This window comes from Arachis hypogaea, chromosome 12 (assembly GCF_003086295.3).
Source record: "Arachis hypogaea cultivar Tifrunner chromosome 12, arahy.Tifrunner.gnm2.J5K5, whole genome shotgun sequence".
Lineage (NCBI taxonomy): Eukaryota > Viridiplantae > Streptophyta > Magnoliopsida > Fabales > Fabaceae > Arachis > Arachis hypogaea.
In genome coordinates this window covers 63,097,721-63,169,809 of record NC_092047.1, presented here as the reverse complement: position 1 = coordinate 63,169,809, position 72,089 = coordinate 63,097,721, and the positions used below count along the sequence as shown (strand labels likewise).

General features: G+C 39.5%; 1 protein-coding gene and 3 non-coding genes across 4 annotated transcripts; 1 reads left to right on the top strand and 3 right to left on the bottom strand.

Moving 5' to 3' along the window:
* Nucleotides 1-1,864: 1,864 nt before the first annotated feature.
* LOC112732146 (small nucleolar RNA R71) lies at nt 1,865-1,972 on the bottom strand. Its single transcript, XR_003167883.1, has one exon. It is a non-coding gene; the product is annotated as a small nucleolar RNA R71 (small nucleolar RNA).
* Nucleotides 1,973-7,938: 5,966 nt separating this feature from the next.
* On the bottom strand, nt 7,939-8,046 carry LOC112731618 (small nucleolar RNA R71). Its single transcript, XR_003167390.1, has one exon. It is a non-coding gene; the product is annotated as a small nucleolar RNA R71 (small nucleolar RNA).
* A 33,769-nt stretch (nt 8,047-41,815) lies between these two features.
* On the bottom strand, nt 41,816-41,922 carry LOC112731293 (small nucleolar RNA R71). Its single transcript, XR_003167078.1, has one exon. It is a non-coding gene; the product is annotated as a small nucleolar RNA R71 (small nucleolar RNA).
* A 2,492-nt stretch (nt 41,923-44,414) lies between these two features.
* Nucleotides 44,415-46,659, top strand: LOC140173105 (uncharacterized). The gene is made up of 2 exons (XM_072208285.1): nt 44,415-46,574; nt 46,654-46,659. Exons 1-2 carry the CDS (start codon nt 44,415-44,417, stop codon nt 46,657-46,659), a joined length of 2,166 nt encoding a protein of 721 aa, XP_072064386.1.
* Nucleotides 46,660-72,089: the final 25,430 nt, after the last annotated feature.

The window sequence follows — 72,089 nt, the reverse complement described above, 5'->3', positions numbered from 1 at the left end:
TGAGTTTTGTGTCAATTTTTAAGTTTGGTGTCAATTGCATCTTGTTAATTTCATTAAAATTTTTGAAAACTCATGCATGATGTTCTTCATAATCTTCAAGTTGTTCTTGATGATTTGCTTTGTTTGATCTTTGCATTTTTATGTTTTGTGTCTTTCCTTGTTTTTCATATGCATTTTCAATTTGTTAATGTATAAAGTTTGAAAATCTCTAAGTTTGGTGTCTTGCATGTTTTTCTTTTCTTAAAAATTTTCAAAAATAAGTTCTTGGTGTTCATCTTGACATTCAAAGTGTTCTTGGTGTTCATCTTGACATTCATAGTGTTCTTGCATGTATCATTTGTTTTGATCCAAAATTTTCATGCGTTAAGTCTTTTTGATGTTTTTCTCTTGCATCATTAAAAATTCAAAAAAAAATCTTTCCCTTATTCTCTCATAAATTTTTGAAAATTTGAGTTGACTTTTTCAAAACTTTTTAAAATTTAGTTATTTCTTATGAGTCAAGTCAAATTTTCAATTTAAAAATTCTATCTTTTTCAAATCTTTTTCAAATATCAAATCTTTTTCATTTTTTCTTTCATAATTTCAAAATTTTCAAAATTTATTTTCAAAATCTTTTTCTTATTTCTATTTCATATTTTCGAAATTAATGCTATCAATTAATGTGATTGATTCAAAAAATTTTAAGTTTGTTACTTGCCTAGTAAGAAAGGTTCAATCTTTAAATTTTTGTTTCTTGTTAGTCAAGTAATCAACTTTAATTTTCAAAATCAAATCTTTTTAAAATTTTTTTTCAAATCTTTTCTCAAAATAAATTTCAATCACATCTTTTTCAAAATCAATTTCAAAATCTTTTCTAACCTCTTATCTTTTCAAAATTGATTTTCAAATCTTTTTCAATTAACCACTTAACTTTTTGTTTGATTTTAAAAATTTACTATTTCAATCATATCTCTTTCAAAACCACCTAACTACTTTTCTCTCTCTTATTTTCGAAAATTACTAACCCCTTTTTCAAAATTTGTTTTAATTAACTAATTGTCTTAAATTTTAATTTAATTTTCCATCTTAAATTTCGAATTTAAAAACAAAAAAATATTTTTCATTTTATTTTTAATTTTCGAATTTTCCTCTCTCTCATCTCCTTCTATTTATTTATCTACTAACACTTCTCTTCTACTCAAAAATTCGAACCAACTCTTCTCCTCTGTGTTCGAATTCTTATCTTTTCTTTCTTCCATCCTTCTCTTCTTATACTCATATAAGGAATATCTATACTGTGACATAGAGGATTCCATATTTTCTTTTCTGTTCTCTTCTTTTTCATATGAGCAGGAACAAGGATAAGAACATTCTTGTTGAAGCTGATCCTGAACCTGAAAGGACTCTGAAGAAGAAGCTAAGGAAAGCTAAAGCACAACTCTCTGGAGAAAATTTGACAGAAATTTTTGAAAAAGAAGTAGACATGGCTGAAAATAATAATAATGGTGGAGATGCAAGGAAGATGCTTGGTGACTTTGCTGCACCAAATTTCAACTTACATGGAAGAAGCATCTCAATCCCTGCCATTGGAGCAAACAATTTTGAGCTAAAGCCTCAATTAGTTTATCTGATGCAACAGAATTGCAAGTTTCATGGACTTCCATCAGAAGATCCTTTTCAGTTCTTAACTGAATTCTTGCAAATCTGTGATACCGTTAAGACCAATGGGGTTGATCCTGAGGTCTACAGGCTTATGCTTTTCCCATTTGCTGTAAGAGACAGAGCTAGAATATGGTTGGACTCTCAACCTAAAGATAGCCTGAACTCTTGGGATAAGCTGGTCACGACTTTCTTAGCCAAGTTCTTTCCTCCTCAAAAGCTTAGCAAGCTTAGAGTGGATGTTCAAACCTTCAAACAGAAAGAAGGTGAATCCCTCTATGAAGCTTGGGAGAGATACAAGCAACTGACCAAAAAGTGTCCTTCTGACATGCTTTCAGAATGGACCATCCTGGATATATTTTATGATGGTCTGTCTAAATTATCAAAGATGTCATTGGACCATTCTGCAGGTGGATCCATTCACCTAAAGAAAACGCATGCAGAAGCTTAGGAACTCATTGACATGGTTGCAAATAACCAGTTCATGTACACTTCTGAAAGGAATCCTGTGAGTAATGGGACGCCTCAGAGGAAGAGAGTTCTTGAAAATGATACTCTGAATGCCATATTGGCTCAGAATAAAATATTGACTCAGCAAGTCAATATGATTTCTCAGAGTCTGAATGAATTGCAAGCTGCATCCAACAGTACTAAAGAAGCATCTTATGAAGAAGAAGCTTATGATCCTGAGAACCCTATGGAAACACCTATAATCCCTCATGGAGAAATCATCCAAATTTCTCATAGAAGGATCAACAAAAGCCTCAACAAGGCTTTAATAATGGTGGAAGAAACAGGTTTAGCAATAGTAAGCCTTTTCCATCATCCTCTCTGCAACAGACAGAAAATTCTGAGCAGAATCCATCTAGCTTAGCAAATATAGTCTCTGATCTATCTAAGGCCACTTTAAGTTTTATGAATGAAACAAGGTCCTCCATTAGAAATTTGGAGGCACAAGTGGGCCAGCTGAGTAAAAGAGTCACTGAAACTCCTCCTAGTACTCTCCCAAGCAATACAGAAGAGAATCGAAAAAGAGAGTGCAAGGTCATAACCTTACTTGGTGTGGCCGAACCCAGAGAGGAGGAGAAGGACGTGAATCCTAGTGAGGAAGACCTCTTGGGACGTCCATTGACCTATAAGGAGTTTCCCTTTGAGGAACCAAAGGAATCTGAGACTCATCTAGAGACCATAGAGATTCCATTGAACCTTCTTTTACCATTCATGAGCTCTGATGACTATTCTTCCTCTGAAGAGGATGAAGACATCAGTGAAGAGCAGGTTGCTAAGTATCTAGGAACCATCATGAAGTATAATGCTAGTTTATTTGGTAATGATACTTGGGAGGATGAACCCCCTTGTTCACCAATGAACTGAGTGCATTGATAAGGCAGACATTGCCTCAGAAGAAACCGGATCCCGGAAAGTTCTTCATACCTTGTACCATAGGCACCATGACCTTTGAGGAGGCTCTGTGTGACCTTGGGTCAGGGATAAACCTCATGCCACTCTCTGTAATGGAGAAACTGGGAATCTTTGAGGTACAAGCTGCAAGAATCTCACTAGAGATGGCAGACAAATCAATGAAACAGGCTTATGGATTAGTAGAGCACTTGTTAGTAAAGATTGAAAGCCTTTACATCCCTGATGATTTCATAATCCTAGACACTGGGAAGGATGAAGATGAATCCATCATCCTTGGAAGACCCTTCCTAGCCACAGCAAAAGCTGTGATTGATGTGGACAGAGGAGAGTTGGTCCTTCAACTAAATGAGGACAACCTTGTGTTTAAAACTCAAGGATCTCCTTCTGTAACCATGGAGAGGAAGCATGAAAAGCTTCTCTCACTGCAGAGTCAACCAAAGTCCCCACAGTCAAACTCTAAGTTTGGTTTTGAACCCCCACATTCAAACTCTAAGTTTGGTGTTGGGAGGTCCCAACAATGCTCTGAATATCTGTGAGGCTCCATGAGAGCTCACTGTCAAGCTATTGACATTAAAGAAGCGCTTGTTGGGAGGCAACCCAATGTTATTTAACTATATTTAATTATTTTCCATTTCTATTTTATGTTTTTTTAGGTTGATGATCATGTGAAGTCACAAAAACTACTAAAAAATCAAAAACAGAATGAAAAATAGCATTAAAAATAGCTCACCCTGGAGGAAGAGCTTACTGGCGTTTAAACGCCAGTAAGAAGCATCAAACTGGCGTTTAACGCCAGAAAGAAGCATCAAGCTGGCGTTAAACACCAGAAACAAGCACCAGACTGGCGTTTAACGCCAGAACAGAGCATGGAAGTGGCGTTAAACGCCAGAAACAAGCAGCAAGCTGGCGTTTAACGCCAGACTTGCATTCTAAGGGCGTTTTGTACACCTACGTGGAGCAGGGATGTTAAATCCTTGACCCCTCTGGATCTGTGAACCCCACAGAATCCCCACCTATCCCACCTCTTCTTCTCTCCTCTTCACACCTTTTCATAACTCTCTTCCCCAAATACCCTTAACCACTCACATCCATCCACTCTTCCCCATAAACCCCACCTACCTCCAAAATTCAAATTCTTTTCCCTCCCAAATCCAACCCTAATGGCCGAAACCTACCCTCCCCCCACCCCTATATAAACCCCTTAACACTACTCCATTTTCACACAATACAACCACCACTTCTCCCCCTTGGCTAAATGCACCTTCTACCTCAATCTCCTCCATTTTCTTCTTCTTCTACTACTTCCTTTCTTCTTTTGCTCGGAGACGAGCAAACCTTTTAAGTTTGGTGTGGTAAAAGCATTGTTTTTTATTTTTCCATAACCATTAACGGCACCTAAGGCCGGAGAAACCTCTAGAAAGAGGAAAGGAAAGACAAAAGCTTCCACCTCCGAGTCATGGGAGATGTAGAAATTCATCTCAAGGATCCATAGCTCAGTAGTAGAGCATTTGACTGCACAACAAGAGAGCCCACTCATGGACCTCAACAAGAGCATGAGGAATTCCCTCACCAAGAAATCCCTGAGATACCTCGAGGGATACATTTTTCTCCAAACAACTATTGGGAGCAACTAAGGATAGGAGCACCAAAATCACTAGGGATGAAGCAACAAAGGCAAGGAAGAGACATAGAGGAGCTCAAGAGCACCATTGGTTCTTCAAGAAGAGGAAGACGCCACCCTCACTAAGGTGGACCCGTTCCTTAATCTCCTTGTTCTTATTTTCCTGTTTTTTGGTTTTTGAGCCTTATGTTTTATTTATGTTCGTGTCTTTACTATATGATCATTAGTGTTTAAGTATCTATGTCCTAAAGCTATGAATGTCCTATGAATCCATCACCTCTCTTAAATGAAAAATGTTTTAATCACAAAAGAACAAGAAGTACATGATTTCGAATTCATCCTTGAAACTAGTTTAATTATTTTGATGTGGTGACAATACTTTTTGTTTTCTGAATGAATACTTGAACAGTGCATATATCTTTTGAATCTGTTGTTTATGAATGTTAAAATTGTTGGCTCTTAGAAGAATGAGGAAAAAGGAGAAATGTTATTGATAATCTGAAAAATCATAAAATTGATTCTTGAAGCAAGAAAAAGCAGTGAATACAAAAGCTTGCGAAAAAAAAAGAAAAGAAAAATGGCGAAAAAAAAGAAAGAAAAAGAAAAAGCAAGCAGAAAAAGCCAAGAGCTCTTTAAACCAAAAGGCAAGAGCAAAAAGCCAGTAACCCTTTAAACTAAAAGGCAAAGGTAATAAAAAGGATCCAAGGCTTTGAGCATCAGTGGATAGGAGGGCCCAAAGGAATAAAATCCTGGCCTAAGCGGCTAAACCAAGCTGTCCCTAACCATGTGCTTGTGGCGTGAAGGTGTCAAGCCAAAAGCTTGAGACTGAGCATTTAAAGTCAAGGTCCAAAGCAAAAAAAAGAGTGTGCTTAAGAACCCTGGATACCTCTAACTGGGGACTCTAGCAAAGCTGAGTCACAATCTGAAAAGGTTCACTCAGTTATGTGTCTGTGGCATTTATGTATCTGGTGGTAATACTGAAAAACAAAGTGCTTAGGGCCACGGCCAAGACTCATAAAGTAGCTGTGTTCAAGAATCAACATACTGAACTAGAAGAATCAATAACACTATCTAAATTCTAAGTTCCTATAAATGCCAATCATTCTGAACTTCAATGAATTAAGTGAGATGCCAAAACTGTTCAGAGGCAAAAAAGCTACTAGTCCCGCTCATCTGATTGGAGCTAAGTTTCATTGATATTTGGAATTTATAGTATATTATCTTCTTTTTTATCCTATTTGATTTTCAGTTGCTTGGGGACAAGCAACAATTTAGGTTTGGTGTTATGATGAGCGGATAATTTATACGCTTTTTGGCATTGTTTTTACATAGTTTTTAGTATGATTTGATTAGTTTTTAGTATATTTTTATTAGTTTTTAATAAAAATCACATTTCTGGACTTTACTATGAGTTTGTGTGTTTTTTATGATTTCAGGTAATTTCTGGCTGAAATTGAGGGACTTGAGCAAAAATCTAATTCAGAGGCTGAAGAATGACTGCAGATGCTGTTGGATTCTGACCTCCCTGCACTCAAAGTAGATTTTCTGGAGCTACAGAAACCAAAATGGTGCGCTCTCAATTGCGTTGGAAAGTAGACATCCAGGGCTTTCCAGCAATATATAATAGTTTATACTTTGCTCGAGTTTAGACGATGCAAACTGGCGTTCAACGCCAGCTTTTTGCCCTATTCTGCCGTTAAACGCCAGAAACAAGTTGCAAAGCAGAGTTAAACGCCAGAAACAAGTTACAAACTGGCGTTCAAATCCAAGGAAGACCTCTACACGTGAAATCTTCAACGCTCAGCCCAAGCACACACCAAGTGGGCCCGGAAGTGGATTTCTGCATTATTTACTCATTTCTGTAAACCCTAGTAACTAGTTTAGTATAAATAGGACTTTTACCATTGTATTTACATCTTTGGATTATCTTTTAATCATTTCTAGATCTCTAGACCTCCGTGGGAGGCTGGCCACTCGGCCATGTCTACCCTATTTTTACTTATGTATTTTCAACGGTGGAGTTTCTACACCACATAGATTAAGGTGTGGAGCTCTGCTGTTCCTCATGAATTAATGCAAAGTACTACTGTTTTTCTATTCAATTCAAGATTATTCTTATTCTAAGATATTCATTCGCACCCAAGAACATGATGAGTGTGATGATTATGTGACGCTCATCACCATTCTCACTTATGAACGCGTGCCTGAGAAACACTTCCGTTCTACATGAAAGCAAGCTTGAATGCATATCTCTTAGCCTCCTGATTTATGATCAGAGTCTTCGTGGTATAGGCTAGAATTATTGGCAGCCATTCTTGAGATCCAGAAAGTCTAAACCTTGTCTGTGGTATTCCGAGTAGGATCTGGGAAGGGATGGCTGTGACGAGCTTCAAATTCGCAAGTGCTGGGCGTAGCGACAGACGCAAAAGGATTACTGAATCCTATTCTAGCATGATCGAGAACCGACAGATGATTAGCCGTGCAGTGACAGCGCATTTGGACCATTTTCACTGAGAGGACGGGATGTAGCCATTGACAACGGTGATGCCCAATATACAACTTGCCATGGAAAGGAGTATGAATGATTGGATGAAAGCAGTAGGAAAGTAGAGGTTCAGAAGGAACAAAAGCATCTCCATATGCTTATCTAAAACTTTCACCAATGAATTACATAAGTATTTCTATCTTATTTTATATTTTAATTATCTTTTAATTATTAAAACTCTATAACCATTTAAATCCGCCTGACTGAGATTTATAAGGTGACCATAGCTTGCTTCAAGCCGACAATCTCCGTGGGATCGACCCTTACTCACGTAAGGTTTATTACTTGGATGACCAGTACATTTGCTGGTTAGTTGTACGAGATTGTGAAGAAGAACTAAGATTAAGAACGTGCGTATTAAATTTTTAGCGCCGTTACCAAGGAATGAACGATCACGATTTCGTGCACCATGCGACACCCAAATCTGGCTGCAGATTTTGAACTGAAGACCGTGCTAATCAACTTGATGCCCAAGTTTTATGGCTTATCTGCTTAGGAACCTATCAAGCATCTCAGGGATTTTCAGACAGCCTGTTCTATTGTTAGGCATCATGGTGCAGATGAAACTTCTATTCTGCTAACCGCCTTCCCGTTTTCTCTTGAGGGAAAGGCGAGAGAGTGGTACTACACTCAACCTGAAGCGACCGTTACTAACTGGGATACACTCAGGAGAGAATTTTTGGAAAAATACTTTCCAGCTGAAGTTACAGATAGACTAAGAAAAGAGATCTCTTGCATTATTCAAGGCGAATCAGAGACACTTTATGAGTATTGGGAGCGCTTTAAGAATCTTCTGGACGCGTGCCCCCATCACATGATTGACAAGTTAGTATTGATCAGGTACTTCACTCAAGGCATGAAGCCTCGAGATAAGACTACATTGGATGGTGCAAGTAATGGTTCTCTAAAAAAGTACAAGACTGCAGATGAAGCGTGGCAATTGATCAGATGGAAAAGTACAGATGCTTCTTAGAAGTCTGGAGTGGGAGATGTATAAGACCCCAAAGTTCTTCTGGGTTGTGCATTCCTAATTGGGTCTATAGTGAACTCTTCTTGTTCCTGCATAAACAGACAACAAGCACGAAAGAAATGGGAGTCTCTATATCACAGTATAGAGGGCTCTTAGTGAGATACCAAAATTGAATTTTTAAAATTTAAAGTTTCAACAAGGATTTTGAAATTCAAAATTTGAATTTAAAACTGACAAAATATTGTTAAAATTTAAAATTTAAATTTTGAATTTCATAGTTAGAATAAGATAAAAGATTTGATTTTAAAAATTTGAACTTTAAAAAGGGAAAGTCAAAAGAAGATCTTGAAAATTAAATAAGGAAAGATAAGATTTGAAAAGATTTAAAAGATTGTGAAATTCAATTTTTTGAATTTTGAATTTTGAATTTTAAATGTTGAATTTTGAAAATTGAATTTGAATTAAGATAAGATAAAGTTTTGAAAAGATAAAAAAAGATAACTAATAAGACACCAAACTTAAAATTTGAAATTGGATTTTGAATAAGATAACAAGAAAATTTGAAATTTGAAATTTGGATTTTGAAAAATTTAAAAAGACAAACACTAAAAGACACCAAACTTAAAAATTTTTGAAATCAAACAAAGAAAAATACTGATGAGCGGATATTTTATACGCTTTTGGGCATTGTTTCCTTAGTATATTTAGTACATTTGTTTAAGTTTTATTATGTTTTAATAGGTTTTAGTGCAAAAAATACTTTTTGGATACTACTTTGAGTTTTTGTGATTTTCCTATAATTTTAGGTGATTTTTGGGTGATTCTGGCAAGTTTTGAAAAAGCCTGATTCAGAGACAGAGAAAGGACTGCAGATGCTATCAGATTTTGACCTTCGTGCATTCAAATGAGCATATCTGGAACTACAGAGGTTCAAATGATGTGCTTTTAACGGAATTGAAAATCTAACATCCGGGGCTTTCCAACAATATATAATGGTCCATACCTATCTTTGGAAATGATGGCCCAAAACGGGCGTTGAACGCCCATCTAACCCCCTGCCTGGCGTTTGGACGCCCCAGACGGACCAAGATGGTGTTTGGACGCCCAAAAGGGAGCAATGTCCAATGCCTCAAGAGGAGTCCAAGCACATGAATTCACCCCAAGCTCAGCCCAAACACTCACCAAGTGGGCCCAGAAGTGGATTTTCGCACCCTTTAGCTTAGATTATCACATTTTTGTGATTTTTAATTAATAGTAACATCTTTTAGGTCTAGTATTTGATTATAAATAAGAAACTTCCTTCCTCCTGAGGATCATGCCTCCCAGGAAGGGGAGAAGCACTGACACGTTACTACTATCATTTTCTGTAAGCTATGAGCAACTAAATCTCCTAGGTTAATGTTAGGAGTTCTGCTGATTCTCATGGATTAATAATATTACTATTTCTATTTCAATCTATGTTTGATTCCATTCTAATATGTATCTTCATTCTTCAAACTAATGAAATCGGGTGGAACCTGAGTATGACCCATTTTCTTCATTCACAAGCTTGATTATAAATCTCTTAGACGGCTAATCCACGACTTCGTTGGGGACATGGGAACATCTGTTCAGCCGAGGTACGGGGTGATTAGGGCCTTTGTGGTTTAGACTAGAATCATAAAGCTTCATTCTCTGATCCGGAAGATCCGACCTTGTCTGTGGCATTTTGAGTAGGATCACTAAGGATTGAATTGATAGAGTTTCACCCTCGTTCAGATTGGATGACCATTAGCACTGGCATGTGATCTGAAGCAGAGGAGATTAATGACCACTAGCCCCGGCGTTAATCACTTACAGTTTGCCATGGAATGATTCATCTATTATTGAAGTGGACAGTAAGAAAAGTTGATTAAAAAAGAAGAAGTGGTGCGCAAAATTGAACTCCGCACAATTTAACCGGCAAGTGCACTGGGTCATCCAAGTAATACCTCAGGTGAGTGAGGGTCGATCCCACAGAGATTGTTGGATTGAGCAAGCAATGGCTATCTTGTAAATCTTAGTCAGACGATTAGAAAAGTTAGTTGTTTGTTTAAAAGCATAAACGAAATAATAAGAACGATATACTAGATTAGTTTAAAAGCAATGATGGATAATTAGTTAAGGCTTCGGAGATGCGTATTCTTTCCGGATTAACTTTTCTTACTGTCTACTTCAAGTCTTCAACAATGAACGATTCATTCAATTGCAGCCGTAATTGACTAACTCATGTAGCATCCTCATCAAGTTAGTCTCTTCTGAACCATAGCATTCCACCATATCCGAGCAACTCATGTAGCATCCTCATCAAGTTAACTGATGGCTTCCCACCATAGTCGAAGGTGAAGACCTAAGAAATCCACTCCCCTTCGTGATCCTACTCAAAACGCCATAAACAAGGTCGGATCTTCCAAATCAGCGAACGTTGCTTCTCATACTCTAGCCTTGATGCCACAGAAACCTCAGTAACCCACGGTCAATGGAATTATATGTCACATATCCAAAGTCGCCCAGGCACGCTTTTGGAATCCTCAATGCATTCTCTAGCTTTTGGTTCAATGCTATCCGGGCAGGACTCACATGGAACCCATGTAGAACAAGGATGATTGTCACGGGTCATCCTCAATTCATGAGACGAAGAACGAAATTGCACAAGAGAATAGAATCACACGCATATTGAAATAGAACAGTAATATTATTAATCCATGAGAATCAACAGAGCTCCTAACCCTAACTTAGGAGGTTTAGTTGCTCATGCTTTTACAGAAAATAGTGTAATGTTCGAATGGAGGAGGAAGAAGATCATAAACATGGGTGATCTCCTCCTTAAATACTAATCTAATGACTAAGAATTACAAAAAATAAGATAGACTAGGTTGATAGTGCGAAAATCCACTTCTTGGGCCCACCTTGCTTCCCTTTTGGGCGTTGGATGCCAGCTACTCCCTTTTGGGCGTCCAACGCCAGGAATGGGGTTGGTAGCTGGCGTTGAACGCCAGTTTTAGACCTTCAATTCTAGAGATAAGTATGAACTACTAATATTTCGGGAAAGCCCTGGATGTTAGCTTTCCAATGCCATTGAGAGCGCGCCATTTGGACTTCTGTAGCACCAGAAATGCTCCTTCAAGTGCATGGAGGTCAGAATCTAACAGCATCTGCAGTCCTTTCTCTGTCTCTGAATCAGACTTTTCCAAAACTCCTCAATTTTAGTCAGAATTTACCTGAAATCATCATAAAACACAACAACTCAAAGTAGAATCCAAAAATATAAATTTTTCAGTAACACCTATGAAAACATAATAAAACTTGAACAATACATAACTAAAATGATATAAAAATGATGCCAAAAAGCGTATAAAATATCCGCGCATCAAGAAGCATCTCCGAAGTCTCAACCGATTTCTTATCACTGTTTTCACACCAATTCGGTAATTATTTCCTTATTCTTTTTTTATGCGTTTTTCACAACCACTATCTTTTCTATCCGCCTGACTAAGATTTACAAGATAGCCATTGCTTGTTCAATCCAACAATCTCCGTGGAATTCGACCCTCACACACCTGAGGTATTACTTGGACGACCCGGTGCACTTGCCAGTTTATCTGTGCGAAGTTTACAGAGTTCAATTTTGCGCACCAAATACCAAGAACAATTCGGACACAAGGAAGAGCAATCAAGAACACTTTTCAAAAATTTCAAGAAAGGAAGAACCAAAAAGACACCAAACTTAAAAATTGACACAAGACTCAAACAAAAGAAAAGGTCTTTGAAAAAGAAACAAGAAAGTTCGAAAAAGTTAAACAAGAAACAAAGACACAATAAACACAAACAAAAGAAAAAGAGGTAAAAAATACCTGATCTAAGGAACAAGACAATCGTTAGTTTCTCAATCTCGAACAATCCCTGACAATGGCGCCAAAAACTTGGTGAGTGAAATTTAGGACTCCGCACAACTTAACCGGCAATTGCACTAGGTCATCCAAGTAATACCTTAGGTGAGTGAGGGTCGATCCGACGAGGATTGCTGGACTGAACAAGCAGTGGTTATCCTACAGATCTTAGTCAGGCGAATAGAAAGTTGATTTGTTGTTGTTGAATATGCCTTTTCTTTCTGGATTAACTTTTCTTACTGTCTATTCTAATAATGAATGATTCATTCCATGGCAAGTTGTAAGTGATTAATGCCACGCTAATGGTCATTAATCTCATCTGATCCAGATCAAATGCCACGTTAATGGTCATTCAATCTGAACGAGGGTAAAGCTCTAGCAATTCAATCTCTGGTGATCCTACTCAAAATGCCATAGACAAGGTCAAATCTTCTAGATCAGAGAATGAAGCCAAGACTTATGATTCTAGCTTATACCATAAAGGCCCCAATCGCCTCAGATCTCTGTTGAACAGATGTTCCCATGTCCCCAACGAGATTGTGGATTAGCCGTCTAAGAGATGTAATCTCAAGCCTGTAGTTCAATGCTATCCCTCTCAAGACTCGTAAAAACTCATGTAGAACAAGGGGTCATATGCTAGTTCTACCCCAAATTCATAAGGATTGAAGAACGAAAATACATCTTAGAATTGAATCAAACATATATTGAAATAGAATCAGTAATATTATTAATCCATGAGAATCAACAGAGCTTCTAACCTTAACCTAGGAGGTTTAGTGACTCATGCTTTACAATGTAATTCGAAAGTAATGCAAGAAGATGAGGAAGAAGATCCTAAACATGGGTGTTCTTCTGGTCCCACTTTGGTTGAGTGTTTTGGGCTGAGCTTGGCGTCCAACTTGAGGAATGGGCATTGAACGCCCATTACTGGGTTGTCCACACAGCCTTATGCTCCTTTGGTGGCGTTGAATGCCAAGTTTGGGCGTTCAACGCTAGCTTTGGTCCTTGTGGGGCGTTGAATGCCAGAAAGGGGATAGTTTGGGCGTTCAACGCCCAATATGAGCTGTCCCTTCCAAAAAAAAAGTATAGACCATTATATATTTCTGAAAATCCCTAGAAGTTAGCTTCTTAACACCATTGAGAACACGTCATTTGAACTTTTTTGCTCCAAAAATGCTGGTTTGAATGCATGGAGGTCAGGATCTAACAACATCTATACTCCGTTCTTTCCTTCTGAATCAGACTTTGCCAAAACTTGTCAATTTCAGCCAGAAATTACTTGAAATCGTAACAAAATTACAAAAAATCAAAGTAGCATCTAAAAAGTGAATTTTGCACTAAAACCTACTAAAATTAATTAAACTTAATGAAATATACTGAAAACACTAAGAAAACAACGGCAAAAAGCTCGGTGTGCAAAATGGAAATTCTGACTCTTAACAGCTTTTTGGTTTTCCTGCATTACCCGCGTACACCTACCCCTGTATACGCGGTTGTGTGTTTCTGTTTGGTGTACATACTGATGAGCGGATATTTTATACGCTTTTTGACATCATTTTCATATAGTTTTTAGTAATTTTTATTTAGTTTTTATTAAGTTTTTATAGGTTTTAGGGTTAAATTTATATTTTTGGATTCTACAATGAGTTTTTGTGTTTTTGGACAATTTCAGGTATTTTCTGGCTGAAATTGAGGAGCTGGAGTAAAAGTCTAATTCAGAGACAGAGAAAGCATTGCAGATGCTGTCCACATCTGGCCTACCTGCATTCGGAAGAGCTTTTCTGGAGCTACAGAAGTCCAAATAGAGCGCTCTCAATGGCTATGGAAAGCTGAATTCCAGCGTTTTCCAGCAATATATAATAGTCCATACTTTGCTTCGGATTAGAAGGCCCAAAACTAGCGTCCAATGTCAGCCTCTTGCCCCATTCCAGGTGTCCACACTACAAGAAAAATATCCATTCAGGTACACTTGAAAAGTGTAGCTAAAAGTGAAAAAAATGATGCCTTAGGCTATGGCTACGCTTTCTGGGCTACGGCTACGTTTTTTGGGATTATTCTTATTCGGCCGTTGCCTATTCTCAAAGGCTACGCTTTTTTGCACCAAGGGCTACGCTTTTGGCATTTGGGAATAGGGTGCGCTTTTCAAATGATGCTTTCCAGGACCAAAGACTAGGCTTTTTAGCTTCCATTTTTACCAGAATAGGCTACGCTTTTCAACGCTACTGCGTCACCTGTAAAGCGTAGCCACATTGTAAACTATATAGCTACTCTATATAAGTGTAGCATTAGGTCTCTCATTGTTTTTTTTTTAATTTTCTATATACATATATATATATATATATATATATATATATATATATATATATATATATATTCTAATAATTTTTTTCTATAACCTAATATTTAATAATATGATTATATATAATCGTGCATTTTTTAATTAAATTAGTCAAATATAAAATAAAAATAAATACACAATAATACTATATAATATTCTTCAAATACTAAAAATTATGCTTAAACAAATATATTTATAATGAACCAAAAGTATTAGAATGATTATAATTTTGAATATTCATACATCTTATATTAAAATAAAAAAATAAGTAAAATTAAATTAGCTTCTACAAAATGAATAGAGTTATTCCTTAGCACATCTATAATACGCTGCCGTTTATATAATTGTAAACAATTAGCAACAAAAGTCTTCGTAAACAGAAATATACTAATCCAAGAACTTAGGCTCTCTATCAATTAGTTCTTCCTTTGTCTCTCTAGCATTAGCCTTCCACAAATATACTCATTGCTATCTATCTGAAAACAAAATAAAAAGACACTTAGCATAAAGAAATGTGCCATTTTGTACCAAACCACAAGGGTTCTTAAATCAAAGTCATGAATTTTAGGTACTTGGCAGTGTAAAATCAATTGCAGAAAACAAATGTTGTACAAATATAGAGCAACACCATGCACTTTTTCACCAAACAGAAACTGAAAATAGAGATAATAAAATAGAAGCTTATGCAACTTGATTCCTTAATTTGAAAGCATGATAAGGAGTGAAGCAAAAGACAGATACTAATCAGCAAGATTGACAAACTTGACAAAGGCATTAAAATAAATGAGCACTAAATTTTAGCAATAATAATTATTTATACTCTAACTATATCAAAATTGCAAATCACGCAGAAATCAAATTTAGGTACCTCGTGGGAACCATGTGAGCAATAAGGCAGCATATTAGAGGAAAATAATCCCCAAAGTCACTTTAGTATGAACCATTGTGCCAATAAAATGATGTGAATTATAATACCATTTATAGGTAGTGCTTTCTCTATAGTACATTGACCTTTTTATTATTAACTGACAAGTAATAAACAAGTGCCATCCTTGAATCCTAATAAATTAGTTAATCTTAAAATATTTGTCCACACTGCATTTTCTTTCTTGTAAATCAAACATTGAAATGAGCGAGCCTATGACATATTTGTTAAAACAAAAATTTAGTCATGAATATTTATCTACATCTATAATCAAAATCACAATCACAATCACAATCACAATCACAAATAAATAAATTGTTGAACAAGAATATAATGCATTCTTGACTCAGGTATGACAATATTTTATCCATTCAATTACCTTATAAACTGATCCAAAACCACATGTCCCTAGTATATTGTCACTTGAAAAATTACTTGTTCTAAGAGTAATTGTGCACATATCAAATAAGGGCAATTCTAGATCTTCCTCATAATGCTGACTATTTATTGCACCTGATTTCCTTTCTTCTTTTATCTTTCCTGCAAAGTAGCACGTCATGTGTAAAAGAAAAGAGAAATCAAAATGTGTAACAAGCTCAGTGTTCCATGCTATATTATAAGTTTATAACTTCTGCTCTTCCCAATAACTACCAACATTATTTTCTACCATTATACTGATTAATAGTACTTAGTTCTCTATTTGAAAACGCTTTTATTTTGGGATAATGCCTATTACAAATTAACCACATTTCAAGGGGGAGGTATAAAGAAACCAAAAGGGCCAAGATATTCTGTTGTGACAAAATTTAAGCTTCCTGGACATATGTTAAGGTTATCCTCATATGTAAATAACAAACTTAGAATAATATATACAAGAATCCACATAATGGGAATTACTTAATTACATTTCAGATGCTTCTTCCATCTATAGATAAAGACCAAGCATAGGATCAAAATTCCAAAAGACAACACACATCTTACAGTAATGATAATCTTTTACTTCTGTTTCTTATACTTCTGTGATATGTTTTGTTCAATAGCTTCTGCGAAATATTCATTTAAAAAAAATGGAAAACCAGAGAAAATGGTGAGAAATGACAGAATATGAAACATATATGAAAGGAAACAAAATTCCAAATTGAGAGAGTATAGTACCTACATATTTTCCTGCCATCCTTATATAAATATCTTCATCAGATGCACTCAACACTTTCGTGCATTTGCAGTTGGTGTTTAAAATAATGTAACTTCTGAGAACATAGAAAAGGATCAGCAACTCATTTATATGGTGTTTTGTAAAATGTAAATTGTAGCATCATACTGAAAGTCAATAGCAAATCTTCTATTTTGTTTTTTAATTGATATCAAAATTCAAGAAAGAGAATGACATATAGTAAGCATAAGAAGCAAAAATACAATGGGAAAGAGCTACTTATCATGCACATATTTTTACTATTGATTTTAAATTTCAAACAAAATCAGCAAACACATACAACTATTGCTACACTTATGAACCATACTTATCTTCAAAAAATGAGAAAGAGCTATAATAGGGGACTGAACCGACCACTTAGAATTTAGAAACATGCAAGATTATAGCTCTTGAATCAAATTCCTTCCTATCAAGTTCTACAAGTATAACAATATGCACTGCTTTCGTTATTGGATCATGTCATCAAATCAATTCTCAATGAATTAAGCAACAAACTTGCAGCTTACCTTATAATAGCTCGACTGAGTCTGATCACCCGTTTGGTAAGAAAGTGGGTTATCACTGCAAAAAAGCAATCTTTGTTGTTGAAAAATATAGAACTCCCATTACTGGAGCAGTCTCAGAAATTTGCCTGAAGATCTTCTCATAAGCACCTTCTGCAAGAACCTTTGTACTCTGATCAATCCTCCCAACAACAGCATCAGCAAAACTGCTAGGACCAGTCTTCACTATTTCAAATAAAGTCAACACAAGTATACATACACACACATCAATATAACTATATAAGCTTCACATAGTAAGACAACGACTGTACCAACCACTCTAGCAGTTACATGTGTCTCTTGTCCTTCTGGCATCAGTTTAGCTAGCCCGAAATCAGATATCTTTTTAGAAAGGGAAAAAAATGTAAATGTGAGTTTTAACTAATTACACAAATTTTCCTAAGAAAAGACATGACATATAGAATGTACCTTTGCTTCAAAATTGGAGGTTAAAAGAACATTGGTGGATTTGAAATCTCTGTGAATAATAGGGATCCCAACAGAAGAGCTTGAATGCAGATAAGCAAGTCCTTTTGCAGCTCCTAATGCCACTTTCAGCCTTAGAGGCCAATCCATTTTTCTTTCCCCAATTCCTAAAATACCAATTGGGCACTGGTTAACAAACAATATTGAGTGTAATTCTTAGTTACATAGCAGACTAATAATACCATTCAGATGATGTTGTAGGTTCCCATTTTGCATATACTCATATACTAAGAATCTGTGCTTTCCATCAGCACAGTAGCCAATCAAGGAAACAAGATTTGGGTGGTCTAGTCTGCTCAATATGTCCACCTCCATGTCCTGATTTTATATATGTACACCATAACCAACATAAAAATAAAAACAATAATCAATAAGATAAATAACCAATTAAATCTTGTTTGCCTACAGAAAAACACAGCTTAGTTCTTTAGTTTTCAGATGAATTCCTGGTTTATATGATTAAGGAGAATTTAAATTGGTAATCAAATTTCCATGTAAAACACCCAAAGTAAAGAAAACATAACCAAAAAAGGCATCAGAGAGGAATATAGCTTGAAGCTGGAAATTAAAAGCAACCACTATGTTCAAGGAATGCGTATGAACCAAGACATAAATCAGAATATTTCAATGTGAAACCTGTTCTTTTCACTAATTTTTCCTTAAGATACTTAACTAATTGAAAACCTAAAATTAGAACCCAAAATCCCCAAAAATTCACAAAACCAATTGAAAATTGATACATACATTCTCTATCTCAATTAGCCACTATCAAAACCATACACATCTTCGAACTGAAAAGTGAGAGTGAGTTACATAATGAGCGAGAAAGAGAGGATACAGAACAGAGAATGCTTACCTGGTGATAGATGATACGACCATGGTGATGAGCGGCGACGGTGAAGAAGAGATGAGCGGCGACGCAACGGCTTGGAGATGGTGCAGCAGCTCAGCAGGGAGCTCCAGTCGACGGCAGCGTGGCGACAGAGCACAACTAGAAAAGCTTGAACAGGGAAAGAAAGTAAATTAATAACTAGAAAAGCTCTTAGCAAGGTATGAGAACTGGAAATCTTATCCTAGTTATCCTTATCAATTGTGATGAGAATTGTTCATTGCTCCCACTTAGTTAACCCTTACTAAATAAAGGAAAGTCAAGTGGACTAATCAATATGATTCCTCAAGTCCTAGTCAACTCCTAAGGAAAGACTAGCTTTAGAGGGATCCAAATCAACCAGCAAATTCTAACTATCAATCAACAAGGAGTTTGATAACTCAAGTGTCACCAATTACTCAACCAAAGCCAAAAGGAGAGAAATCTTAAATATTGAAAGCATCAATAACATGAATTGAAGAAAGCAATCATAAATATGAAATACCTCAATTTGCATTAAATAGAAAATCAAATTAAACATGAGAATTCATAAACCAAATAGTAACATAAAGTAATCAATAAGGAAAAAAGATAAACTAGAGTGCTAGAATAAATAAAAGTAGAAGAGAAACTAAATTAAAGGAACATTGAACCTGAAATTGAGAGGTAAAAAACCTAAAACTAAGAGAAATCCTAAATCCTAAAACCTAGAGAGAGGAGAGAGCCTCTCTCTAGAAAACTACATCTAAAACCTAAAATTGTTGTGAATTGATGAATGAATTAATGATGTGTGATTCCCCCACTCTGCAGCCTTTAATCTGTGTTTTCTGAGCCAAAAACTGGGTCAAAAACAGCCCAGAAATTGCCCCCAGCATTTTCTGATGCATCCAGCACGTGGCTCTATCACGCGTATGCGTCGTCCACGCGTACACGTCGTTTGTCCGCCGCACTATCCATGTGTACGCGTCATCCACGCATACGCGTCGCCTAAAAGCAAGGTAACTATGGCAAATTATATATCATTTCAAAGCCCCGGATGTTAGCTTTCTAATGCAACTGGAACCGCCTCATTTGGCTAGACAGCTTAGCAATTCCTTCAACTTCTTGTATTCCTTCCACTTTTGCATGCTTCCTTTCCATCCTCTAAGTCATTCCTGCCTTATAAACCATGAAATCACTTAACACACATATCAAGGCATCGAATGGTAATAAGAGAGGATTAAAGTTTAGCAAATTTAAGGCCAAAGAAGCATGTTTTCAATCATAGCACAAAAATTAGGAAGGAAATGTAAAACATGCGATTTCTATGAATAAGTGTGAGAATAGTGGATAGCATCCACTCAATTAAGTGCAAAATGTACCACGAAATAGTGGTGCATCAAATCTCCCCACACTTAAACATTAGCATGTCGTCATGCTAAGCTCAAGAGAGGCTATAAGAGAGTGAAGAGGAATGGTAAAACTTATGAAATGCAACCTATCTATATGAATGCAACTAAATGCTATGATGATTCTGTCTACTTGGTTAAAAGCAAATAAGTTCTCCAAGACAACCATAAATCAGATTCCACTAATTTAAATCACACAATAAAAGACAAGTAAACTTGTAAGAGGATAGTTCATGAAAACAGGAAACATAGAATCAAGCATTGAACCCTCACTGGTAGTGTATGTGCACTCTAATTGCTCAAGTATCTAGGGTTAATCACTCTACTCTTCTCTAGTCATACTTTCTAAAACTTTGTTCTTCATCTAACTAATCAACAAATATTTAGTATTCCAATGCAAACATCATGAGGTCTTTTCAAGGTTGTAATGGGGCTAAGGTACGGGTGAGGATATATGTATGGTCAAGTGAGCTATAATATGAATCTTTGACTAACCTGAGCTCTTACCTAACACACACACGCTCTATATAATTCTAATTCATGCCTAGCTACCCAAAATTCCCACTTTGTATATTTCACATACTCATGCATCAACTTTTCTTTAATTTTATCACATATGCATTGATCTTTTACTAAACTTAACATTAGGGTAATTTGTCCCCTTATTTATTTATTTACTTAATTATTTGAATATTTTTGGTTTTTTTTGAATCATAAAAGCAAACATAACGTATCAATGCACATGAGTTTTTAATTTTTTCCGGTCTTACATAAGTAGGTACCCAAATTCCCAATATTTTGTCAATGAAACACTGTACACTTTCATCTAACCAAGTTCCCACAGTTCCCCACACTTGATTGACACACAATCTCTATCTTAAGCTAACCAAAGATTCAATTGGGATAATTAATTATTTTTCCACTTAAGACTAGTGATGTGGTAAAATATAGAATAAATGGGGATTAAAAGGCCCAAGGTGGCTAACAAAGGTGATTGAAAGGGTAGGCTATTTGGGAAAAGTGAGGTAATAACAAATAATGGCCTCAATCATATGCAAGCATGTAAATACACTAAACAATGGACATATAGAATGGAACAAAACAAAGATTGCAATCATAGAGAAGAAAACACACAAGAATAAAATTCATGGTTAAATAATGTAACCATGTAATTAAGCTCAAATCTCATAGGTTGTGTGTTCTTAGCTACAATTCATGTTACAATTTATAGTCTTCAAACAAGTTTAACAAAAATTTTTCAATTTAAATTAGTGAAACATTATGAAAAGGGTCTTGGAAAAGAAAATATTACTTCAACCAAGTCGTAGCTAAATACGCAAAATCAAACAAACATGCAGTAAACATGCAACTGCAATAACTAATAAGGAAAATAAAACATTGGTATTGAGAAGAAATTAACTAACCCACGGAAGGTCTCGACCTCCCCACACTTAAAGATTGCACCGTCCTTGGTGCATGCTGAGATGTGCAAGTGGACGGGCTGTTACAACTGATGCTTTTCTCTCTAAAGAATGTGCTATCGCCCCATTGAGAAGCTTTCCCTTTTCCCTTCTCGGTGGCCATCCTGAAAGAAGAGGAAAAGAAGAAAAGTAACCTAGAAACAAAGATAGAAAATAAATAAAATATGGTTGGGTTAGTGTCAAATAATGAGTATCTCAATTACATGGTAGCTACAACATACAAGTGAGAAAACAGCAGAAGCACATGGCATATCAATAGTGCAAAAATTACAATAAAGGGGAAGACTGTGGGTAATGAAAAACAGTATAAGTTCATGTCAATGCAAAAAGGGACACAGATATCATAAAAGATTGGCACTGACAGCTAAATAATGTCACCCAACAGTGTAAACAAGTCACTAAGCACCAAAATAATACCAGAAAAGATACAACAGTTGAATAAGAACATTTAACACCAATGGTAAAATAATAAACTACAAAATTAAAATGCAGTGTATGAAAGTATGCAAATAAATTAAGTAAAATAGAATGAAAGTGAAGAAGGATGAGAGGTTAAAGTGATGAAGAAAAAGAAAGTAAGAAAGGAGGAAGAAAGAAGGGAGAAAATTTGGAAGAAAAGGGAAGGAAATTAAAAACGGGACACGACGCGCACACGTACATCACACGTGCACGTGAAAACTGAACCAGCCATGCGACGCGTAAGCGTCGCCCATGCATACGCGTGGGTGGTCTGAAAGTGAAATGACGCGCACGCGTCAGGGACGGGTTTGCGTAGTGTGATTTTGTGCCTCTAGCACAGTTCCAGCGCCAGGCTATCACAACTCTCTGTTCAGCACGCTATTTACGCCGATTGCGCTATCCATGCGTGTGCGTGCTTGACGTGTATGCGTGGTTTTACCAAGTTGCAAATGACGCGCACACGTTGTAGACGTGTACACGTGGCTTGAATTGTGCGCGGAGCACACCAGTCGCACGATTCCATCACAACTTTCTGTTCGTTGGATGGGATAGCAAAATGTGGAATCGATGCCCACGCGTGGCCTACGCGCACGCGTGGATTGCTCCCTTTTTTTTAAATGAAGAATGCAAAATACAGAATGTAGATGAATATGCAAAAATTATGAATGCACACTAAAAAAAAGAATAAAATAAACTAAGGATAAAACAAAATAAAAATAAAACTAAGTCTGAAAAAGAACGATCATACCATGGTGGGTTGTCTCCCACCTAGCACTTTTAGTTAAAGTCCTTAAGTTAGACATTTGGTGAGCTCCCTGTCATGGTGGCTTGTGCTTGAACTCATCCAGGAATCCCCACCAATGTTTGCAATTCCAATAGCCTCCGGGATCCCAAACAAGGCACATAAAGCCTTCGAGCAAGTCAAAGCAAGTGACAGGACTCCAGGAGTGTTGATTGTTAGAATGAATTCCGGGGTCCCAAACCTTGCTTTTGCACCCGTCTTTGCACTGATCATCATTGTTCCAACCGGGTGGCAAGCAACCTGAATTCTCACTGAGATACCCAAACAACTTCCGAGACCCATTCAATCGAGCTCTACACCAATCCTTGTGCTTCAATTTGGAGTATGCAACCGTATTGAACCTTGCTTGCCAACTCCAACCACTAACCATCTCCCTCTTACTCTTAAAGCCATAAAGATCTCTAAGTTGACCATCTGTCTCAAGCAAAGCATATTCAAGTGGGCTAAATAGGCTTAGAGATGAAAGATTTACCCACTTGAATGAAGGAATGGATGGTGATGGCTTTGGGGGAGAGGTCTCCAACAACTTTGGCAAGGTGATTTCCAGCTCCATTTCCTTGAGCTCTTCCTTGACAACTTTCACCTCTTTGCAAGCTTCTTCAATTTCAACCTCTTCCTCTTGGTAGCTTTCTTCCAATTCAATCTCTTCTTCATTACTTAACAAGGGCATGGGAGGTTATGCTTCTTCTTATTTAATCTCCATCTCTTGATTAACCTCTACAAAGTCTTCAACCATGATATGCCTCGAAGGTTATACACCCTCCTTACACATCAATTTCAAACTTTTTGGCGGAATTCTCTACAGCTCTCGATTCCCATGGAGGTTCAGCATCTCCTAGGTCTTCAACCACTTCTTTTTCTTTGATAATTACGGCTTCCTCCACTTGAACCAGTACAAGGTCATGCTCCTCACTGTCCACCGGAGTTTCTAGTGTCTCTTTCATGCTACATTCTTCATTAGATTCTCCACATGAAGCTCTGGGGGTTCCTTGAGTGTCCAAACATTGGGAAGCGAATCCATTTATTGCTTGCTCCAATTGATGGAGGGCTGCATGAAATTGGTCCACTATTTTCTTGAGACGATCCCTTGACTCTTGCTTCTCTTGGGCAATATGATCAGGATCATAAGGCTCTTGGATTGATGGATATGGACATGGTGGATATGGAGGTGGTGATTGATAAACCACTATTTTATGGTTTATATTGTGTTTAATTGTGTGGTTTTATCATGATCTTTACCCACAATTCATTAATTTAGCATGCATTTATATTTCCTTCCTGAAATTATTACATGATTGAAAACTGCTTTCTAGGGACTTTTAATTATGCATTTTAATTCTCCTTTATTCCATTCGATGCCGTGATCTGTGTGTTAAGCGTTTCAGGCTTTATAGGGCATGAATGAGTTGGAAATTGGAAAGGAAGCTAGCAAAAATGGAAGGAACACAAGAAATTGAGGAGATAACCAGCGAGAAGTGACGCGGCCGCATGGCTCACGCGACCGCGCGGAAGAGGAGAAATCGCAGTGACGCAGCCGCATGGCTCACGCGACCGCGCGGAATGGAAAAGCACAAGCGACGCGGAGGTGTGGACGACGCGAACGCGTGGCAGGGAAAAACGCGAATGACGCGTCCGCATGGATGACGCGATCGCATGACATGCGCAATCTACATAATCTGCAGAATTCGCTGGGGGCGATTTTGGACCCTATTTTGACCCAGTTTTCGGCCCAGAACAGCAGACTAGAGCCAGAGAACATGCAGAAACAAAAAAAAAACATTCATTCTACACAGTTCTAGTTTTAGATCTAGTTTACTCCTCCTCTAGGTTTTCTCTCTACACATTCATAGTTCTTAGGATTTAATTTTCGATTGCTCTTTGCATTGGGACACTGAGAAGAGTTATTACCTCATCAAGACTTCGTCATTCTAGTTCGTTTTCTTTACTTGGCTTTACTCTTCCATGTTCTTTGCTTTATTTAATTTTACCATTGACTATTTTGATTTTCATTTACAATATCTTTCTTTAATTCCTTTTTGTATGCTATGAAATTTACATTCACAATGAGCGAGTAGTTTCCTAACTTGATGGGGAGTTGATTGAAAGGAACCCTTGAGTTGGAAAGCTTAAAAGAAAGATTGTAATTGGGTTTATGGTTGGATTGCCTTCTAGTCACTAACACCAATCTCTTTTAATTAAGTGGATTGCAATTTGTGAACAGACGTAGCATTCCAACTTGTTTGACTTTCCCTTACCTAGTAAAGGATAACTAAACAGGACAACTTTTAATTGTTAATTAATCTTGAGAGTATTCCAACAATAATAGGGATTCCAACTAATTAACTCCCAATCAAGGCATTTATTTACATTATTTAAATTCACCAATTTAATTTCCTGTTTACTCAACTCAAACCTTTTTGAAAACATCTGATTAATAAAATAGCACACTTTTTTGCAACTCGTTGGGAGACGACCTGGGACTCATACTCCCAGTATTTTAATTTCAATTTTCTGTGACACCTTTTTAAATTGATAGGCAGATTTCTGGCGAGTTAAGAACTATACTTGCAACGTATATAAATTAACAATTTTTAATTCGCCAATTTCTGCTCGCATCAATTTTTGGCGCCGTTGCCAGAGAGTTGCAATAGAGTGCTAAAGTTATTTATTAGAATTTATTTATTTGCATTTTATTTTATTTTGCTACTATGAGCTGCATGTTTCTTTCGTCAAATGACGCGTTCACTTCCTAATCCAAGCTTGCTAATATTCAATCCTGAAATTGAAAGGACTATTTCACGAATAAGGCGAGCTCGGCGTCGGTTAGTCCGCTCTGAGGGCGGATCTGAAACGTCAGTTGAAGAAGAAACCAGCCCCCATTCTACTGATTCGGTTGATTCACGTGCAGACGACATGGCAGAACCTAGGAGAATTACTATCTAGGAGGAAGGAGCCCCTGATTTTGCAATGCAACCCTTTCAAGCGCATCACCCAGTGGTGGCTATAGATTTTGAAATAAAGACCGCACTGCTCAATTTAATGCCCAAGTTTCATGGCTTACCTGCTCAAGAGCCTATCAAGCATATGAGAGATTTCCAAGCAGCCTGTTCCACTGTCAGGCGTGATGGTGCTGATGAAACTTCAATTTTGCTGAAAGCTTTCACGTTTTCTCTTGAGGGAAAAGCAAGAGAGTGGTACTACACTCAACCTCTAGCGAATGTATCCAACTGGGATACACTCAGAAAAGAATTTTTGGAAAAATTCTTTCCATCTGAAGTTACTGATAAACTAAGGAAAGACATTTCCACGATTGTCCAGGATGACAACGAGACTCTCTTTGAATACTGGGAGTGCTTTAATAATCTTCTGGAAGCATGCCCCCACCACAGGATTGACAAGATAGTGTTACTCAGCTATATCACACAGGGTATGAGGCCCCAAGATAAAACCACATTGGAAAGTGCTAGCAATGGGTCTATGAAGAAGTACAAGACCACTGACGAGGCATGGCAATTGATCAGCGACTTAGCTGAATCTACTAGGAACCACAGGCAGAAACAAGGCCGTTCAAAAGACGGAGCTGAAAGGAAGTTACAACTGCAAGAACTGGAGAGCCTTCGCCTAGAAGCTTATGAGAACTCAAGACTATACAAGGAGAAGATGAAGGCTGTACATGATCAGCACATCAAGAGGAAAGAGTTCCAACCTGGGGATTTAGTCTTCCTTTACAAATCTCGACTGAGGCTCATGCTAGGTAAGTTGAGATCAAGATGGGAAGGTCCATACAGAGTAGAGAAGGCCGAACCGTACGGAGTTTATCACCTAAGTCATCCTTCAAGTTCTGAACTTATCAAAGTTAATGGACAACGCCTGAAGCTATACCATGGCGAGAAGATGCAGAAAAAAAAGGAGCTTGAGATCTTCCTCTTGGAAGATCCCCACACAGCAGAAGATTGAGCTAGTGGAGCGTCCAACTTACGGACGTTAAAGCAAAGTGCTAGGTGGGAGACAACCCACCATGGTATGATCGTTCTTTTATTTATTTTTAGTTTTTCTATTCAATAACTCTTCTCTTTATCAGTACATTTCGTGCATCTGCATTTGCATATTCTTATTATATATAAAAAAAAAAGCGCGGTGCGACGCGACCGAATCAGCGACGCATCCGCGTCGTGGTGCACGAATTGTGAATCACACTTTTCACAACTCGTACCACTAACCAGCAAGTGCACTGGGTCGTCCAAGTAATACCTTACGTGAGTAAGGGTCGAATCCCACGGAGATTGTTGGTTTGAAGCAATCTATGGTTATCTTGCAATTCTTAGTCAGGAAGTCAATTTTATTTATCAGTTGAATTGCGAATAAACAAGAGAGTATGGGTTAAAGGTTACTTGTTATGCAGTAATGGAGAATATGTTGGAGTTTTGGAGATGCTTTGTCTTCTGAATCTCTGCTTTCCTCTGTCCTCTGATTCACGCACGCACGTCCTTCTATGGCAAGCTGTGTGTAGGTGGATCACCGTTGTCAATGGCTACCATCCATCCTTCCAGTGAAAAGGGTCCAGGTGCGCTGTCACCGCACGACTAATCATCTGCAGGTTCTCAGTTGTACCGGAATAGGATTTACTATCCTTTTGCGTCTGTCACTACGCCCAGCACTCGCGAGTTTGAAGTTTGTCACAGTCATCCAATCCCAGAATCCTACTCGGAATACCACAGACAAGGTTTAGACTTTCCGGATTCTCATGAATGCCGCCATCAATCTAGCTTATACCACGGAGATTCTGATTAAGGAATCTAAGAGATATTCATTCAATCTAATGTAGAACGGAGGTGATTGTCAGACACACGTTCATGGATTGAGGAAGGTGATGAGTGTCACTGATCATCACCTTCTCCATAGTTAGGCGCGAATGGATATCTTAGATAGGAACACGCATGTTTGAATGGAAAACAGAAATACTTGCATTAATACATCGAGACACAGCAGAGCTCCTCACCCCCAACAATGGAGTTTAGAGACTCATGCCGTCAAAGAGTACAAAGTTCAGATCTAAAATGTCATGAGATACAAAATAAGTCTCTAAAAGTTGTTTAAATGCTAAACTAGTAGCCTAGGTTTACAAAAAATAAGTAAACTATGATGGGTGGTGCAGAGATCCACTTCTGGGGCCCACTTGGTGTGTGCTGGGGATGAGACTTAAACAATTCACGTGCACAAGGCTGTTTTGGGCGTTCAACGCCAGGTTTGGATCCATTTCTGGCGTTGAACTCCAACTTTTAATCCTTTTCTGGCGCTGGACGCCGGAATTGGGCAAAGAACTGGCGTTGAACGCCAGTTTACGTCATCTATCCTTGAGCAAATTATGGACTATTATATATTGCTAGAAAGCCCTAGATGTCTACTTTCCAACGCAATTAGAAGCGCGCCATTTTGAGTTCTGTAGCTCCAGAAAATCCACTTTGAGTGCAGGGAGGTCAGAATCCAACAGCATCAGCAGTCCTTTTTCAGCCTGAAGCAGATTTTTGCTCAGCTCCCTCAATTTCAGCCAGAAAAATACCTGAAATTACAGAAGAATACACAACTCATAGTAAAGTCCAGAAATATAAATTTTTCCTAAAAACTAATGGAAATAAACTAAAAACTAACTAGAATATACTAAAAACTATATGAAATTAACCCCAAAAAGCGTATAAAATATCCGCTCATCACAACACCAAACTTAAACTGTTGCTTGTCCTCAAGCAACTAGACAAATAAAATAGAAGACTAATAGGTTTAGAAGCAATAATATCTCAGAGTTTTTGAGTGAAGCTCAGATTCTAATTAGATGAGCGGGACTAGTAGCTTTTTGCTTCCGAACAGTTTTGGCATCTCACTTTATCCATTGAAGCTCAGAGTGATTGGCATCTATAGGAACTTAGAATTCAGATAGTGTTATTGATTCTCCTATTTCAGTATGATGATTCTTGAACACAGCTATTTCATGAGTCTTGGCCGTGGCCCTAAGCACTTTGTTTTCCAGTATTACCACCGGATACATAAATGCCACAGACACATAATTGGGTGAACCTTTTAGATTGTGACTCAGCTTTGCTAAAGTCTCCAATTAGAGGTGTCCAGAGTTCTTAAGCACACTCTTCTTTCTGCTTTGGACCTTGACTTTAACCGCTCAGTCTCAAGTTTTCACTTGACACCTTCACGCCACAAGCACATGGTTAGGGACAGCTCGGTTTAGCCGCTTAGGCCAGGATTTTATTCCCTTAGGCCCTCCTATCCACTGATGCTCAAAGCCTTGGGATCTTTTTTATTACCCTTGCCTTTTGGTTTTAAGGGCTATTGGCTTTTTTTTTTGCTGCTTTTTCTTGGTTCAAGAATCATTTTTATGATTTTTCAGATTATCAATAACATGTCTCATGTTCATCATTCTTTCAAGAGCCAACATATTTAATAGTCTTAAACAACAAATTCAAAAGACATATGCACTGTTCAAGCATTCATTTAGAAGACAGAAAGTATTGCCACCACATGTAACTAATTAGAATTTCTCTTATTAAAACTCGAAATTTTATTGCCTCTTATTCAAAAGATCTACTATTTTATTCATGTTTGCTGATGATGAGAAAAATAAACTATGGCTTAATTGGAGATAAAATCAAAATAGATACTAATTACTACTATATGACTCCTAAGGTGAACTTCTATAATGACACTATCACAGAGTTAAAGCAGAAATTGAAATTTAACAACCTTTGTTCTGGGAAGTGGATGTTCCTCTGATCCGTGGGGTGCTTGGTCCTTCAAGAGATAACTTCTGGCGCTTCAATTCCCTTAAGTCACGCCCTTGCTCCTCTTGTTCTTTAAACATATAGATAAGAATTTGACTGTGTTCCTTCTGTTCTTTTATTGTTTGTTCCATAGCTTCCCGTATCTTGGTAACAGACGTCTCAACATACTCCCAGTATTCAGATTGAGGGATTTCTGGGAGAAATTCCTGTGTTTTCTTCTTGGTGGGATCATCCTGTGCTTGTTGTTTTTCCATTGATGCTTTGGTGATTGGTTTCTCAACTGAGATATACTCAGTTATTCCCATCCTTACTCCGGCGTCCTTGCAGAGCAGAGAAATCACGCTTGGATAAGCCAACCTGGCCTCTTTAGAATTTTTGTTAGCGATTTTGTAGAGTTCAGCTGAGATTAGCTGATGAACTTCCACTTCTTTTCCCATCATGATGCAATGGATCATCACTACTCTCTTAACAGTGACTTCAGAACGGTTGCTAGTAGGCAACAGAGAATGCCCAATGAAGTCCAGCCATCCTCTGGCGACTGGTTTGAGATCTTCTCTCTTGAGTTGATTTGGGACACCCTTTGTGTTGGTGGTCCACCTGGCTCCAGGGATACATATGTCCTCTAGAATCTTATCTAGGCCCTTGTCTGTTCTCATCATTCTCCTGTTGAAGGAGTCTGGATCATCTTTCAGCTGAGGTAGCTTTAAGATCTCCCTGATCATGTCAGGGTGGGTGTGAACAATCTTTCCTCTGACCACGGTTCGATAGTCATAGAAAGCAGTCCCAGATAGTTTCTGCTTGTCAGTTTGCCACATATTAGCATAGAACTCCTGAACCATGTTCCTCCCTACTTTCGTTTCAGGATTAGCTAGGACTTCCCAGTTCCTGATTCGAATTTGCTCCTGGATCTCCGGATATTCATCTTCTTTCAGATCGAATCTAACTTCTGGGATCACTGATCTCAGACCCATTATTTTGTTATAATGGTCTGAATGTTCTTTAGATAAGAACTTCCCTTGATTCCAAAGTGGTTTTGGAACGCTCTCTTTCTTGCCTCTTGGAGTGGGTTGTTTTCCTTTAGGAGCAATGATCTTAGTGATCGCGGATAAACACACCAAACTTAGAGGTTTGCTTGTCCTCAAGCAAAAGAAAAGAAAGGAGAGGGATAGAAGGAGAGCTAGGTGCAATTGTTGATGGAAGGGGAGGGAGGCCAAACCCAAATTTAAAGGGAGAGAGGGTGGGTTTTCGAAAAAAGAGATAAAGATATGATAAAAAAGATTGATTTGGAAAAGATAAGATAGAAGATATGATAAGAGAGGATATAGTTTAAAATTGAAAAGATATGAAAGATTTTTGAAAAAGATAGATCTAGATTTTGAAAAAGATAAAGTGGAGATTTTGAAAAAGATATTGATGAGTTGAAAAGATAGATTTGTTTTTAAAAAGATTTGAAAAGAGTTGGATTGAATTTGCAAAGAGGGTTTGTGCTTATGGATTAAGATATATTTGATATTTTTAAAGTAGGATTTTTAGAGATTGGGAATTTTAGAAATCAGGGTTCTTAACATGTTTATGTAAAAAAAAAAAATCATGCATTGAAACATAAAATTTAAAATTAGAATGAAAAATATGTAGAAAAACGAATTTGGCTCCTCCCTACCATCCTAGCGTTTGAACGCCCAAACACTGCCTGTTTTGGGCGTTCAACGCCCAAATGCTGCTCTCCTGGGCGTTCAACGCCCAATTGTTGCCCTTTTCTGGCGTTGAACGCCAGAAAGCTATCCTTTACTGGCGTTCAGCGCCCACTGGATGCCCCTTTTGGGCGCTGAACGCCCAAAATGGGCCTTCACTGGCGTTTTCTTGCCAGTGAGCTCCCTTTCTCTGTTTTGTGTGTAGATTCCTTCTGTAACCCTGTGAATTTATGAAAATGATGATTTGCCTTAGTATCAATGAACTCTATACAAACAAATAAAAATAAAAATAGAAATAGGGCAAAATGCTTAGAGGATTGATGCCCCATGGCTGGGTTGCCTCCCAGCAAGCGCTTCTTTATTGTCTTTAGCTGGACCTTGCTGAGCTTTTAGTCTAGCTTCAGCCTTGAGCATTCTTGCTCAACGTTGCCTTCAAGATAGTGCTTGATTCTTTGTCCATTGACCATGAACCTCTTATCAGAATCAATATCTTGAAGCTCCACATAACCATATGGTGATACACTTGTAATCACGTATGGTCCCCTCCACCGGGATTTCAATTTCCTGGGGAATAGCCTGAGTCTAGAGTTAAACAGCAGAACCTTCTGTCCTGGTTCAAAGATTCTAGATGGCAGCTTTCTGTCATGCCACTTTTTTTATTTCTCTTTATAAAGATTGGCATTTTCGAAAGCTATGAATCTGAATTCCTCTAGCTCATTTAACTGGAGCAATCTTTTTTCTCCTGCTAACTTGGCATCAAAGTTTAGGAATCTGGTTGCCCAGTAGGCTTTATGTTCCAGTTTCACGGGCAGGTGACATGCCTTACCATACACAAGTTGGTATGGAGAGGTCCCTATAGGGGTCTTGAATGCTGTTCTGTAAGCCCACAGAGCATCATCCAAGCTCCGTGCCCAATCCTTTCTACGGGTACTTACTGTCCATTCTAGGATTCTCTTTAATTCTCTGTTAGAAACTTCAGCTTGCCCATTAGTTTGTGGATGATATGGAGTAGCCACCTTATGGCGAATTCCATACCGAACCATGGCAGAGTAAAGCTGTTTATTGCAGAAGTGAGTGCCCCTATCACTGATGAGTACTCTAGGGACACCAAACCTGCTAAAGATATGTTTCTGGAGGAACTTCAGCACTGTTTTAGTATCATTGGTGGGTGTGGCAATGGCCTCAACCCATTTTGATACATAGTCAACTGCCACCAGAATATAAGTGTTTGAGTATGATGGTGGGAAAGGTCCCATGAAGTCAATTCCCCATACGTCAAACAACTCAATTTCCAAGATTCCTTGTTGAGGCATGGCGTAACCATGAGGCAGATTACCAGCTCTTTGGCAACTGTCACAGTTACGTACAAACTCTCGGGAATCTTTATAGAGTGTGGGCCAATAGAAGCCACATTGGAGGACCTTGGTGGCTGTTCGCTCACCTCCGAAATGGCCTCCATATTGAGATCCATGGCAATGCCACAAGATCCTCTGTGCTTCTTCTCTAGGCACACACCTACGGATTATTCCGTCTGCACATTTCTTAAAGAGATAGGGTTCATCCACAAGTAGTACTTTGCATCAGTAATTAATTTCTTCTTTTGTATCCTGTTGTACTCCTTGGGTATGAACCTTGCAGCTTTATAGTTTGCAATATTGGCAAACCATGGTGTTTCCTGAATGGGAAATAAATACTCATCCGGAAAAGTCTCAGAGATCTCAAGAGAGGGGAGGGGCGTCCCTTCTACTGGCTCTATCCGGGACAGATGATCAGCCACTTGGTTCTCTGTCCCTTTTCTGTCTCTTATTTCTATATCAAACTCTTGCAGAAGCAACACCCATTTGATGAGCCTGGGTTTTGAATCCTGCTTTGTGAGTAGATATTTAAGAACAGCATGATCAGTATACACAATCACTTTTGATCCTACTAAGTATGATCTGAACTTGTCAATGGCGTAAACCACTGCAAGTAATTCTTTTTCTGTGGTTATGTAATTTTTCTGGGCATCATTTAGAACACGACTAGCATAATAAATGACGTGCAGAAGCTTGTCATGCCTCTGTCCCAACACTGCACCAATGGCGTGATCACTGGCATCACACATTAGCTCAAATGGTAATGTTCAGTCTGGTGCAGAAATAACTGGTGCTGTGACCAGCTTAGCTTTCAGCGTTTCAAACGCCTGCAGGCACTTTGTGTCAAATACAAATGGCGTGTCAGCAGCTAGCAGATTGCTTAGAGGTTTTGCGATTTTTGAAAAATCCTTTATAAACCTCCTATAGAATCCTGCATGCCCCAGAAAGCTTCTGATTGCCTTAACATTGGCAGGTGGTGGTAATTTTTCAATTACCTCTATTTTTGCTTGATCCACCTCTATTCCCTTGTTTGAGATTTTATGCCCAAGAACAATCCCTTCAGTCACCATGAAGTGACATTTTTCCCAGTTTAAAACTAGGTTGGTCTCTTGGCATATTTTCAGAACAAGTTTCAGGTGATCAAGACAGGAGCTGAATGAGTCTCCATATACTGAGAAGTCATCCATGAAGACTTCCAGAAATTTTTCCACCATATCAGAGAAAATAGAGAGCATGCATCTCTGGAAGGTTGCAGGCGCATTACACAGCCCAAATGGCATCCTTCTATAAGCAAACACTCCGGATGGACATGTGAATGCTGTTTTCTCTTGATCCTGAGGATCTACTGCAATCTGGTTATAGCCTGAGTAGCCGTCCAAAAAGCAGTAATAATCATGACCTGCTAGTCTTTCTAGCATCTGGTCTATGAATGGTAAAGGAAAATGATCCTTTCTGGTGGCTGTATTGAGCCTTCTGTAGTCAATACACATGCGCCACCCTGTAACTGTTCTTGTAGGAACCAGTTCATTTTTTTCATTATGAATCACTGTCATGCCTCCCTTTTTTGGGACGACTTGGATAGGGCTCACCCAGGGGCTATCAGAAATAGGATAAATATTCCCAGCCTCTAGTAATTTGGTGACCTCTTTCTACACCACTTCTTTCATGGCTGGATTTAGCCGTCTCTGTGGTTGAACCACTGGTTTAGCATTATCCTCCAATAAGATTTTGTGCATGCATCTAGCTGGGCTTATGCCCTTAAGGTCACCTATGGACCACCCAAGAGCTGTCTTGTGTGTCCTTAGCACTTGAATAAGTGCTTCCTCTTCCTGTGAATTTAAGGCAGAGCTTATGATCACTGGAAAAGTGTCACTTTCTCCCAGAAATGCATATTTCAAGGATGGTGGTAATGGCTTGAGCTCGGGTTTAGGAGGTTTTTCTTCTTCCAGAAGAAATTTCAGAGGCTCTTTCATGTCCTCTGAATCCTCTAAATCAGGTTGAACATCTTTAAAGATGTTTTCCAACTCTGATTCGAGACTCTTAGCCATGTTGATCTCTTCTACCAAAGAGTCAATAAGATCAACTTTCATGCAGTCTTTTGATGTGTCAGGATGCTACATGGCTTTGACAGCGTTCAACTTAAACTCATCATCATTGACTCTCAGGGTTATTTCCCCCTGTTGGACGTCAATGAGGGATCGTCCAGTTGCTAGGAAGGGTCTTCCTAGAATGAGAGTAGCACTCTTGTGCTCCTCCATTTCCAGCACAACAAAGTCAGTGGGAAAGGCGAATGGCCCAACTCTGACAATCATGTCTTTAATCACGCCTGATGGGTATTTAGTGGAGCCATCAGCAAGTTGGAGACATATCCGGGTTGGTTTAACTTCTTCAGTTAAGCCAAGCTTTCTGATAGTGGATGCAGGTATTAGGTTGATGCTTGCCCCAAGATCGCATAAAGCTGTCTTGGTGCATTGACCTTCTAATATGCATGGTATCAGAAAACTCCCAGGGTCTTTAAGCTTTTCAGGAAAGCTTTTCAGAATGACTGCACTGCATTCTTCAGTGAGGAGAACTCTTTCTGTTTCTCTCCAATCCTTTTTATGACTCAAGATCTCTTTCATGAACTTGGCATAAGAAGGTATTTGCTCAAGTACTTCTGCAAATGGAATCTTTATTTCAAGAGTCCTGAGATAATCTGCAAAGCGAGCAAATTGCTTATCCTGCTCCTCTTTCTGGAGTTTTTGAGGATAAGGTATCTTGGCTTTATATTCTTCAACCTTAGTTGCTGTAGGTTTATTGCCTACAGAAGTGGTTGAAGAAACCTTTTTAGAGGGGTTGCTTTCAGCATTTGTGTGTGTCTGATCCCTCACTGGCAATTGAGTGCCAGAGTTAGAAACTGGAGTGACGTTAGATGCCAACTCTTTGTCTGTTCCTGGCGTCTGAACGCCAGAACTGTGCCCATTTTGGGCGTTCAGCGCCAGATCTTGCCCATTTTGGGCGTTGAACGCCAGATCCTTGCCTATTTCTGGCGTTGAACGCCAGTCCTGCCTTGTTTCTGGCATTGAACACCAGTCCTGAGCATGGTCTGGGCGTTCAGCGCCAGCCTTCCACCAAATTTCTGGCGTTTTAGTTCCAGAAAACCAAACTAAAATTTTCAAAAAAAAACACAGAAAAATCAACAAGAAAATACCAAACTTAAAGTTTGGCACAGGATTTAATAGAAAAATTATTTTTGAAAAAGATTTTAAAAAGAAAATAAGGATTCTAAAATTTTAACACGACAATAACAAGAGACTCTAAACCAAAAAAAGAGAAATTTTTCCTAATCTAAGCAACAAAATAAACCGTCAGTTGTCCAAACTCGAACAATCCCCGGCAACGGCGCCAAAAACTTGGTGCACGAATTGTGAATCACACTTTTCACAACTCGTACCACTAACTAGCAAGTGCACTGGGTCGTCCAAGTAATACCTTACATGAGTAAGGGTCGAATCCCACGGAAATTGTTGGTTTGAAGCAATCTATGGTTATCTTGCAATTCTTAGTCAGGAAGTCAATTTTATTTATCAGTTGAATTGCGAATAAACAAGAGAGTATGGGTTAAAGGTTACCTGTTATGCAGTAATGAAGAATATGTTAGAGTTTTGGAGATGCTTTGTCTTCTGAATCTCTGCTTTCCTCTGTCCTCTGATTCACGCACGCACGTCCTTCTATGGCAAGCTGTGTGTAGGTGGATCACCGTTGTCAATGGCTACCATCCATCCTTCCAGTGAAAAGGGTCCAGGTGCGCTGTCACCGCACGGCTAATCATCTGCAGGTTCTCAGTTGTACCGGAATAGGATTTACTATCCTTTTGCGTCTGTCACTACGCCCAGCACTCGCGAGTTTGAAGTTTGTCACAGTCATCCAATCCCAGAATCCTACTCGGAATACCACAGACAAGGTTTAGACTTTCCGGATTCTCATGAATGCCGCCATCAATCTAGCTTATACCACGAAGATTCTGATTAAGGAATCTAAGAGATATTCATTCAATCTGATGTAGAATGGAGGTGATTGTCAGACACACGTTCATGGATTGAGGAAGGTGATGAGTGTCACTGATCATCACCTTCTCCATAGTTAGGCGCGAATGGATATCTTAGATAGGAACACGCATGTTTGAATGAAAAACAGAAATACTTGCATTAATACATCGAGACACAGCAGAGGTCCTCACCCCCAAAAATAGAGTTTAGATACTCATGCCGTCAAAGAGTACAAATTTCAGATCTAAAATGTCATGAGATACAAAATAAGTCTTTAAAAGTTGTTTAAATACTAAACTAGTAGCCTAGGTTTACAAAAAATGAGTAAACTATGATGGGTGGTGCAGAGATCCACTTCTGGGGCCCACTTGGTGTGTGCTGGGGCTGAGACTTAAACAATTCACGTGCACAAGGCTGTTTTGGGCGTTCAACGCCAGGTTTGGATCCATTTCTGGCGTTGAACTCCAACTTTTAATCCTTTTCTGGCGCTGGACGCCGGAATTGGGCAGAGAACTGGCGTTGAATGCCAGTTTACATCGTCTATCCTTGAGCAAAGTATGGACTATTATATATTGCTGGAAAGTCCTGGGTGTCTACTTTTCAACGCAATTGGAAGAGTGCCATTTTGAGTTCTGTAGCTCCAGAAAATCCACTTTGAGTGCAGGGAGGTCAGAATCCAACAGCATCAGCAGTCCTTTTTCAGCCTGAATCAGATTTTTGCTCAGCTCCCTCAATTTCAGCCAGAAAAATACCTGAAATTACAGAAAAACACACAACTCATAGTAAAGTCCAGAAATATGAATTTTTCCTAAAAACTAATGGAAATAAACTAAAAACTAACTAGAATATACTAAAAATTATATGAAATTAATCCCAAAAAGCGTATAAAATATCCGCTCATCACGTCGCAAGGAGTAGGAGAAAAATAAAAATGAACAGAGAGTCACGCTGGAGCATGGCTGGAGGCGTGCCAGTGGCACAAATCGACCCACGCGACCGCGTCGGTGACATGTCCGCGTCGTATGGGCATAATGGCCTCCCACGCGACCGCGTGACCCACGCGATCGCGTGCCCTGATTTTCGACCTAAAAAGGGTGCACAACGAATTATTGTGCGAGGGTGGTGCTGGATTGGTGCTGAACGCACAATTCTACCCACGCGGACGCATGGCCCACGCGTCTGCGTCGTTCCCTTTTGAAGCCCACTCACGCGATCGCATGCCGCACGCGATCGCGTCACCTCAAATTTGGCAAATATATCAATTCGAACAGAGAGTTGTACAGGCGCGAGGCTGCACTCGCGCCAGAAGCACAACATGGGTCACGCGACCGCGTGAGCGACGCGACCACGTCACCTGAACTAAAGCGCAATCGCGCGAACGCGTGCCCCACGCGGCCGCATCGCTTGCGCCGCACAGCTCAAACTTAATTGCCAAAATATCTTATCTTTTTCCTCTCCAAATCCTAATTTTCCTTTTCCCTCCTTATTTCTTCCTTCTCCCTTCTTCCTTCTATCTCCCCTTTCACTCTCTCTCTCTCTCACCTCCATTAACAAGGTTTTATTTTCTTCTTCCCTCTTTTCTTTTCTATCATTCTTCTCTTTTTATATATTATTTTCTTTTCTTTCCTTTTTCTTTTCATTATCCATATTTTCTTTCTTCTTCTTTCCTTTTTACATGGTGTTAGAATTTTATTTGAGTCATTATTCCTTATTATATGCTTGTGGATTATTGCACTTGTTTGACAATTATATATTAATTTTTAAAGGATTGCTTGCATGTTCACTTTAATACTTTCTATACCTTATCTACTATGCATGCTATGTGTTTGTGAAAAAGCCCATATGGCATTATGCACTTCTCTATGTTATTCTACTATTCAATGCTGCTTTTCATAAACTCCCTTTACTATTGTATTAATTGAAAATAATTGTCAATACAAACGTGATGGTTTGTTACGAGTGATGCTTGATCTATGCTACTCATGCCCTTTTCCGGCATGCCAATAAACACCTTGCATTCACTTGTCATTATATGCACTAGCTATTTTCCACTGATGACTTTTCACTTGTACTCATGAGCGTGTGTTAATGTCAGTTACCTCCTAATGTGCATCCATCACCACCTTTTCCGTTCTCTTCCTTGCTATATATCTCTTTGAATTTAATTTACTTTCTCTTTCCTTTTTCAGGATGGCCACTAAGAAAGGAAAAGAGAAAGCTACTCCCAAACCCCTAGCAAGAAGAGGAACTAAAAGAGCACTAGTGGCAGAGCCTTCTTCAACTGCAGTCAAGCCCTCAACAAAAAGAGTTAAGAGGATCATCAAGGTTGATGAAAAGGAGAAAGCCTTTCCAGCAAAGGACACTGCGCGATTTCCAAATCGCTACTGTGAGCAGATGTTCCCTATTCTGGCTGAAAGGAGCTACAACAACGAACACCTTCTTATCCTCCCACCCAATATTGCTACTTTTGTTGAGCCGCAAATTGAACGAAGACAATGGGGTTTCCTACAGAGACAGCCAAGGCAGGTCAATCTTTCTTGGGTAGTCGAGTTCTACTCTAACTTCTACCTGCCAACCCTGCAGTCTGTCTATGTCCGTCAGAAGCAAGTCCCCATTACAGAAGAGGCCATTCAACAAGCTTTAGGTCTCCCCCCTATTCCAGAAGGAATGGACGCCTTTCAAGAAGCCGCACTCAAGCGCCAAATGTACCAATTTGACTGGGAAGCTGTTCTCAGAGTTATCGTACTACCTGGCAGCCGTTGGATCTACGGATACCATCGTACCCGCCCTAAGGGAATATCGGCTTCAGCACTTACCTTGGAGGCTCGCGTATGGGCACAGATCATATCCCATTACGTCTTTCCGAGCACTCACGAGTCCTCCTTCACTACGGACATGGCCGTTCTACTATGGTGCATCCTTACAGACCAGCCTCTAAATCTACCAAGACATATCCGGAATGCCATGGGACACGTACAAATTGCGAGCAACCTACCTTTTCCCGCCTTAGTCTCAGATCTTGTCTCAGCCGCCGAAGTTTCCTGCAGAGCTAGAGACACCAAAGCCATGCTTCCACGGGATGATCAGTATGTCCCCAATGGGAAGTACCTTAGACTTCCAGCAGCCACTATTAGCCAGCACACTGAACCAGTTGAAGACATTCCTTCTTCAACACCACAAGCACCTACAACAGACGAACTGCTCCAGCAGATAATCGTAAGGTTAAATCGGCAAGAACAGAAAGCGAAATTAAGAGAGCGCCGTAACGAGCGCCGATTCAAACACCTCAAGGAGCTACTCAAGGGACACTTCAAGGACTCAGACACCCCGGACTCCAAGTTTTTGGCGCTATTACCGGGGATTATTGAGTTTGGACAAACTGTTGGATTGTCTTGCTCCCTAGATCAGGTAAATTTTTATTTTTGTTAAGTCCATGATTTTGATTTTATTCTTCTTCCTGATTTTTGAAAAATTCTAAAAACTTTTTCAAAAATATTTTTTTCTTTGTTTGATCTTTATTTTTTTTGAGTCTCTTTGTTTGTGTTCTTATTGAGTCTTTGATCTTTATTTTCTTCTTCACTAATTTTCGAAAATTTTAAAAGATTTTTCAAAAATATTTTTCTTTTCTTTGTTTAATTTTTGTTCTTGGTATTGAGTCCTGCCTGTTCGTGCTTTTCAATTTCAAAAAATTTTATTTCAAAAACTGTTTTCATATAGTTTATCTTTGGCATCCTCTGCATTCTATTTGAATCATTGTGTCTATTTTCTTGTGAATAGTTATTCCTTTGAGTCTTTCTTTCTAAAAATTTTTCAAAAATAATTTTTCTTAGTTTAATCTTGTGTCAAGTCTTTAATTTTAGTGTTTTCTTGTGTTTTCTTTGTATTTTTTGTCAATTTGCTTTCAGTTTTCTAAAAATTTTAAGTTTGGTGTTTTTTTTTGTGTTCTTGAGTTCTTTGAGTCTTTAAATTTTGATCTGTGTTCTTGTGAGTTTTCAAGGTGTTCTTGAGTCTTGCATGTGTTTTGATCTTAAAATTTTTAAGTTTGGTGTCCCTTGGTGTTTCCCTCCAAAAATTTTCAAAAAACAAGGGTGTTAGATCTAAAAATTTTAAGTCTTGTGTCTTTTGTGTGTTTTTCTCTTTCATCATAAAATTCAAAAAATCAAAAAATATATTTTCTAACTAATTTTAACCATAATTTTCGAAAATTATATATAAAAATTCAAATTTTAATTTTAAATTTTTATCTTATCATATCTTAGTTGTCAAGTTTTCAAAAATCAAAATTTTCAAAAGTAAACATCATATCTTTTTTTCAAAAAATCTTATCTTTTTCAAAATCATATCATATCTTTTTCAAAATTCAAATATCTCATCTTATCTTTTTCAAATTTCAAATTTTTAAAACTCTCTTCTTTTTCAAAACCACCTAACTAACTATCATTTCTCTCAATTTTCGAAAATTCATCTCTCTTCTCTCTCTTATATTTTTTGAAATTTACATTAAAAATTTAAATTATTTTTAAATTATTAACATAATTTTCAAAAACTAATTAATTAAAAAATAAAAAAATATTTTATTTGTTATTTATTTTTTCTATTTATACCTCTTCTCTTCTCATCTCTATTCATTCAACTCTGCTTCCTTCTACTCTTGGTCTACCTCAACTTCTTTATCTTTTTTCCTTTCTTCTTCACATCTCACTTGGAACTTCTTGCTAATTGGTACAGAAAGCTCTCTTGTGATTTCCTTTCCATCTTCACTTCTTCTTTAACCTACTTTTATCTACTATATCCAAGGTATTTTTCTTCTATTTCTTTTATTTACTTTTATTTTTATTTTTTATCTTCTTCTTCTTTCTCTACTTTTGACTTTAAGGAGGAGCTTCTTGTCTATTAGAAGTCTCTTTTTTTTTCTTTTTTCTTTTCTTTTTGTTTATGACCAGGAACAGGGATAAAGAACCCCTCTTGGCTCCTGATCCTGAACCTGAGAAGACTCTGAGGAGGCGTTTACAACAAGCTAAATCACAACACTCCGGAAATGACCTTTCAGAAAGTTTTGAACACGAAACAGGGGACATAGCCGAACCACAAGAGGAGCCCAGGAAGGTTCTTGGTGACTTCACCATACTTACCTCTGACTTTTATGGCAGAAGCATTGATGTACCTGCCATTGGAGCTAACAATTTTGAGCTTAAGCCTCAGTTAGTCTCTCTTCTGTAGCAGAATTGCAAATTCTATGGACAGAGCTAAGTTTTGGTTGGATGCCCAACCAAGAGAGAGTCTTGACTCTTGGAAAAAGCTTGTAAATGCTTTTCTGGCTAAGTTCTTTCCTCCTCAAAGGATGAGCAAGATTAGAGTGAAAGTACAAATCTTCAGACAAAAAGAAGGTGAATCCCTCTATGAAGCTTGGGAAAGATACAAGCAGCTGATCAAGAGATGTCCTCCTAACATGCTCTCAGAGTAGTCCCTCATAGGCGTGTTTTATGATGGCTTATCTGAGATATCCAAGATTTCCTTGGATAGCTCTCCAGGTGGATCCCTCCACTTGAAGAAAATACCTGCAGAAGCCAGAGAACTCATTGAGATAGTTACAAATAACTAATTCATGTATACCTCTGAGAGGAATCCTGTAAACCATAAAATCTCTCAGAAGAAAGGAGTTCATAAAGTTGAGACTCTAAATGCCATCCTGGCTCAGAATAAGATCTTGACCCAACAGGTCAACATGATCTCTCAATATCTCACTGGGATGCAAACTGCAGCTGGCAGTGCTCAGGAAGCTTCTTTTGAAGAAGAAGCCTATGATCCTGATCAACCCACCATAGAGGAGGTGAATTACATGGGAGAAGCCTATGGAAATACTTACAACCCTTCGTGGAGGAATCATCCTAACCTCTCATGGAAGGATTGGTACAAGAATTGTTGTCGGTCTAGATTTTCTTCTTAAAGAAAGGAATTACTTCGTTGTAAGCATAGCTCCAAACCAATAAACAACTCTCACATCAAACTAAAATATAGTTTTGTCACATGTACAAACCCCAATGAAAATTAACCAAAGTATTTAGACTCCGGGTCGTCTCACAAGGAATTGCAATGAAGTGTATGCTTATTGGCTATGAAGGGGGCAAGGGGGTTTGATTGATAAAGGGCAAAAAATTAAATGTGCAAGAAAGATAAATCAAGCAAGCAGTTAAAGAAAGCAATTAATAAGGTGAGACATTCATGGCAAAGATTGAGATAATAGGCTTTCTATCCTAGTCATGCAATGATTAATTCATCTTATTTAGTTAACTCCAACAAACGGAAGAAGGTATCATGTCATCTTCACATAGGGAGAATGTCAAACAAGACTAATTAATCATGTCACAATAATAAACATGAATTTATCTCATTACGTCATCCTCGACGATGGATGATACATGCTCGGAAAGACAACAGGGGCATTCTAAGACACAAAGCCAGAATGGGAATTTCACACTTCCAGAGGGCCCCATCACTAGAGCACGTGCAAAGAAGCTCAAGGAGAGCTTTGGGAACCTGGCAGCGCTTATGCATATGGAGCTGCATCAAGTTCTAACTAAGGAAGAATGGGCAAGACCCATTGGATTAAGTCAGGACAGCAAGAAGCCCAATAATGCTTTCCAAATTCAGTGGAAGGCATAATTTATCTTTAAATTTCGAAAATCCTAGATTTTTGTTTTAAGTTTGTTATGTGGTCAAAAGTTGTTAGAAGACTTGTTTTATCTGCTATGCTTAGTAGTATTTTTAGGAATTTTTAAATTTAAATCAAATATGATCTAATCTAATAAGATCAAGTCTGATTTAAATTAGTTATCATATCTTTAGGATTTTAAATTTAGATCAAATCTGATCTGATCCAATAAGATCAAATCTGATTTAAATTAGTTATCTTATCTTATCTTTTATCTAGTTTGTTGAGGTCTATTTAAACACCTTCTGGTGAGAAAATTTACATAACTTTGATGAATAAATTTCAGTTGCTTTTAAGCACTTGTTATTGTGTGAGAAGTGAGGTGAGTGATTTGCTTCACTTGTTGCATGAGGAAGATTGGAGGATCCAACACTAAGGTGATCTGTGTGGTGGTTTCTTTCAGTTTTCGTCCCTCTGATCTAGGTTGTCAAGGACAGGTTCTTTGAAGGTCTAGTAGGGAATCCTTTCCGGTGACCTAGGTTGCTAAGAACAGGTATCTTAGAGGTCTAGTAGGAAAACTGTATCTATCCTTTTGTTTTTCTTTATCTATCTTTATGTTTCCGCTGTGTCTCTTGATGCCAATAAATTCCTCTTCTTGATGTCATTCTTTTCTTATCCCTTTCCATTACGATTTTATTACTTGGAATATATTAAACCCTTAAAACCCCAATTAAATCCTTATCATCTGATATCAGTTACAGGTCGTAGGTAAATTCTTATTTACCTGCACGTTCCAGGAATTTTTTTTTAGTCTCTTTATTTTTTTCTATAATTTCTGCAAATTTACTTTAAAAAAAAACGAAATTTTTTTCCTTAAATTCAATTACTGCACTTTTTGTTTATTCCAGTAAAAAAAAAAGCGAAAAAAAAAGAAGCAAGCAAAAAAAAAATTTTCAATTTTAAATTTTAAATTTTCTCCTTGTTTTATCCTTAATAAGGATTCAATTTTGCTAGTTTTGTCATCCTAGTATCACTTCTTGTTTCCTTTGTCACATACTTTACTTATCCTCTTGTCAAGTTGAACGTCTCTATCATTCCAATTATCTTAGTTTGGTGTCTCAATTCCTCATCTCCCGAAGTGCAACTTGTTAACGCAATCCAAGAGTGGAAAAAGGCAAGAGTGGTGAGCTCAACAGAGGGTAAAAGCCACGTATTAAGTGAAACACGAGTGTCCTACTCTGAGTGATACACGTGAGAGGAGTGTTGTAAGGCCTTTTCTTTTACAGGTTCATTGATGGCTAACACTGAAGAGAACCCCGATCCACAACTAACTTTTCGCATCGACGCACTTACTAGCATCCTTACAAAGATTCAACAACGTCTTGATGACATGGATTCCCGCATTAACTCTTTCTCCCCTAAGCAAAAAGCACGGTCACGAGAATCTGTTCATAATGATTTTACGGAGTCTGAGGGGGAGCCTTCATCCAAATCTCGGCCTCACAGACACTCGGCAGATGTTGATAGTAACCTTAATGCTATCAAGATGCGCATCCCAGAATTTAAAGGCAGAAGTGACCCTGAGGCATACCTGGAATGGGAACGAAAGGTGGAGCTCTTATTTCAATGTCATAACTACTCTGATGTGAAAAAGGTAAGACTAGCGGCTGTCGAATTCTCAGATTATGCCCTTGTCTGGTGGGCCGAGCTGGACAAACAGAGGAGGCGGAATGACAAACCACCAATTCTGTCTTGGGAGAAGATGAAGAAGGTCATGCGACAACGGTTTGTCCCTTCTTACTACTACAGGGAGCTACATCAACGGCTCCAACGGTTATACCAAGGTTCTAAGTCTGTAGATGAGTATCATAAGGAGATGGAGATGCTACTAATCCAGGCAAACATTGAGGAGGAGCTTGAGGCTACTATGGCACGTTTCTTAAGTGGGCTGAACCGAGACATTGCAAATACTGTCGAACATCTCCCATATGTGACTATGGAAGACTTGGTGAACCTCGCTATCAAGGTGGAAAGACAGCAAAAGGGAAAAGGGCTGCGTAATTCTACTTCAAGGTGGGATTCGAGAGGTGCTAATTTCGGGGAGAAGACTGGATCCAAACCTACCGAATCAAAGGAGAAGCCCACAGAGCAGCACAGGAAGACGCACATGCCTAATTCCACTTCTAAACCTCCTGCACGGCATCGTGATATTACCTGCTTTAAGTGTCGCGGATTAGGCCATTATGCTTCCGAGTGTCCAAATAAAAGGACCATGGTAATTAAAGCAAATGATATTTTCTCAGAATCTGATAACTCAGATGAGTTTGAAGACATGCCACATGCGGATGATGCTACAGATAATGAAGATATAGTTGAGTATGCTGTTAGTGGCGAGACCCTTGTTACTAGGCGGATCTTAAATGTACAAGCCATGGACGATCGTCTAGAACAGCGAGAGAACATCTTTCATACAAAAGTTTTGTTAGGAGGTAAGGTTGGACTCATGATCATTGATGCTGGAAGTCATACAAACGTTGCTAGCTCTACGTTGATCACAAAGTTGGGGTTGAAATGCACCAAACACCCTAACCCTTACAAACTGGAGTGGCTAAGTGATGTGGGTGAATTGAAGGTTATGAAGCAAGCCCGCATACATTTCTCTATTGGGAGATATAGTGACGAGGTACTTTGTGACGTGGTTCCCATGCAGGCTTGTCATCTACTTCTAGGCCGTCCATGGCAGTATGATAGGAAGGTGATCTATGATGGTTTCACAAACCGATACTCGTTCACCTATCTTAGGAAGAAGATTACCCTTGCACCTTTCACACCTAAAGAAGTGTATCTGGAGCAACTGAGCATGCGCAAATCTACTATAGAGTCTTTAGGATGTGAGAAAATTGAAAAACAAGAGGGTAAAGAGAGAGCTCTGAGAGATGACACGTGTGAGAAAAAGAGTCAGAGTTTGAGTGAAAAAGAGAGTTCTAAAAGAGAAACATCTGTAGAGAGTGAGAGTGCTCACAAAATATGTTTTTATGCAAAAGAGAGGAATCTGAAGCATGCTAGTTTAGGAAAAAAAGCATTGGTGCTAGTACGATTTAGAGAGTCTTTACTTTCTACCATTGAAACTAACCATGACCTGCCTAGTGCTTTTATTTCACTCTTGCAGGAATTTGGCGATGTCTTTCCAGATGAGCTGCCCCTAGGTTTACCTCCGTTACGAGGCATTGAGCATCAAATTGACTTTGTTCCCGGATCAAGCATTCCTAACCGGCCAGCTTACCGGACCAATCCCGAGGAGACAAAGGAACTACAATGGCAAGTCGAGGACCTTTTGGCTAAGGGTTTTGTGAGAGAAAGCATGAGTCCTTGTGCTGTTCCAGTACTGTTGGTACCCAAGAAGGATGGCTCATGGAGGATGTGTGTTGACTGCAGGGATGTAAACAAGATTACGGTAAAGTATCTCCATCCTATTCCTAGACTTGATGATATGCTTGATGAACTACATGGATCTGTTATTTTTACTAAAATAGATTTAAGGAGTGGTTATCATCAAATACGAATGAAGCTTGGTGATGAATGGAAAACAGCTTTCAAAACTAAATATGGTTTGTATGAGTGGTTAGTTATGCCATTTGGTTTGACTAATGCACCTAGTACATTCATGAGATTAATGAATCATGTTTTGCGAGAATTTTTAGGTAAATTTGTGGTTGTTTATTTTGATGATATCCTTATCTACAGTAAATGCCTTGATGATCATATTTTGCATGTTCAATCTGTTTTAGAGGTACTTAGAAAGGAAAAATTGTATGCTAATCTCCAAAAGTGCTCGTTCTGTCTGAGTAAAGTCGTATTCCTAGGTTTTGTGATAAGTTCTGCAGGGATTGAGGTAGATGACGCGAAGGTGAAGGCTATTAGAGAATGGCCCACACCTCAGAGTGTCTCTGATGTTAGAAGTTTTCAAGGTCTTGCGGGTTTTTATCGGAGGTTTGTTAAAGATTTTTCTACTATTGCTGCACCTTTAACTGAAATCATCAAGAAACATGTTAACTTTAAATGGGGTCACGAACAAGAAATTGCCTTTAACACCTTGAAAGAATTATTGTCTTCTGCCCCCATTCTTATTTTACCGGATTTTTCTAAAACTTTTGAAATCGAATGTGATGCTTCCGGAATTGGTATAGGTGCTGTTTTAATGCAGGAAAAGCATGCAATCGCCTATTTTAGTGAGAAGTTGAATGGATCCCGTCTCAACTACTCAACTTATGATAAGGAGCTATATGCCTTGGTGCAAACTTTAGAAGTGTGGCAGCATTATTTGCTACCTAAGAAATTTGTGGTACATACTGACCATGAATCCCTCAAACACTTGAAGGGTCAAAGGAAGCTAAACAAGAGACATGCAAAATGGATAGAATTCCTTGAATCCTTTCAGTACGTAATCGCCTATAAGCAAGGTAAGGAGAATGTGGTTGCTGATGCATTATCTAGAAGGTATTCATTAATCACAACCCTTACTTCTAAGCTGTTGGGTTTTGAGTGTATGAAGGAATTATATGCATCTGATTCTACTTTTGCCTCTATCTATGTTGCCTGTGAACATGGTGCACATAACAAATTTTACAAGCATGATGGTTTTCTTTTTCGGGGTAATAGGATTTGTGTACCTACTTGTTCTATTCAGGAGCTACTTGTTCTAGAATCACATAGTGGGGGTTTGATGGGTCATTTTGGTGTGCATAAGACTTTGGATATTTTATCTGAGCACTTTTACTGGCCCCACATGCGTAAAGATGTCAAAAAATTTTGTGCCAAATGCATTACCTGTAAACAAGCTAAATCTACGTCCTTACCACATGGTTTGTATACTCCTTTACCTGTTCCTATGCATCCATGGGTTGATATTTCTATGGATTTTGTTCTTGGTTTGCCTAGAACTAGGAGAGGTCGAGATAGCATTTTTGTTGTGGTAGATAGATTTAGTAAAATGGCTCATTTTATTGCTTGCCATAAAACTGATGATGCCACAAATATTGCTGACCTATTCTTTAGAGAAGTTGTGCGCTTACATGGTGTTCCCCAAACTATTGTTTCTGATCGTGATGTCAAATTCTTAAGTCACTTTTGGAAAGTTTTGTGGAGTAAGTTGGGAACAAAATTGTTATACTCAACTACTTGTCACCCTCAAACTGATGGTCAAACTGAAGTAGTAAATAGGACATTGGGAACCTTGTTGCGTGCTGTTGTTGGTAAGAATTTGAAAACCTAGGAAGATTGTTTACCTTTTATTGAGTTTGCTTATAACCGAACAATCCATTCTTCCACTGGTTTTTCGCCCTTTGAACTTGTCTATGATTTTAATCCTCTATCTGTCTTAGATTTAATGCCTCTACCCTTGAGTGATCTTATTAGCTTAGATGGAGCAAGCAAGGCTGAAAAAGTTAAAGCAATACATGCAAAGGCTTGTGACCTCATTGAGAAGAAGAACAAAGCCATGGCAGAAAGGATTAACAAGAGCCGAAAGCATATAGTCTTCGAACCAGGAGATTGGGTTTGGGTACATTTGAGGAAAGAGAGATTTCCTACTCAGAGGAAGTCTAAACTTGATGCTAGAGGGGATGGCCCATTCCAAGTGCTTGAGAAGATCAATAACAACGCCTACAAGATTGACCTACCAGGTGAGTATAATGTTTCTGCCACTTTTAATGTTTCTGATCTCTCTCTTTTTGATATGGGCACAGATTCGAGGACGAATCTTTTTAAGGAAGGAGGGAATGATACATGCTCGGAAAGATAACAGGGGCATTCTAAGACACAAGGGCAGAATGGGAATTTCACACTTCCAGAGGGCCCCATCACTAGAGCACGTGCAAAGAAGCTCAAGGAGAGCTTTGGGAACCTGGCAGCGCTTATGCATATGGAGCTGCATCAAGTTCTAACTAAGGAAGAATGGGCAAGACCCATTGGATTAAGTCAGAACAGCAAGAAGCCCAATAATGCTTTCCAAATTCAGTGGAAGGCATAATTTATCTTTAAATTTCGAAAATCCTAGATTTTTGTTTTAAGTTTGTTATGTGGTCAAAAGTTGTTAGAAGACTTGTTTTATCTGCTATGCTTAGTAGTATTTTTAGGAATTTTTAAATTTAAATCAAATATGATCTAATCTAATAAGATCAAGTCTGATTTAAATTAGTTATCATATCTTTAGGATTTTAAATTTAGATCAAATCTGATCTGATCCAATAAGATCAAATCTGATTTAAATTAGTTATCTTATCTTATCTTTTATCTAGTTTGTTGAGGTCTATTTAAACACCTTCTGGTGAGAAAATTTACATAACTTTGATGAATAAATTTCAGTTGCTTTTAAGCACTTGTTATTGTGTGAGAAGTGAGGTGAGTGATTTGCTTCACTTGTTGCATGAGGAAGATTGGAGGATCCAACACTAAGGTGATCTGTGTGGTGGTTTCTTTCAGTTTTCGTCCCTCTGATCTAGGTTGTCAAGGACAGGTTCTTTGAAGGTCTAGTAGGGAATCCTTTCCGGTGACCTAGGTTGCTAAGAACAGGTATCTTAGAGGTCTAGTAGGAAAACTATATCTATCCTTTTGTTTTTCTTTATCTATCTTTATGTTTCCGCTGTGTCTCTTGATGCTAATAAATTCCTCTTCTTGATGTCATTCTTTTATTATCCCCTTCCATTAGGATTTTATTACTTGGAATATATTAAACCCTTAAAACCCCAATTAAATCCTTATCAATGGAAGAAGGTAACATATCATCTTCACACTCGAAGAAAGTCTAACAAGACTAGCTAATCTCAATCCAAATGTCCTAATCAACTCACTAATTAAATTAGCAAGAGATTAGAGTTAATGGAAACAATACTAGCTAACAACTCTAGATCACCAACATAAGTTGGGTATTCATGACTCAAGATTGCCAAATTACTCTTTCCAAGCCAAGAATGCTCAAAATCTACTCTAAAGCCTAACCAAGCATTTTGTCAAACACTTGGTGGGTGTGTAAAAAAAGCATAGTAAATGTGCAAGAATAATAAAATCTAATAACTATCAATAGCAAGGAAAATAAGATTATAACTCAAATCATCAACAAAAGAACATCAAACATTAAATTTCATTAAATGTGAACAAAATCCAACATGAGCATTCATAAACATAAAAGAGACATAAAAGTAAAATTGACAAGAGAACTAAGGAGAATAGAGTAGTAGAACAAGAAATTCTAAAGGAAATAAGATGAGAACATGGAATTAAGCCTAGATCTAAGATGGAAATGTCTTAAGAACCCTAATTCTAGAGAGAAGAGGGAGCTTCTCTCTCTAGAAACTAACCTACATGATGCTAAGTTACAAACAATTGCTTCCCTTTTGCTTGGGCTTCAATTCTGCATGAAATACCCTCAGAAACAAGTTGGATTTGGGCCTGGGAAGCTCAGAAATTGCCCCCAGTATTTTGCCTTTAAGTGGGTCACGTGCGAGTAACGGCGCGTACGCGCCATGTGCGCGTGCGTGTCGTTTGGCCATTTTTCTCATCCGTGCGTACGCGCCATGTGCGCGTGCGCATCGCTTGCGATGCCACTACTGCGCGTGTGCGCCTTGTACACTTGCGCGCCTATTGAGGTATTTCCAATCTTTGTTTCTTCATGTGTTCTCCACTTTGCATGCTTTTCTCCTCGTTTCTTCCATCCAATCTTGCCTTATGAACCTGAAATCACTCAACAAACACCTCAAGGCATCGAATGGAATTAAAGTGAATTAAAATCACCAATTTAAGGGCCTAAAAAGTATGTTTTCATATTTAAGCACAAATCAAGGGAGAATTGCAAAACCATGCTATTTCATTGAATAAATGTGGTGAAAGGTGATAAAATCCCCTAAAATGAGCACAATATAAACCACAAAATTGGGGTTTATTAAGGATCAACAGAAACCTCAGCAAGGTTTCAATCAAGGTGGTAGAAACCAGAATAGGTTCAACAATAGACCACCATTCCCATCTTCTCAAGGGAATTCTGACTTAGCCATTCTAGTCTCCAGCCTCACTAAGACTACCCACAGTTTCATTAATGAAACAAGGTCCTCTATTAGAAACTTGGAGGTACAAGTTGGTCAACTGAGCAAGAGGATCCCTGAGATCCCTCCCGACACTCTTTCCAGTAATGCTGAGGTTAATCCTAGAGAAGAGTGCAAGTCCATAACCATGGAGGTTGAGGCCGAATTGGAGGATAATGGGAAGGCATTGAATGCCAGTGAAGAAGCCTTCACTGGGCGTTCAACGCCCACCAGCCCAAGGAAGCTGGCGTTAAACCCCAGCAAGGACATCCATGCTGGGTGTTCAACGCCCAGAATGCTAGAGGGACTGGTGTTTAACGCCAGTCAGGGTGGACAGCAAGGGCGTTCAACGCCCACTAAGCTGACAGAGCTGGCGTTGTACGCTAGCACAAGTACACCCTTTGAGTGACTGAATCCCACTCAAGAACCCTCTAGCCCAGAACCAAAGGAAACCATAAAGACAATTAAGGTTCTTTTGAATTCACTTCTGCAGTGCATAGGTTCTGATGACTACTCATCCTCAAGTGAGGATGAAGACACTAGGGAAGAGCAAGTTGCTCGTTTCCTATGAGCTCTAATGAAGCTGAACGCCAAACTATTTGGTACAAAGTCTCTGGAGGAAGAACCTCCACTGCTTATCAAAGAACTCCATGCTTTGGTTCAGCAAGAGCTACCACAGAAGCTTCCAGACCCTGGACGCTTTCTGATTCCTTGCCCCATAAGCACTATGACCTTCGAAAAGACTCTATGTGACCTAGGGTCAAGCATCAACCTCATGCTACTCTCTGTAATGGAAAAGTTGGGCATACTTGAGGTACAAGCTGCACATGTCTTTTTAAAGATGGCAGACACAACCATGAAGAAGCCATATGGCTTAGTAGAAGATGTCTTGGTTAAAGTTGAAAACCACTACATCCCGGCAAACTTCATAGTCTTGGATATAGGAGAGGATAAGGATGACAGTGTCATCCTTGAAAGGCCTTTCCTAGCCATAGCTAATGCTATCATTGATATGGTTAAGGGAGAATGACAAACCCCAATTTGAGGGTCTATCTTGTGCTGATTTCAGGGGTTTTATCAATGATTCCACACACTTTCTATATGAAAATACAAGATTTTGCATTCCTTCCCTAGTTCTGCCTCATGAATGAAAACATGCTTATTTTGCACTAAAATAGATACATTTTCTAATCTTCTCTTGATGCCATTCGATGCCGTGACTTGTGTGTTAAGTGGTTTCAGGATATAGAGTAGGAATGGACCGAAGGAGAGAAGGAAGACGGGTACAAAGGAAGGAAGCATGAGGATTAAGCTTTGGAAATTTCCGCATAGGCGCGTGCGCGCACCTGGCGCGCCCGCGCGGATTGAGCAACGCGAAGCCAAAAGCCAAGAGCCAAGTCACGAGCCGGCTTGAGAAGCGGCTAAGCCAGGATCTTCACGGGCGCGCACGCGTACATCACGCCTCCGCGCACATTACAAGACGTCTCAACGGCGCGTGCGCGCCGATTTGTGAAAATGATTTTTTAATGAAGTCACGTGACTTAGGCGTGGAGGCAGTTAAGGATCCCACTTTTGGAGAAGCACCTTGGCGGGAAAAGCTTAAGAAGACAAAGGAGCAAGGGTTAAGGGGACTTTTAGTTCATTTCTTCTAGATCTAGATTTTTTCCCTTTTTTTGGAGAGAAGAGAGAGTTAGTTACACTTTTTGGGAGAAGAAGAGGGAGATTCCAAGCTTCACTAGGGTTCATCCTCATCTAAATTCTGAATTTTCAATGACTTTTTGGTGAGATCCACTACAATTCTCATTCCACTTTGTTCATGTCATAGATTTTCTTCTCCAATTTCAAGTAGTAGATACAATTGATCAATTCTCATAGATCTAGAATTCAACTTTGTAATTTTGGATTTTCATTGCTACTCTTTGAGACTTGTTGTTAGATCTTTGTGTTGCAATACTTTCAATTTGACTTTTCTTCTCATTTTACTATGACTTTCCTTCTTGCTCATTACATGTTTGATAAAATGACAACACTAGCTATGGAGTAGAATTCTCACACTTGGCATAGGGTTTGGTCTTTGGAAGAAGTTGAATAGTGTATCAATAATTGATTTGGAATTAGGGATTGCTAGTTGGCTTGGAGTGCACTAAAGCTAGATTCCCATAAGGTGAAGCTAGGACTTGTGACTCAAGTTGACTACTTTCATTTGACTTTCCTCTATACCTAGGGGATAACTAAATGGAGCAAGGCCTAATTGTTGTTAACATTGAATGGACTATAAGGATAGGATTTCTAATGCCAACCCTAAGCCAAGTCTTTTGATAATTGATTGTTTGTTTTTCATTGCTTTGCTAAAACCTTCAAAGAATTCCAACAAAGCCTACTAAATCAATAAGATGCACACTTTGGCAATTCCAAGGGAGAACGACTCGGGAGACTAGTACTCTCGGATATAGATTGTAGATTTGTTTGATGAAGGATTTTGCGTCGGTTTAGACTATACTACGATTGATCATTTGATACTTTCTATACCGGCAAAAATCTATTTGTCAAAATGGCGCCGTTGCCGGGGAATCTTGCTTAGTGTGCCATGTTATTGTTTTGGATCAAGCATGTATATATGTACATAGTTGCACTTCATTGTAAATTGCTCAATTGATTAACTTCCCATCGTTACAATGAATTCCATTTCTTCTTCATTGCATGACGCGTTCACAACCGAATCCGAGCTTAGCCCCTTTTGATCCGGAAATAGAACGAACTTTGTTTCATATTAGACAAGCTCGGAGGCGGCTAAGATTTGGAAAAGGTGAAGAGGTTTTCACCACCTCAACCACCTTACTAGAAGTGAACATTGAACCGTCACTCAAAGAAGGCATTAATCATACCCCCATCATTCTCACTAACAATTCTTCTTTTGTTTTAGATACTAATACCATGGACGCTCCAAGGAGAGTTACCATCAAGGAAGCGGGTGCACCGGATTATGTCCTTCAACCCCTTCATGTAACTCACCCCAATTTGAATGCGAACTTTGAATTGAAGACCGCTTTGATCAACCTCCTACCCAAGTTTCATGGGCTTCCCGCACAAGACCCTATTCGACATCTCAAGGACTTCCACCGCATATGCTCAACTACTAGACGGGAAGGGTCCGATGAAGTTGCTATATGGTTGTTTGCTTTCCCTTTCTCTCTTGAGGACAAGGCCAAAGAATGGTTCTACACTCTCTTTAGTGAAGTTACCTCCGACTGGGACCTACTTAGAAGGGGATTCTTGGATAAATTCTTGCCCCCGGAAAAGATGGATAGGCTAAGGAAGGAAATGTCTTGTATTGTGCAAGGTGAGACGGAACCACTATATGAGTATTGGGAACGGTTTCGCAAACTACTAGATGCATGCCCTAATCACATGCTCGACACTCAAGTATTGCTTGGATACATATGTCAAGGGATGCGAGAGCAAGATAGAACTCTCTTGGACACTTCTAGCAATGGTTCTTTGTCCAAATACAAAACCGCGGAGGAGGCATGGCAACTTATTATTGACTTGGCCGAATCCAATCAACATATGAGGCGAAGAGTCAATCGTCCAAGGACCGTGAACGAGGTATCAACTAGTAGTGAAGCCGCCGCTCTAACTCAATCCTTGAATGAGATGACATCCGTTTTGAGGCAACTCCAATTGAATCAACAACAACCACAACAACCTCAATCATATCAACAACAACCTCCACCATCTCAACAACACAACCAACAACAATTGGTCCCTCAAAGAGTATGTAGTATTTTCTCTTGCTACTCTCACTACACGGATGAATGCCCAAACCTTCAAGAAGACAACACTTTGGTGGCTACCCATAATTTCTATGACCGCCCTAATCAAGGATACTACCAAGGAGGTAATCCTAACCAAGGGCACCCTTATCAAGGAGGAGGCTACAACCAAGGAAGTGGACACAATAATCAAAATTGGAAAGACAATCATCAACAAGGGAATAGGGACAACAACAACAATGGAGGAGGTCAAAGATGGAATAACAACTCGCAAAATTTCTCACAAAACCGACCATACAACTTCCAAAATCAACCATACAACCAACAAAACTCACAAAGAAACTACCAAACATACCAACCACCACATCAAAGACCACCACCCAACCAATCACAAACTCCTCAACTCACATATGCAACCACCCCCTCCAACCAAGATGAAACACTCCGGACCATCATCCAAGGCCAAAAGGAATTACAAAACACACTTGTTTCCAGCCTCACTGGCCTCACCTCTACACTACAAGCTCTTCTTGCACGTATGGACACACCATCGACCTCTACTCCTCAACCCCCAATCCAAAGTGTCATTCCCTCTCAACCTCAACCAAATCCAAAAGGGGGCATCAATGCCATCACCCTTAGATCCGGTACACAACTAAAAGAAAAGGAAGCAAAGGACCCAAGTCCTATCACAACCGCCCAAGAGGAAGAGAGAATAGATATAGAAGAGGTAGTGGAAGAGGAGGTAGTGGAAGAGGAGGTAGTGGAAGAGGAGGTAGTGGAAGAGGAGACACCACAAGCCATAGTTGAGGATGAAGCCCAACCAACAAGGGAGACACCCAAGACCAAAAGAACCTTGGAAGAAGGAATTGCTCAACCACTTCCATTTCCAACACTTGCAAAGAAAGCTAAAAAGCGCATAGAACTCGACCCCAAAATGGTAGAAATGTTTAAGAAAGTTGAGGTAACCATTCCCCTCTTTGATGCCATCCATCAAATTCCTAGATATGCTAAATTCCTCAAAGATTTATGCATAAACAAGGATAGAATTCTTGAATTGGAAACCATCCCATTGGGGAGTTCTATTTCCGCTTTGATGGGAACATTACCGGAGAAGTGTGATGACCCGGGCCCTTGTATGGTCACTTACACCGTCAATGGAGTTCAATTTAGAGATTGTATGTGTGACCTCGGAGCATGTGTTAGCATCATGCCGCTCTCCGTTTATCGGGTATTGAACTTGCCCCCACTAAAAAGGTCGACGGCAAGATTTGTCCTAGCGGATAAAAGCATAATAACCGTAGCGGGTGTTGCGGAAGATGTATTGGTGAATATAAAAGGGCTGGTGTTTCCGATTGACTTCTATGTCCTTGAAATGCCATCAAGCGAGACCGAGAGAGCATCCTCTATCCTACTTGGAAGGCCCTTCTTGAGAACTTCTAGATTTAAGCTTGATGCTTACTCGGGGAACTACTCATTTGAAATTGATGGAAGAATCGTAAGCTTTAGCCTAGAGGAAGCAATGAAACATCCACCGGAGAACCACTCTCTATTTCGGTGTGACCCAATTGATAACATAGTAGCCGAAGTGCATCTTGCAAGACTAGATGAGAAGTGCATGGTCGAAGAAGCAATTGAAGAGTCAAGCGAACTAAATACCACACATCATACAAGCCATCCGGAGACTCAAACCTCAAGGAATGACAAGAAGATGGAATTGAAGCCACTACCACCTCACTTAAGGTATTCATACCTTGATGAAGCCCAAAAGCTACCCGTGATAATTGCACAAGAGTTAACTCCTCAACAAGAAGAAAAATTGCTGAATGTATTGAGGAAAAACAAAAGGGCAATTGGGTGGAGTTTGGCGGATCTAGTGGGAATAAGCCCCCAAGTATGCGAGCACCGCATATTTCTTGAAGAAGGAGCAAGACCGGTCCGACAACCTCAAAGGAGACTTAACCCAACCATTCTTGAGGTGGTAAAGAAAGAAGTCACTAAGCTACTTGAAGCGGACATCATCTATCCTATCTCGGATAGTGAATGGGTAAGCCCGGTCCAAGTAGTGCCAAAGAAATCCGGAGTGACAACAATCAAAAATGAAAGTGGTGAACTTATAGCAACAAGAGTGCAGAATTCTTGGAGAGTATGCATAGACTACCGAAGATTGAATGCGGCCACAAGAAAAGACCATTTTCCACTACCATTTATCGATCAAATGCTTGATCGGTTAGCCGGTAAATCATACTATTGTTTTCTTGATGGCTACTCTGGATACTTCCAAATTCATATTGCTCTAGAAGACCAAGAAAAAACCACATTTACTTGCCCCTTTGGAACGTATGCTTACAAGCGTATGCCATTTGGCCTATGCAATGCACCGGCAACGTTCCAAAGATGTATGATGAGCCTATTTGCGGACTTTCTAGAGCAATCAATGGAAGTTTTCATGGATGATTTTAGTGTGTATGGTGAGTCATTTGAGCATTGCTTAGGTAACCTTGAAAAAGTCTTAGAAAGATGCACCAAAACAAACCTTGTCTTAAATTTTGAAAAATGTCATTTCATGGTCAAACAAGCCATTGTTTTGGGACACATAGTATCAAAGGAAGGCATCTCCGTAGATCCGGCAAAAATAAATGTCATATCCAGTTTACCTTACCCCTCCTCCGAGAGGGAAGTCCGTTCCTTTCTTGGACATGCAGGATTCTACCGGAGATTCGTCAAGGACTTTAGCAAGGTGGCCCTACCTCTTTCTCGATTACTACAAAAAGACACCGAATTTGAGATGAGCAAGGAATGTATGGAAGCATATGACAAACTCAAGGTAGCATTGACACAAGCCCCTATTGTACGAGGACCCAATTGGACTCAACCCTTTGAAATCATGTGTGATGCTTCGAATTATGCGATAGGAGCCGCGTTAGCACAACACGAAGGTAAGATTCCCTATGTCATAGCTTATGCTTCCAAAACATTAGACGGAGCCCAATCCAACTACACCACTACCGAAAAGGAACTTCTAGCTATTGTTTTTGCTTTGGACAAGTTCCGAGCCTATCTTCTTGGTTCCAAGGTAGTGGTGTACTCGGATCACGCGGCACTAAAGTACTTGTTGGCAAAAAAGGAATCCAAACCGAGATTAATTCGTTGGGTGCTCTTATTACAAGAATTTGACTTGGAAATCAAAGATAGGAGCGGTGCCCAAAACCTAGTGGCGGACCATTTAAGTCGCCTCGAACACACAAAAGGCGACACCACTCCTATCAATGATTCCTTTCCTTTAGATGCTTTGCATGCAATCTCGGAAGTGGTTCCTTGGTATGCCCCAATAGCAAACTATTTGGTTTCACGCACTTTCCCTCCCAATCTCAACAAACACCAAAAGGATAAGCTGAAAAGTGAATCCAAATACTATATTTGGGATGATCCCTATTTGTGGAGGTGTGGAGCGGACCAAATAGTGTGACGGTGCATACCTCAAACCGAATTCCAAGTAATCTTGGACGCTTGCCATGCTTCCGAAGGAGGTGGTCACTATGGGCCACAAAGAACGGCAAGAAAAATCCTCGATTGCGGATTTTGGTGGCCAACTCTTCTCAAAGATGCTTCTCTCTATTGCAAATCTTGTCCCCAATGTATTAGGTTTGGAGATATTTCCAAGAAGGACGAAATTCCCCAACAAAATATGCTTTTTTGTGAAATCTTTGACGTATGGGGAATCGACTTCATGGGACCATTTCCAAACTCCAATGGTTTTCTCTACATCTTGTTAGCCGTCGATTATGTGTCAAAATGGGTTGAGGCAATCCCCACCCGAACGGATGACGCTAATGTTGTGTATTCTTTTGTGAGGAACAACATCATTTGTCGCTTTGGCGCCCCAAGAGCAATCATAAGTGACCAAGGATCCCACTTTTGCAACAAAAGAATAGACGGCCTCATGAGAAAATATGGCATCATCCACAAAGTCGCCACGGCTTACCACCCTCAGACAAACGGCCAAGCCGAAGTCTCTAATCGGGAAATCAAGCATGTATTGGAAAGGATTGTAAAGCCGAATAGGAAAGATTGGAGCATTAAACTCTCCGACGCATTGTGGGCCTATCGAACGGCTTACAAGACACCCATTGGCATGAGCCCCTTCCGGCTTGTATATGGCAAAGCATGTCACCTACCGGTAGATATTGAACATAAAGCTTATTGGGCCGTAAAGGAGTGTAATATGAGCTTGGGTGGGGCCGGAGTAGAGAGAAAGCTTCAATTGGCTGAATTAGAATGTATGAGATTGGAAGCTTATGACAACTCTCGACTCTATAAGGAAAAGTTGAAAGCCATCCATGACAAGAACATTAGGAGAAGAGAATTCCAACCCGGTGACCTAGTCCTTCTCTATAATTCAAGGTTGAGATTACTACCTGGAAAGCTTAGATCAAGGTGGGATGGGCCCTACCAAGTGGAGAAAGTAGAACCTTATGGGGTCTACCACTTGCGCCACCCATCAAGCCCGGACATCTTCAAGGTAAACGGGCACCGTCTCAAATTGTATCATGGTGAGCAAAGAAAGAACGCCAAGGAATTTGAAGTGTTCCTCTTGAGGGATGCAACTCTTGAATAAACACTATAAGCTGCTGAAAGTCCAACTTAAGGACATTAAACAAAAGTTCTAGGTGGGAGACACCCCACCATGGTAAGATCTTCCTTTGAGACTTGTACATAGACACTTGACTTCATGTTTGTTAGCTAGATTTTAATGCCAACTCCCCTTCATTTGTTGACTGCATTTGCTATAGTGCTTAAGTGGCTGTATGGAAAGGGGGGTTTGAAATGTTGAAAATGGTGTAACCACTTGCGAATTTAGAAAAAACCCACCACTCTGCGCGTGCGCGCACATGGCGCGTCCGCGCACATGAGCGAAATCCACCAATCGACGCGCAAGCGCATGGCGCGCGTCCGCGCCGATTGCTTTGCTGTCCCCCTAGTACATTCTACAGAGAGTTAAGCCTCTCTCAAGCCTACACTAAGCCACCAGCCCAACACCTTTGCCGCGTGCGCGCACCTGGCGCGCACGCGTCCATCCAAAGCAAGCACAAAATGCGCGCGCGTGCCACAGCCGCGCACGCGCCCCTTTCACTCTGCACTCCTCTCTGGGCCATTTCACAGAGAGTTGAGCCCCCTCCAGGCCCCTCTCATGCCTGGGGCACAACCACAAGGACGCGCACGCGCGCGCGCGCGCGCCAAAACGCGCTGAAGCCATCTCTGGTACTTCTTCCAGAGAGTTAGGCCACCCCTATGCCTCTCCTGTGCCCCCAGCCCAAGCGCATGGGCGCGCACGTGACCTGCGCGCGCGCGCGCCCCTAGCCCACCTCGCTCCCTGCGCGAGCGCGCAGCGCGCGCGCACGCGCCGGTGATCGACGCCTTAAAAATAAAAGGGACACACTTACCCCTTCATTCTCATCCCACTTCTCTTCTCTTCTTCTTCCACATCCTTCTCCATCTCACAAGGTATCATACTAAGCTCCCTCTTAGTCCATTAATCTCTTGTAGTTCTTACTCACTTAGTTGCACCACCTTTTAGGTAGACTTCCTTCTTCTCTTCTCCCTCTCTAGTTACTTCCTTCTTTCTCCTTTGTTCTTCATGAGCACTTAGGTCTCAAACTCACTTACATGAATAGATGAATGGTGTTGCTTAATTTTCTTGCAATCAATATGCACTATAATCATTAATAATGGATTGTGGAAAGTTACATTACTCTCATTTTCACACCATCACATACTACTTGAAGGATGCACACCAAGTGTTCGATGAAAGACATACTTGAATTTTGGACTCATTGTGACTACCTTGCCTCTCACCAATCACTTTTGAGTGCATCCCCACTTTCCCCAAACCATTCTTTCCATTTTCTTGGCTTGCCTCCCATTTATGGTCCCTAAGGGTGTATGCTTCTCATGCTTCTTCCATGCATGCTTAAACCACCCTTGCACCACATGGAAATTATTTGCCTTGCGCTTCACACATTATCCTAGTTACATGTTGCAGCTGTCATGTAACAAAGATACCCATATTTTATGGCATAACTTTCATTACATAGAGCTCATGTATCTCCATCTCTTTGGGTTTGATATTTTCCTTTCTTGCTTCTACAGGATGGTCATCAAAAAAGACAACGGGAAAGGCCCCAAGAAGCCAGCTTCCAATAAAGCCCGCCAAGAACTAACGGCCAGGCCCCTCCTGAAGAAGACCAAGGGCCCCGTTGACGTTCTAGAGAAGGACAACCCTCCAAAGGATTCGAACAAGTTTCCCAACCGCTACTGCGAACTTGTTTACTCCAGAATTATTGAAAGGAATTACCATCCGGAACCACTCCTAGTCTTACCGGCTCACCTCAGTCCGATTGTGATGCCACACATTGACCGGAGGCATTGGAGATTCCTATTGAGGCAACCAACGGAGGCCAATCTCTCATGGGTGGTGGAATTCTACTCCAACTTCCACTCACCCCATCTCACATCCATATTTGTGCGCCGGAAACAAGTGTCGGTCACCGTGGAAACCATCCGAGAAGTCCTTGGGATTGCACCATCAACGGATGCGTATGACGCCTACCAAGAAGTCTTGGCTGCATGCGTTGACCGCACATTCGATTGGAGCGCGATCCTCCGCGTCATTGCTTCACCCGACGCATTTTGGATTCGGGGGACCATAAAGCGAAGACCCAAGGGTCTAGATGTCTGCCACCTCACTCAAGAAGCCACGGCATGGGCCCAAATTCTAGCTCATTACGTGCTCCCAAGCACGCATGGGTCATCCATCACCGCCGAGCTTGCCCTATTGATATGGTGCATCTTGACCAACAAACCGGTCGACGTTCCGCATGCCATCCGCCAATCCATGGGACGCATTCATGCCAAGGGAAATCTCCCATTCCCCGCTTTAGTGACGGCATTAGTTGCGAAAGCCGGCGTCAACCGGGAGACTAAAGATAGGCGAACCTCAATACCGGTTGACGGTGATATCATTCCAACCAAGAGATGCCTCAAGCCTCCGGAAGTCACCATAGACATTGAACTGCCCACACCAACTGGCCACGCCACCACTTCATCTACATCACAAAAATCGGCCGCCTAACGCCTCGAGGACCTTCACAACAAATTAGACCGTTATGAGAGGCGTAACCAACGCCGCTATGCTCATGTGAAGGGGCTTCTAAGCATGATCACCCCACCAATGGAGGAACCCGATATCTCCACCTCCATCGCAACTTCAAGCGGAGATAGCAATGGCATTGGAGATGTGGCACACTCGGAGCTCCACCACCCACTGCGCCTAACCTCTAGCACGGAGGACCGTGCTAAGTTTTAAGTGTGGGGAGGTCGGCCGACCGATCTCCGTAGGTAACATCTAAATAAATCTGAATAAATTAGGATAGGTTGCATGATTAGGTTTTAACTGGCACCATTCGCATGATAAGTCTGCTTGGTTGGAACAATGAAATTCTTTCTTAGGAAAACCAACATTTTGGGACGACCATGGCATTGTAAATTTTAAATGCTTTGATGCCAAAGTTGCATGAAGAATTATATCTTGGAACATGGTTTTGAGCTAAGAACACAAGCTGGTGAGATTTGAGCCCAATGGTGTGGTTACATCTTATAACCACTTATCTTTCCTTCTTGTGCGCATTATTCTCTCTCTATGATTGTGATCTTTGATTTGTTTGATTCTTTATGTCCATTATTTGGTGTATTCATGCATTTATATGATTGAGGCCATCATTCCATTAGCTCACTCACCCAAACGGCCTTACCTTCTATCTTCCTTTGTTAGCCAAATTTGAGCCTACGATTAACCCACTTTGTTCTTAATATAGCACATTACAAGCCTTAAAGCGGAAAACAATAAAAGTCCTTATTTGGATCTTTGATTAGCTTAGGCTAGTGTATGTGAATATCATTCAAGTGTGGGAACCTTGGGACATTAGGTGAATAAGAGGGTATCTTGTATTATTATTGAAAAATATTGGGAATTGGGTACATATTCATGAATTGATCGAATGTAAAATCTTATGCATTGACGCTCTTGTATATAGAAAAAAAAAATAAGAAAAACAAAAGAACAAAAGAAAAAAAAAAGAAAGAAAACAATATGGAAAAGAAAAGAAAAAAAAATATAGAAAAAAAAAGAAAGAAAAGAGAAAAAGGAAAGGGGACAAAATGCCCCAAAGTGAAGCTCAAGAGGAATCAATGCATAAATATTGTGAAACGAAAAGAAAAATGCATGAGTATGTGGAAAAGTGAGGAATGGGTAGTTAGGTTAGTACCTAATTGTATAGGTCATTATATAGGTTAGGTGGGAAAGTTTAAGTTAATCAAAGATTCAAATCCTAAGTCCACTAGCCATATATGACCCTACCTTGACCCTAACCCCATTACAACCTAAGGAAAAGACCCCATGATAAGTGTATGCATGCATTGAATAATTATTGATTGTTAGATGAAAAACAAATCTTGGAAAGCATGATTAGGGGAGAATTGAGGGAATAAACCCCAAACACCGAGTGATTAGAGTGCAAACACTTCCGGTGAGGGTTCGATGCTCAATCCTTTGATTCCCGGCTCTCGCAAGCATTCCTCATGCAAGGTTGCACATATTGCATTTGATGCTTAGAAAGTGGCAAGTCCCATGCTTTGACCACCATCGTGTCCCATATGCTCGCATATGTCCTAAGAAGGCTAATTTGTTCCCAACCAAGTGGATAGTAGCACTAGTCATGGTTGCATGCATATAAGTAGGTTGCACTTCATGAGTCCTATACTTTTGTGATCCCTCGGTCTTCCGTGCTTCTCTGCATTTCTCTAAGCATGAGGACATGCTAGAATCTAAGTGTGGGGAGGTTGACAAACCCCAATTTGAGGGTCTATCTTGTGCTGATTTCAGGGGTTTTATCAATGATTCCACACACTTTCTATATGAAAATACAAGATTTTGCATTCCTTCCCTAGTTCTGCCTCATGAATGAAAACATGCTTATTTTGCACTAAAATAGATACATTTTCTAATCTTCTCTTGATGCCATTCGATGCCGTGACTTGTGTGTTAAGTGGTTTCAGGATATAGAGTAGGAATGGACCGAAGGAGAGAAGGAAGACGGGTACAAAGGAAGGAAGCATGAGGATTAAGCTTTGGAAATTTTCGCATGGGCGCGTGCGCGCACCTGGCACGCCCGCGCGGATTGAGCAACGCGAAGCCAAAAGCCAAGAGCCAAGTCACGAGCCGGCTTGAGAAGTGGCTAAGCCAGGATCTTCATGGGCGCGCACGCGTACATCACGCCTCCGCGCACATTACAAGACGTCTCAACGGCGCGTGCGCGTACCTTGCGCGTGCGCGCCGATTTGCGAAAATGATTTTTTAATGAAGTCACGTGACTTAGGCGTGGAGGCAGTTAAGGATCCCACTTTTGGAGAAGCACCTTGGCGGGAAAAGCTTAAGAAGACAAAGGAGCAAGGATTAAGGGGACTTTTAGTTCATTTCTTCTAGATCTAGATTTTTTCCCTTTTTTTGGAGAGAAGAGAGAGTTAGTTACACTTTTTGGGAGAAGAAGAGGGAGATTCCAAGCTTCACTAGGGTTCATCCTCATCTAAATTCTGAATTTTCAATGACTTTTTGGTGAGATCCACTACAATTCTCATTCCACTTTGTTCATGTCATAGATTTTCTTCTCCAATTTCAAGTAGTAGATACAATTGATCAATTCTCATAGATCTAGAATTCAACTTTGTAATTTTGGATTTTCATTGCTACTCTTTGAGACTTGTTGTTAGATCTTTGTGTTGCAATACTTTCAATTTGACTTTTCTTCTCATTTTACTATGACTTTCCTTCTTGCTCATTACATGTTTGATAAAATGACAACACTAGCTATGGAGTAGAATTCTCACACTTGGCATAGGGTTTGGTCTTTGGAAGAAGTTGAATAGTGTATCAATAGTTGATTTGGAATTAGGGATTGCTAGTTGGCTTGGAGTGCACTAAAGCTAGATTCCCATAAGGTGAAGCTAGGACTTGTGACTCAAGTTGACTACTTTCATTTGACTTTCCTCTATACCTAGGGGATAACTAAATGGAGCAAGGCCTAATTGTTGTTAACATTGAATGGACTATAAGGATAGGATTTCTAATGCCAACCCTAAGCCAAGTCTTTTGATAATTGATTGTTTGTTTTTCATTGCTTTGCTAAAACCTTCAAAGAATTCCAACAAAGCCTACTAAATCAATAAGATGCACACTTTGGCAATTCCAAGGGAGAACGACTCGGGAGACTAGTACTCTCGGATATAGATTGTAGATTTGTTTGATGAAGGATTTTGCGTCGGTTTAGATTATACTACGATTGATCATTTGATACTTTCTATACCGGCAAAAATCTATTTGTCAGAGAACTAACCCTAAAGTTAGGGAAAGATCACATCTTATTCAAGATGCCTCATCCTAGCTCTCCCTCTAAAAGAGAGATAACAATGCAACACCTAGTGTGCCAATCCTCTCTTTCTATACAGAGCTCTGTAGAGCCCCCAGACATCAATTCTAAGTTTGGTGTTGGGCAGCCCTCAACAAGCTCTAAGCACAAAGGTACTAAGAAAAAAGTACCTAAAGGCTGGAAGGACAAGAAAGTCCCAACTGAAGGCCTCTCACCTAGCATGAGAGTTGTCTTCACTAAGAATCCAGTCCTACCACATATAGTGAGCCGTGTACTATCTCTAGAGCATGTAGAGCTCATTCACGAGAGGACAGAAAGAAGATTCATTGTCAAGGGAAAAAATCAGAGCCCATACTCACTTCTGTAGAGAGCTAAAGATCAAGCTAGTGACTTTAAAAGAGAGCTTGTTGGGAGGCAACCCAGCTTCACTCAACCATTTATTTTCTTTTTGTTTTTCCTTTCAGTTTTTAGAGTTATGATCATGTGTATCAGTCAAGAAATAGATTTCACAGCAGTAAAAATAGAACACTCCAAGAGGAGTGTTAAAGTTGAACACCAGCGAGGAAGCCCTCCTGGGTGCTCAATGCCCCAAGAGGGGAGCATTGCTGGCGTTGAACACCAGCCAGGGAGCAGCCCCTGGGCATTCAAACGCCACTGTAGAAAAGCAAGGAATCTGGAGTTTCCTAGCCTCTCAGGACCAAGAGGTCCCACAGAAGCTCCACCTACCCCACCTTCTTCCCCATTTATCATATTTGCTCGAGGATGAGCAAAACTCTTAAGTTTGGTGTTGCAAAAGCTTTGCTTTGTGACTTCTACCACTCTTAAGTATAGAAGAAGAGGATGGAGCAAACTAGAGAGCATGCACATAAACTTGTGTAGCCGCCTCAACAGAGACAAAGGAGTGACATAGAAGAGATCAAGCATTACATTGGATCCTCAAGGAGGAGTAGTAGCCATCATCATCCAGGTGGATTCGTTCTCTTTATCTCCTTGTCTATTATTTTTCTATTTTTTGTCTGTTTTATTTTCTGTTTTCCTGCTCTAGTTGCATGATCATTTGCATTGATATCTTTAAATTGTAAAATATTCTATATATCTTTCACCTTGCTTAAATAAAAATTTTTATTGAAAAGAATTGAGAGATGCATCAATTTCAAGTTTAAAATAAGATTAGTTTAATTAGTTTGATGTGGTGTCATTTGCTTTTGTTTTCTGAATGTATGAAATAAACAGTGCATGTTTGAAGTTGAATTTTATAAATGTTGGCTCTTGAAAGAATAAGGAAAAAGGAAAAATATTATTGATAATCTGAAAAATCTGAAAATTGATTCTTGAAGCAAGAAAAAGTAATAAAAAAGCAAAAGAAAAAGCATGTTGCAAAAGAAAAAAAAGTATATGCATGCGAAAAAAAAAAAAGAAAAATGGCAAAAAAGAAAAAAATAAAAAATAAAAAAATCCATTATTGCCCAAAAATGCAGGAAAAGGAGGGCGGATTGGAAAATCCAATAACCCTTTAAACCAAAAATCAAGGGTAAAAGGACCCAAGGCTTTGAGCATTAGTAGTTAGGAGGGCCCAAAGGAATAAAATCCTGGCCTAAGCGGCTCAATCTAAGATGTCCCTAACCATATGCTTGTGACGTGAAGGTGTGAAGTGAAAAGCTTGAGACTGAGCGGTTAAAGTCGTGGTCCAAAGCAAAAAGAGTGTGCTTAAGAACTCTGGACACCTCTATCTGGGGATTCTAGCAAAGCTAAGTCACAATCTGAAAAGGTTCACCCAGTTAAAGTGTCTATGGCATGAATGTATTCGGTGGTAATATTGGAAAACAGAGTGCTTAGGGTCATGACCAAGACTCAAAAAGCTATGTTCAAGAATCAAAATAAGCTTAACTAGGAGAATCAATAATATCATCTGGATTCTAAGTTCCTAAGGATGCCAATATCTCTGAGTTTCAATGGATAGTGAGATGCCAAAACTATTCAGAAGCAAAAAGCTACTAAGTCCCGCTCATCTGATTTTAACTAAGCTTCATTTGAAACTTAGAAATTTATTGTATCTTAATTTTCTTTTCTATCCTACTATATTTTTAGTTTCTTGGGGACAAGCAACAGTTTAAGTTTGGTGTTGTGATGAGCGGATATTTTATACGCTTTTTTACATCATTTTCATATAGTTTTTAGTAATTTTTATTTAGTTTTTATATGTTTTAGTGTTAAATTCACATTTTTGGATTCTACTATGAGTTTTTGTCTTTTTGAGCAATTTTAGGTATTTTTTAGCTGAAATTGAGGAGCTGGAGCAGAAGTCTGATTCAGAGACAGAGAAAGCACTGTAGATGTTGTCCAAATCTGACCTACTTGCTTTTAGAAGAGCTTTTCTGGAGCTACAGAAGTCCAAATGAAGCGCTCTCAACGGCTATGGAAAGCTGACTTCCAAAGCTTTCCAGCAATATATAATAGTCTATACTTTGCTTCAGATTAGAAGGCCCAAAGCTGGCGTCCAACGCCAGCCTCTTGCCCCCTTCTAAGTGTCCAGCGCCCAAAGAGCAGAGCCCAGCGTCCAAAGGCCCAAAGAAGACCCCCTAGTTGGCATCAAAGCTCAGCCAAAACACTCACCAAGTGGGCCCCATAAGTGGATTTTAGCACTAAATAGACTGTTTTACCCTTACTAGTCATTTGTTTAGTATTTAAAGTGTATTTTACATGATTTTCAGAGACATCATACACCATTAAGCCCTATTTTCGTTTTCACTATTGTATTATACTTTTAGTATGAGTTTCTAAACTTCCTAGGTTGAGGGGAGGAGCCCTGCTGAGTCTTATGAATTAATAAAAGTACTACTATTTCTCTTTGATCCGTGTTCTATTAATTCTAAGATGCATATTCGTTCTTCATCACTATGAATGCGTTGAACTGGCATAAGGTTATCACATTCTACATGGGTTCAGAGTGCGTCTTTCATCGGACAATGATGAACCACCAGCTTGAATATACATCTCTCAGACGGCTAATCCACGACTTCGTTGGGGACTTTTCAAGACATCAGTTCAGCCGATTTACGGGAAGATTAGGGTCTCTGTGGTAGAGGCTAGAACCTAAAGCGCAGTATCCTCTGATCCAGAAGATTCGACCTTGTTGTAGCGTTTTGAGTAGGATCATCAAGGAGAATGAACTGTAGAAGCTTCACCCTCAATCAGAATGGATCCGCACTAAACCTGTGGTTCAGATCTGGAGGAGTATTGGCAACTGCTCAAACCAGTGTCATACAAATATATCCTGCCATTGAAGAAATCACTCACAAGCAAAAGAAGCAGTAATACCAGAGTTAATTCAGAAAGACAAAGCAACTCCGACTCTCAACTCTAATCCTATAACTTATTCCTTTCACAGTTTCATGATACTTCATCCAACTCTATATACTTAATCCAACAACCTTCTGATTCCACCTGACTAAGACCTGCAAGATAACCATAGCTTGTTTCAAACCACAATCCTCATGGGATCGACCCTGACTCGCTCAGGTATTACTTAGACGACCCAGTGCTCTTGCTGGTACAACAGTACGAAGGTGTGGGGATTCGTGCTACCAAGTTTTTGGCGCCATTGCCAGGGATTGTTGAGTTTGGACAAACTGTCGGATTGTCTTGCTCCCTAGATCAGGTAAATTTTTATTTTTGTTAAGTCCATGATTTTGATTTTCTTCTTCTTCCTGATTTTTGAAAAATTCTAAAAACTTTTTCAAAAATATTTTTCTTTTCTTTGTTTGATCTTTATTTTTGTTAGAGTCTCTTTGTTTGTGTTCTTATTGAGTCTTTGATCTTTATTTTCTTCTTCACTAATTTTCGAAAATTTTAAAAGCTTTTTCAAAAATATTTTCTTTTCTTTGTTTAATTTTTGTTCTTGGTATTGAGTTCTGCCTGTTCGTGCTTTTCAATTTCAAAAACTTTTAAAGCTTTTTCAAAAACCTTTTTCATATAGTTTATTTTTGGCATCCTCTGCATTCTGTTTGAGTCCTTGTGTCTATTTTCCTGTGAATAGTTGTTCCTTTAAGTCTTTCTTTCTAAAAATTTTTTAAAATAATTTTTCTTAGTTTAATCTTGTGTCAAGTCTTTAATTTTAGTGTTTTCTTGTATTTTCTTTGTGTTTTTCAAAAATTTTAGCACGAAGGTGTGGGGATTCGTGCTACCACATGCGTACGCAGGCATGCTCTGCATACGCATCATGGTCCAAAAGGGGACCCGCGTACGTGGGGACATGGCTGCGTACGTAAATGTTCGCCACTGTCCACTACACTCACGTACGCGGATGGGGATGCGTACGTGTGCTAAAGGAAAATGCATTCCCGTGTACGCGTGATATGCTCTGCATATGCGGGCTCCTATTTTTCAGCAAATGGGGTTTTTGTGTTTTAAAACATGATTTTGAACCTCTAAATCTCTATTTTTATTCTCTAAGACCCTAGAATTAAGTTGTAATGATAGTGAAGGGGGGCCGAACTATGAAAGGGGAGTGACTTGGGAGTGAAGCAAGTTGTGGAGTAATAAATTATGATTGTGTAGTCGTGATTTTGGGCTTGTGAAGTGTTGACCGAACTAATATAATTATGATAATGACAATAATGAATTTCAATTGAGTTAGAGATGGGTTTATGATAATGATTATGTTAAGGTATGATGGTGATTGAATTGAAATGAATTAAATGAGATAGAGGTGACCGGGTAAGAGGTGGTGGCACTGACCACTCGCTCCGGGTATATGCTAAAAAAGTGTAGAGATGTTGAGAATGAATGGTCAGGATGATGGTATTGTGTTTTGTGGGATGTGGGGAAGGCAGTAGTGTGCTAATCCCTTAATTCATTCTCCCGCATTCCTTGTGATTGGGTTTTGTGGGATGTGGGGAAGGTGGTAGGGCACTAATCCCCTGACGTATTCCCTCACATTCTTTCTCTTTCTATCTGCAAGGTGGTAGGGCACTAATCCCTCGACTAGTATAGCACGACCTCACTAGGGGAAGGTGGCAGGACACTAATCCCCCGACTTATTTCCCCTAGTGTATGCCTCCAAGAGAAGGTGGTAGGGCACTACTCTCTCGATTTTATGCCTCCTGGAGATGCGTAGTCAAGAGACGGTATCTGGGTTAGCTACCGGGTGTGTTGAATTTTGGCAGTTAACCGACACATGAGCTCACGACCAGTAGGATAGACATGCATCATCTGCATATGTTTGAATTGTTTGGGTTTGCTTAATTGCTTTGGTTTGTCTAATTATACATATTTCATGATTATTTGCTAGTTGTCTTACTTGCCTTACTTGTGCATTACTTGTCTTTATTGTTTGTCTTTGTATAAAATTCGAATTACTTGAGAGCTTGTTCGGGTCTTGGATTATTTTGTTGGAGAGTAGTGAGAGTATGAAGGATATTAGGTTGGAATTAGAATCCCCTATGATAGTTGCTAAGTTATGGATTAGTGAGAACTTAGGATGGATATGACGAGGTAAGAAGTTTAAGATGCTTAATGAATTGATGTTATAGTGCATTGTATTTATTTGGCACTTTTACCATACTGGAAACCCATGGGTCAGGGGTTCTCATTCCGTATATATTCTCTGTTTTTCAGATGCAGGTCCTGGGGCTCAACAGTGAGCTGGATTCGTCTGGAAGGCGGCGAAGTTTATTTGATTCTATTTTGTACTTTTAGAATCTCTCCTTTTTATTTTGAAAAACCTTTAATATGATGTATGTAAAGGTTTAAATTGCAATTTGCCTATAGAGGCGATGATGTATGTTTGTGAGAGATAGGAAATATTGTTGTCAAACTGGTTTTAATTTCTATACCCTAGCTGGCCTAAACTTTGCAGGTCGTGACTAGTGGCTATTTACTTATGTTATCTATATATATGTGTGTATATATCTTGTCCTTATCTTATTCTTATTGCTTTCTAACCGCATCTTACCTTTTGGTGCACAAAATGACTCCGCACATTTCGCACAGATAGACTGGCAAGTATACCGGGTCGTCCAAGTAATACCTCAAGTGAGTGAGGGTCGATCCCACGGAGATTGTTGGTTCGAGAAAGCAGTGGATACCTTGCAGATCTTAGTCAAGCAAATAGAAAAGATAGTTGTTACAAGAAAACGCATAAAACAAATAAATAAATAATATGTTACTAGATAGGTGTGAAATCTATGGTATGAGAACGGTTGAGGCTTCGGAGATGCTTCTTCCTTCTGGATCAACTTTTCTCACCATCTACTCCAACTTCTAATTTATTCATTCCATGGCAGGCTGTATATGATTAACGCCGGGTCAGCGGTAATTAATCTCCTCTACTTCAGATCAAACGCCAGGTCAGCGGTCATCCAATCTGAACGAGGGTGAAGCTCTAGCAGTCCATTCCCTTGGTGATCCTACTCAAAGCGCCGCAGACAAGGTTGAATCTTCCAGATCAGAGAACGCTGCTCCTTGGGTTCTAGCCTATACCACAGGCCCTAATAGCCCCGCACCTCGACTGAACTGATGTCTCGAGAAGTCCCAAATGAAGCCGTGGATTAGCCGTCTAAGAGATGTATAATCAAGCTTGTGGTTCAATACTATCCCATCAAGGACTCGCAAGAACCCATGTTAAATTGGGGTGACGGTT

What these genes read in the sequence shown, in the direction of transcription:
- LOC140173105 (XM_072208285.1), top strand. Translation starts at nt 44,415, where the DNA reads ATGGCTAACACTGAAGAGAACCCCGATCCACAACTAACTTTTCGCATC.